The 72,089-nt window shown below is 37.5% G+C and overlaps 1 protein-coding gene across 3 annotated transcripts; it reads right to left on the bottom strand.

Annotated features, from left to right (window-relative positions):
* Positions 1 to 12,797: 12,797 nt before the first annotated feature.
* Positions 12,798 to 68,896, bottom strand: Cyp2c7 (cytochrome P450, family 2, subfamily c, polypeptide 7). Of its 3 annotated transcripts, none has more exons than XM_039105249.2 (9): positions 61,793 to 61,931; positions 59,374 to 59,536; positions 59,059 to 59,208; positions 50,277 to 50,437; positions 48,282 to 48,458; positions 34,932 to 35,073; positions 17,423 to 17,610; positions 14,238 to 14,379; positions 12,798 to 13,220 (listed from the first exon to the last, which is right to left on the bottom strand). In XM_039105249.2, exons 1-9 carry the CDS (start codon positions 61,844 to 61,846, stop codon positions 13,039 to 13,041), a joined length of 1,359 nt encoding a protein of 452 aa, XP_038961177.2. In that variant the 5' UTR covers positions 61,847 to 61,931; the 3' UTR covers positions 12,798 to 13,038.
* Between the last annotated feature and the right edge of the window lie 3,193 nt (positions 68,897 to 72,089).

Genomic DNA, 72,089 nt, shown 5'->3' with positions numbered 1-72,089 from the left:
CCCCAATAAAAAGACATAGACTAACAGAATGGATACGTAAAGAGGACCCAGCATTTTACTGCATGCAGGAAACACACCTCAGAAAAAAAGACAGACACTACCTCAGAGAAAATGGGTGGAAAACTACTTTTCAAGCATGTGGTCCAAAGAAACAAGCTGGAGTTGCCATTCTAATATGAAATAAAATTAACTTTCAACCAAAAGTCATTAAAAACATAAGGAAGGACACTTTATATTCATCAAAGGAAATATCCACCAAGATGAATTCACAATCCTAAATATCTATGCTCCAAATGCAAGGGCACCTACAATCATAAAAGAAACTTTGTTAAAGCTCAAAGCATACATTGCACATCACATGATAATACTATGAGTTTTCAACACCCCACTCATCACTGAACAGATCATGAAAACAGAGACATAGAGAAACTAACAGAATTTGTGAAACAAATGGATTTAACAGATATTTATAAAACATTCCATCCTAAAACAAAAGGATACACATACTTCTCAGCACCTCATGGAACCTTCTCTAAAATTGACCATATAATCGGTCACAAAACAGGCCTCCACAGATACAGTAAGATAGAAATAATCCAATGCATCCTATCAGATCACCAAGCATGAAGACTGGTCTTCAATAACAACAATAATGAGAGAAAGCCCACACATACATGGAAAATGAACAATGCTCTACTGAATAACAACTTAGTCAAAGAAGAAAAAAAAAGAAATTAAAGACTTCTTAGAATTTAATGAAAATGAAGACACAACATTCCCAAACTTATGGGATACACTATAAGAAGTACTAAGAGGAAAACTCATAGCCCTTAGTTCCTGTAAAAAGAAACAGGAGAGAGCATATGTCACCAGCTTGACAGCATACCTTAAAGCTCTAGAACAAAAAGAACTAAATAAACCCAGGAGGAGTAGAAGGAAGGAAATCAAATTCAGAGTTGAAATCAACCAAGTTGAAAAGAAAAGGACTATACAAAGAATAAACAAAGCCAGGAACTGGCTCTTTCAGAAAATCTACAAGATAGATATATCCTTAGCCAGACTAGCGAGGTGGCACAGAGAGTGTACCCCAATTAACAAAATCAGAAATGCAAAGGGAGACATAACAACAGAATCTGAAGAAATTAAAAAAAATCAGATCCTAATACAAAAGCCTATATTCAAGAACACTGGAAAATCTGGAGGAAATGGACAATTTTCTAGACAGATACCAGGTACCTAAGTTATATCAAGAACAAATAAATCATCTAAACAACCCCATAACTCCTAAAGAAATAGAAGCAGTTATTAAAACTCTCCCAACCAAAAAGTGCCCATGTCCAGATTGGTCCAGTGCAGAATTCTTTCAGGCCTTCCTAGAACCTCATATCAATACTGTCCAAACTATTCCACAAAATAGAAACAGACAGAGCACTACCAAATTCCTTCTATGAAGCCACAATTACTCTTATGCAGAAACCACACTCAGACTCAACAAAGAAAGGGAACTTCATACCAATTTTCCTTATGAATATTGACACAAAAAATGAAATTCTTGCAAACCAAATCCAAGAACACATCAAAACAATCATCCATCATGATCAAGTAGGCTTCATCCCATGGATGCAGGGATTGTTTAATATACGAAAGTCCATCAATGTAATCCACTATATAAATAAACTTAAAGATAAGAACCACATGATCATTTTAATAGTTGCTGAAGAAAGCATTTGACAAAATTCAACACCCCTTCATGATAAAAGTCCTGGAAAGATCAGTAATTCAAGGCCCATATTTAAACATAGTAGAAGCAATATACAGCAAACCAGTAGCTAATATTAAACTAAATGGAGAGAAACTTGAAGTAATCCCACTAAAATCAGGGACTAGACAAAGCTGCCCACTCTCTCCCTACTTATTCAATATAGTTCTTAAATTTCTAGCCAGAGCAATCAGACAACAAGGAGATCAAAGGGATACAGATTGGAAATGAAGAAGTCAAAATATCACTATTTGCAGATGATTTGATAGTGTACTTGAGTTACCCCAAACCTTCCACCAGAGAACTACTTAACCTGATAAACAACTTCACTAAAGTGTCGGGGTATAAAAGTAACTCAAACAAATCAGTAGCATTCCTCTACTCAAAGGATAAACAGGCTGAGAAAGAAATTAATGAAATGACATCCTTCACAATAGCCCCAGATAATATAAAATATCTTGGTGTGACTTTAACCAAGCAAGTGAAAGATCTGTATGACAAGAACTTCAAGTCTCTGTATAAAGAATTTGAGGAAGATCTCAGAATATTGAAAGACCTTCCATGCTCATGGATTGGCAGGATTAATATAGTAACGACGGTCATTTTGCCAAAAGCAACCTACAGATTCAGAGCGTTTCTTTAGGTACTTCTCAGCCACTCTATATTCCTCAGAGGAGAATTTTTGTATCTCTGTACTCCATTTTTAATAGTATTAATTGATTCTCTGAAGTTGAACTTAATGAGTTCTCTGTATATATTGGATATTAGTCCTTTATTTGAGGTAGGATTGGTAAAGATCTTTTCCAAGTGTGTTGGTCGTTGTTTTGTCGTAATGAGAGTGTCATTTGCCTTACATATGCTTTGCAGTTTTATGAGGTCCCATTTGTCAATTCTTGATCTTATAGCATAAGCCATTAGTGTTCTGTTTAGGAAATTTTCCACAGTGCATCTGTGTTTGAGACACTTTCCCAATTTTTATTCTATTACTTTGAGTATATTGGGTTTTATGAGGAGGTCCTAATCCTCTTGAACTTGAGATTTGGATAGGGGAAAAAGAATGGATCAACTTGCATTCTTCTACATGCTGACTTCCAGTTGAACAAGCACCATGTGTTAAAAATGCTATCTTTTTCCCACTGTATGTTTTTACCTCCTTTGTCAACGTTCAAGTGACCTTACCTGTGGGGGTTCATTTCTGGGTCTTCAGTTCCATTCCATTTTCAACCTTCCTGTCTATGTTCCAATACAATACAGTTTTTATCACAATTACCTGTAATATAGCTTGAGATGAGGGATGGTGATTCTGCAGGAAAATTTAAAATAATCAAGCAGAATAGCGTAAGATAAATGGCAGATAAAATGAAGCAAAATTCAACATTCTTACAAATCATAAATAGTTCTGTATTAATATGAAAATTTTCACCACCATTACCCAGTGTGTGCATCACTTGTATTTCATGTGTATTTAAAAAGATATGGACATATTTGTACCAATAAGCCCTATAGAGGTTTTTAAACAGATAATTGTGTTGTACCATTAGAATGAGTAGGTGAATGAATGTTCTGAGAATAATTTTGATGAATTTGCCTTAGTTGGATTAAAGATAGGTGTTTATTAAATAAACTGTCAAGATTAACTATTGGCATTGTGTAATTTAGGAAAAACTGTTTTTCCACAATGTGACAATCTAATTTATAAAACATTTAATGACATTGAGGTTAGTTGTTAGGAGTCAGTTCTGTTCCCTTTGTCTTTGTTTATATCCTTTACTAGTGGTGCAGTGTCCCAGTTCCCCATTAATGAAACATTCAAACCCTGTTTTAAAAGCCCAGACTGTATGTCCCTGGAATTTGCTACATATTTTCAAGACTGTTGATCATTCTACATCCTTAAACTTCCATATGAATTTAAAGATATGTTGTCAATTACTGTAAGGAGGCCAGTGAGGACTCACAGAGATTGGCCTTTTTTATGTATGTTGACTTTTACCCATTACTGTTGTTGTTGTTGTTTTTACTCCATTTTTACCATCTATTCTTTATGCCCCTCCCCGTCTGCCCACTGACTGATCTTCAATCTATACCTTGTCCCTTGTCTCGAACAAGATATCCCCAACCACAAACCCCAACACAATAGACTTCCCCACTCCCTGTGTTCTCAAGTCTCTCAAGGATTATGTGCATCTTCCCTCACTGAGGCCACTTTATATGTGTCAGGGGCCCCAGATTAGCTCGTGTATGCTACCTGATTGGTGGCTCATTGTCTTGAGAGATCTCAGGAGTTCAGGTTAGATAAGACTGGTGATTTTTCTATGGGGTCACCCTTCTCCAGAGCTTCTTCCAGCTTTTCCCTAATACAACCAAAGGGGCCCCTGGCTTCTGTACACTGATTGGGTTTAAGTATCTGTATCTGACTTTTTCAGCTCTTTGTTTGGCCTCTCAGAGGGCAGCCATGGTAGACTCCTTTTTGTAAGCACAGCGTGTCATCAGTAATAATGTCAGGGCTTGGAGCCTTCCCTTGAGCTAGATCCCAATTTGAGCCAGTCATTCTGCTTCCCTTCCCTCAGGCTCTTATCCATTTTTGTTCCTGCAGTTCTTTCAGACAGTAACAAATCTGGGTCAGAATTTTGGCTGTGGGATGGCGACATTATCACTTCACATGTTATCCTGTCGCTCTACTGGAGGTAGACTCTGAATTCTCCCTATCTGAACTGTAGAACATTTCATCTAAGGTCCCTCTCTTTGAATCTTGAGAATCTCTCATCTACCTGGTCTCTGGAACATCATAAAGGATATGCCACATCCTACCTCCTGATGTTGCCTGTTTTCACTCTTTCTGCTGGCTCTGAGGGCTTCAGTCTTGCTTCCCACACCAATACCTCATCATGTTCACCTTTAACACATTCTGTGCCCTCTCCAAACTAGGTTCCTCCCTCCTTCTGCCCCCAACCCCCAATTGCTGTCTTTTCTCTCACCAGTGGAACTGAGGTATTCTCACTTGGGCCCTTCAGCTTGTTAACCTTCTTTAGTTCTGATGATTGTCCTGGGTAGTCTGTAAATTTTTGGCTAATAATCACTTGTTAATGAGGATATAGAATGAATGTACTTTTGGGTCTCAGTTACCTCACTCAGGATGACATTTTCTATTTCCATCCATTTGCCTAAAAACCTCAGGATGCCCTCATTCTTAATAGATGAGTAATATTATATTGCGTACCCGAACCATGTTTTCTGTATCCATTCTCCCTTTGTGGGACCTCTGGATTGTTTCAACATTCTCCCGATCAAAAATAAAGCTGATAAAAACATAGTGGAACAAGTGCCTTTGTGATATGGTAGGGCATCTTTAGGTGGTATAGCAAGTTCTTCAGGTAAATCTATATCCGATTTTCTGTGGAACCTCCAGATTTATTTCCAGAATATTTGTAATAATTTGCAGTTCCACGTCCAATGGAGAAGAGGCCCTCTTTAAACATATCCTTGCCAGCATGTGCTGTCACTTGAAATTGTGACCATAACCGTTCTGCTTGGTATAAGGTGTCATTTTGATTTATATATCACTGATCACTAGTGACTTGAACATTTCTTTCAGTTCTTCTCAACCGTTTACAGTTCCTCTGTTGAGAATTCTCTATTTAGTTCTATACCACATTTTTGGATTGGGTTGTTTGCGTTTTTGGTGTTAAATTTCATGAGTTCTTTATACATTTTGGATTTAAGCCATCTATTGGATGTGGAGTTAATGAAATGTTTTTCACAATTTGTAAGTTGATTATTTGCAATATGGACCATATCCTTTTGCTTAAAGAAAATTTCCAGTTCCATGGGGTGCATTTTTTACTTTTATTACTTTTTATTAGATATATTTCTTTACTTATATTTCAAACATTATTCCTTTTCCCAGTTTCCTGTCCATAAGCCCACATTCTTTTACTTCCCCTTCCACCATAAGGGTATTCCCCCTATACAAGCCCCTTATTGCCCCCCCCATGTTCCTCTATACTAGGGGTCCAAACTTGGCAGATTCAATGGCTTCCTTCCCCTTCCTCTTGTGCCCCGAAAAGGCTATTCTCTGCTACATATGCAGTTGGAGTCCTGCATCAGTCCATATATAGACTTTCGGGAGTGGATTTGTCCCTGGATGCTCCAGTTGGTTGGTATTGTTGTTTTAATGGGGTTGCAAGCTCCTTCATGTCTTTCAATACTTCTACTAATTCCCCCAAGGTGGTCCTATTCTCAGTACAGTGGTTTGCTGCTAGCATTGACCTCTGTATTGGAGATGCTCTGGATGTGTCTCTCAGGAGAGAGATCTATATCCAGTCTCTTTCAGCATGCATTTTCTAGCTTCATCAATCTTTTCTAGTTTTGGTGGCTGTATATATATGGGCCACATGTGGGTCAGGCCCCAAATGGCCATTCCTTGAGTCGCTGCTCTAAACTTTGCTTCCATATACCCTCCTATGCATTTTTTTCCTCTTTTAAGAAGGAGTGGGAGCATCTGCATTTTGTTCATTCTTCTTGAGCTTCCTGTGGATTTTATCATGGGTAATTTGAGTTTTTGGGAAATATGCACTTATCCATAAGTGCATACCAAGTGTGTTTTTATGTGATTGAGTAACCTCACTCAGGAAGATATTTTCTAGTTCATTCCATCTGCCTATGAATTTCATGTACTCATTTTTTGAAAGCTGATTATACTCCATTGTGTAGATGTAAAACATTTTTTAAATCCATTCCTTTGTTGAAGGGCATCTGCGTTCTTCCAGCTTCTGGGTATTATATTTATATGTCTACAACTAACTCTTTCCCCAATTTGTCTATATTACTAAATATGGTAATCTAAGAATGATGCATGTGTGTACATTTACATGTATATGGTATGTAAGTTCATTATCTACTTGTAGATGTGTATTTATAAATAAACTATAGATATAATGGATACGTTCTCATTTGATACCAATATTTTAATAAAATATTGTATATGATTGAGTACATAAAAACAGTTATTGTTTAAAATACAAATATATTTCTCCATAGTTGTTGGTGATGAACCTTCACACAAATAGTTAAAAAAAGAACATAAAATGACACAAACAAGATCTTCACATATATAATTTTAAAATCAGTACTGCATTCAGCACTTTATAACTTATTTCTGATATGTTTTAATATTGTCTATAAATGTCAAATTAATTGTATTCTGTTTTATTATTACCAATATTGAATTACATATCATATTATTTGATACCATGAATAAAAACAATTGGCATATAATAATGAATCATATTATTTATGTGATAGAATAATAGTATAAATCTGTATTAAAATAATTCTATGTATCTAAGTTTACTCCTCAGTGTGAAATGTAAGTTCAAAATGCTATTGGGTCACTTTCTTCATGGCCTAGGTATTTATGCATTAATGGGAAATACAGGCTGTATTTCTCATTTTACAATATTTTTCATTGCTAAGATCCAGTTAGAGTCCAAGAAGAGATTGACCAGGTGATTGGGAGAAACCCCAGCCCCTGTATGCAGGACAGGAGTCACATGCCGTACACAAATGCCATGGTGCATGAGGTACAGAGATAGAGTAACATTGTCCCAAACAATATAGTGTATGAAGTGACCTGTGATACTAAATTCAGAAACTACTTCATACCCAAAGTAAGCTTCGTTCTCTCTGCTACACTTCTGTGCTCTTGATCTTCCCAGTTTCAGTTTGATTCAAGTACTGTCCATAACACTGTGCTTCCTATTACTTATGCAGGTTCACAATTGGGAAAGCAGTTCTAAGAAAGCAAGGACATGGGCATTTCCACATTTGTTTTGTCTTTCTTTTCCTAAGATTTTTGTATGAAAATTAATTGTTTATAATTTCAGGTATATTTTCCAATTTGTGTTGAACACAAAAAAGATGTTTGGGAGTTTTTAATACTGAAAAAAACTACAAATAATTCAAAGTAGTTTATATGCATAATTCTTCAAGTTATGAAAAAGGCTATATCATACTTTGACTTATGTTTGGTGTATTTCAGTCATAATAAGTCACAATAATTTCCTTTTAATGCTATAACTCGTAAATAGTTTTGAGTTTTCTTGAATTATGAATATTCTTTTCTTATTACTTTTAAAGCTACTGTTTCAAAATGATTTAATCATTACATGATCTTATCTTACCTAATCTCATATATTTTGCTAGTTACAGATGTTTCTTCTAAAACTATATGCAAAATTAAAGGTGACTTCTGGTGAACATTTTATCTGTAAATTTATTTTCATATGTTTGTACTTCATTATCATTTAACTTATTATTGACCCAAATGATGAATTTCATTAATCAGTAATTTGAACTGCTGCTAATTTGTAAATTCATGAAAATAAGATGTTTATAGAAATATATCAGAACACTTGGAATATGTGTGTACCCAAATAATGGAAAGATCTTCAGAAACTCAAAATGTCGATTATACTATCAATTCATAATTCATCCAGACAATTGACAGGATTAGCATGAATATTACGAGGTAAAGACGAGAGAATAGGTATGTCTAATACATAGGCATGTTCATGTCATTTTTGATCAATATAACTGTAACATTTCTCTGTCAAATTAAAAGAATTTATATGATTTGGAAAGTGTTTTTTTTATTAAGTTGTAGCCAAATGAACTTTCTGACATATTTTCTTGTTTCTAAATATTGGGTTTATGTATAATGTGGCAACATTTAAGTTAAATCATTACAGATAAATAAATGCTAAAGAGACTGAAGAATGAGAGATGTCTTATGACACAGATCCCCTCAGCATGAGTTCAGTATAGTCAAGCTTTATATCAATTACCACATTTGATATATTCATAACCCTCCATCTAACCTGTAATGGATAATATGCTTGTACACTTTGGGTCTTATGAACTGAATCATATTCTTTTCATTCTTGGAATTACTTGGTAAAGAAATATCATGATTTTTATAACTGACTCTACACTCTTACTAACCATGAAAATAATAACTTCTTTAACAGATGGGGCAACTAATATCACTTCAGACAATAGGTAAAGACAAGAGTAATAATTTGCTTACAGATGGCTTTGTGAAAAACACTTTACACTTTACTTCACAAGCATTTCCTGCTGCTTTTGAAATATGCAACTATAGTAGAAAAACAGTGATAGGCAATGTGCACATAAATGAGAACAGCAATATTCCAAAAATTTTGAAACTAACATTTAATTTTCAAATAATTCGATATGTCAAAAATAACTTTTTGTTTTTTAAATTTTAAATATGTTATTTAAATTAGTATGTTGCTACAAAATCCAATCTTGTAAAAGTTCTGAAGATCACGAGGACCCATTAGAAATTTAAAATGAATATGAATTCACTTTGATTATTAATTGAAGAGAGCCTAGAACCACTACCTCAAATCTCATGTGTTTTCAGAACTGTGTTTCTTTAGTTGCTACACGTAGATCATGACCACCAACCATAGCCACAAGTTTTACTATCTTCCATTTAAGCATTTTATTACAGCCTACTAGAAGACCAGTTCCTCAATTGACAGTGACCCCCAGTTTGACAAAAGATTATGCTGGCCACCAGTTATCTAGCCTCCAAACTCAGTGGAAACCTCTTACTTAACCTGATCATACAGGCCAGAAGGCCAGAGTAGAAACATAAAGCAAGGAACAAAACAGACATGTAGCAAAGAAAAACCTGAAAATCAGCACCTAGATGTATAATCTCACCAAACCCAGGTGCTTAGATGTCAAGATAAGAACAAAATCAATAGCCAAAGCATTATTTCACTATTACAGCACAGCTAGGCTACTGCAGAAAGCTTGGAATACTCTAACACAGTTAAAAGCAAAAGTAAAAGACATCAGTATCAACATTATGAACAAGACAGAAGACCCTAATGAAGTGAGTGGATTCCTTAAAGAAATTGAGGAAAAGACAAACAAAAAATTGGAGGGAATAAATAAATTCCTCAAACAAGAAGAAAAATAAAAACAAACAAATGAACAGACAATTGATGAAAAATGGAAAAAGAAGCAATGAATAAAACACAAAAAGAAAATTCTGAAAATGGAAAATCTAGGTATGTAAACAGAAGTTACAGATACCAACCTCAGCCAATTGCAAAATAATAGAAGAAATGTATACATCAGTCAAAGAAAAGGTTATATGTAAAAAAGCTTTCTGAAACAAAACATCCAAGAAATCTGCAGTACTATGAAAAGACCAACTCTAGTTGACTAAAAAAGAATAATAGCAATAGGAGAATAAAGGCTGAAATTAATAAAATGAAAACAAGATAGCAATACAAAGAAGTAATAAAACAAAGTAGGTTCTTTGAGAAAATCATCAACATAGAAAAACCCTGATCCAAACTACCTAAAAAGGAGAAAATGAATGTCCAAATTAACAAAATCAGAAATGAAATGGGAGACATAACATCAGACAGCAAGGAAATTCAATGAATCATCAACTCATACTTTAAAGACATGTTCTCCATAAAATAAAAAACTATAAATAAATGGATACTTTTCTTTATTAATTATATGTATATACATATATATATATAATTTAAAAATATATATCATTTACTGATATATATATATAAAATATACTGAAGTAAAAACAAGATCTGATAAACAATTAAATAGCACATAAACAAGTATATAACACATAAATACAGGCAGTCGTTAGAAGAGTTTTAGAGTGAAATGTTCTGTAGATATCTGTTAAATCTATTTGGTTCAAAACCTCTATTAATTTCACTGTGTCTCTGCTTAGTCTGTTTCAATGACATGACCTTTAGTGAGAGTGACTGTTGAACTCTTCTACTATTGTTGTGTGAGGATCAATGTGCGTTTTGAGCTTTAGTAAAGTTTCTTTTATGAATGTTGTTGGCCTTGTATTTGGGGAATAGTGTTCTGAATTGGGACTTCCTCGTGGTGAATTTTTTCTTTCATGAATATGAAGTGTCCTTTCTTATTCCTCTTGATAGCTTTTGGTTGAAAGTCTATTTTATTGAATACTAGAATGGCAAGTACTGCTTGTTTCTTGGGACCAGTTTCTTGGAAGATATTTTTTCCAGCCTTTTACTCTGAGGTAATGTTTGTCTTTGTTATTTAGGTGCTTTGTGTATGCAGAAAAACTCTGGACTCTGTTTACATATCCAGTCTGCCAGCCCGTGTCTCTTTATAGGTGACATGAGTCCATTAACATCGAGAGATGATAAGGCAGATGGTGGTTAGCTTCTGTCATTTTTTTATTTATTTTTTGTAGATGGCATTATGTGCATGTGTTTCTCTCATTTTGACTTTGTTGTGAGTACCCTCTTTATGTTGGAGTTTTCCTTCTAGAGTACTCTGTATGGCTTGATTTGCAGATAGGTACTGTTTGAATTTGGTTTTGTCCAGGAATATTTTTGTTTCTTAACCTATATTGTTTGAGAGTTATGCTGGGTATAGTAACCTGGCTGGTATTTGTGTTCTTTTAGAGTTTGCATGACCTTTAACCAGGTTCTTCTGAATTTTAGTGTCTCTGTTGAGAAGTTCCATCTAATTCTTGTTTTTTTTCTTAGTGAATCAATGAATTTATTAGAACGTCTTAAAAGCCCATAGCTAAGGTCTTACTCATAGACATTTGGAACAATTTCATAAAGCTGAGTTAATTAGACATAACCTCTAGCAACTTTTCCTGCTTATATACCTTTGAAGGTGAATGTGTTTGGATTTTGTAAATTTTATGAGCATTCTGAGTCTTTATTGTGTAGATGTACTTTACCACATTTTCTGTATCCACTCCTCTGTTGAAGGTCATCTGGATTCTTTCCAGCTTTTGGCTATTAGAAATAAGACTGCTATGAACAGAGTGGAGCATGTGTCTTTATTGTATGCTGGAGTATCTTTTGGGTATATGCCCAGGAGAGGTATAGCTGGGTCCTCAGGTAGTGGAGTGTCTCAATTTCTGAGGAAGATACTGAGTGATTTCCAGAGTTGTACCAGTTTACAATCCCACCAAAAATGGAGGAGTTTTCCCCTTTCTGCTGTCACCTGAGGTTTTTATCCTAGCCATTCTGACTCATGTGAGGTGAAATGTCAGGGTTGTTTTGATTTGCATTTCCCAGATGGCTAAGCATGTTGAGCATTTCTTTAGGTACTTTTCATTCGATATTCATCAGCTGAAGATTCTTCGTTTAGATCTATACCCCAGTTTCTGATAGTGTTATTTGGCTCTCTGGAGTCAAATAACCTTTTGGAATTCTTTGGATATTTTTGATTTTAGCCCTATATCAAATGCAGTATTGGTAAAGGTATTTTCCAATCTGTTGGTTGCTGTTTTGTCTTAATGACAGTGCCCTTAGACATACAGAAGCTTTGCAGTTTTATGAGGTCCCATTTGTCAATTCTGGATCTTTGAATCTTAAGCCATTTGTGTTTTGTTGAGGAAATTTTCCACAGTACCCACATGATTGAGACTCCTCCCCACTTTTTCTTCTATTAGTTTGAGAGTATCTGGTTTGATGTGGAGGTCCTTGATCTACTTTGACTTAAGATTTGTACCGGGTGTTAAGAATAGATCTATTTGCATGCTTCTACATGCTGATCTCCAGTTGAAACAGCACCATTTGTTGAAAAAGCTATCTTTTTTCCATTGGATGGTTTTAGCTCCTTTGTCAAAGATCATGTGACCATAGGTATGTGGGTTCATTTCTGGGTCTTCAATTCTAGTCCGCTGATCTATCTGACTGTCCCTGTGTCAATATATACACACGTGTGTGTGTGTGTGTGTGTGTGTGTGTGTGTGCTAGAGATTGTATACAGCTGAAAGCAGTTTAGAAAACAATATATATTCCCTAACAGTTTCTCTTGCATTCTCTATGCTTCTTTTGATGTAGACCTGAAGGATGTGTTAAGTTGCCAATTTATTACATAAATTTTAAGCAAGTCTTAGAGCAGGTACACAAATAAAGTATAAATATTATTGAAAATATGCAAAATAAAAAATAACTAGGAATTATGATAATTATTATTTTATAGTGAAGCTTTATTTTAACTCAGGAATGGATACACAATGACACAAGGGATCATAAATTGTTATATGAAAGAGATAATACAAGTGGATTTGTGCTATAACTCCAGAAACTGCATGTGCTTTCTGGATCTTAAGACAAGAGTCAGGATGGATGATAGAGGGAAGGGACTGGATAAAAACCTGAAGGGGATTGCAGAAGGCAACACAGTAGAAGCCAAAATGCCTGATCTATTCAGGAAGGAATGAAGCAGAGCTGGTAAGTGGGTGGCAGAGAGGCAAAACCATTCAGAACTGGCATCGTATCAATGTCCTTTGGGTGAACCAGAGATTTCAGGTTAAAGTTCTGTAAAATGGTTGTCAAGAATAGAAACAACTGCATGCGGGCCAGGCCCTCTCCAACACAAGCTCGTTTTCCTAGAAAAAAGTCAAAGTAGATTACTAAATATCCCTAAATGTGCAATACACGATTCTTGTATCTGACCCATAAGATTATGAATGAATGGTGAGTCATTGTATTGGTAGTTAGCTGGGTGGCTAGGGGAAAGGACTAGATAAACAGTCAAAGATAGAACAAATTTGTTTTTCAACTAATATAATATAGAGAATTGCAAATACTTTTTAGCAAAGTGTAACAGTTCACATTTATAATCAAACTGTCTGGGATATTTAAGAAGTATTCTATGTTTACTATCAAAAATCAAACCCAAGGAAAGAAACTGCATATCAGAAGTCAGACCCTACAAAATAAGTTTAGACTCAAAATCCATAACTCTCAGCTTGAATGGAGGAAAACAAGGTTCCCAGTGATTTCCCAAGGTTTCACTGTGGAAAATCATGGCATAAATACAAAGTCTCCATCATCTCATAATAATCTTGAAGTTTCTGTTATTCGACTCACATAGAAAGGTTCTGATCTAATGCTTCCTCATTGATATGCAGTTTCTCCTTATAATTCTCCATTACCCATATTCTGAAACAACTAAGAAGTCAATTATTAAGATGGTGATATGTTTTGCAGTTGTAAAATTTAAGGTTTGAGCAAGAAATTTGCTATCTTCTCAAAAACCCAGAGATCTTGGAGACTTTTTCATTATCCTCTCCAGCAGACGTTTAAAAAGTAGTAGTCATTCATGCGAATACTGAGTGTACTTGAGGCTCCCTTGTGGGTTTCTATATTTTTGATACTTGATATTGGCTAACTGAGCATGGAGGTGAGTGACACAAGAAATATGAATTTAAATTATGATTCCCTCAATTCTGTAGTGAGATAGTAAATTGTAAATGAAGTTTGCCTTCTAGGATGACACTGAGACATGGATAAGTATGCTTTCAATTGTGTATAAATTGCAAGTCTCTCAGGAATTGGGAGCCACTGTGTAAGTCTCCACAGATCTTCATGTCACTGAAACCATAAAAATGAGTTTCTATTACCTGCTGAGAAAGGCAAAAAGTAGTCACTTTTCTTAAAGTTTCCATTCTCATCTAGAAAGTGGCCAGGGTCAAACATCTCTGGGTTGGGGAACTCCTTGCTGTCATGCAGCACTGATGTCAGTGATGTTAACACTTTTGTTCCCTAGAACAATACACAGAAGCATCAAGTTACAAAGAAATCATAGGGCTAAAGTTACCAGGAAAATAACATAATTCACATCTTTTTCTATATAGAAGGAGTTGAATACAAAGAATGGCAGTGACATTTTAATGCACAAAGTATTGGAGGAGGGGGTGGAAATTTATCTGAGGCCAGTCATACTGATGTGGCCAAAGTGCCTTCCAGTAACATTTCACATGAGTTCTTGAATGAAAATTTCTGAGTTTCTTCTCCCTTTCCTGTAGATTGGACTCTTGCTTCTCGTAGCACTCACTGTTCTAGCTCATCACATCTGACTCCATACACATCACATGAATCAGAGTCCAAAAGGAATAATATGTTGAGAGTTCCAAATTCATTAAGCACATTAGGAAGTGTATAGAAAGACAAATACTACATTTCCCCTTCATGTACTCTATTTATTCATCCATCTGTCTATATATTTATATCATATAAATGTAAATGCGGGGATATGTGCCAGAGTAGAGGTGTGCTATCATATATATATATATATATATATATATATATATATATATATATATATATATATAATTTATAGATCTTTAGTAATGTGCAGATGCAAATTCTCAGATATACATATATATGTGTGTGTTTGTGTGTGTGTGTGTGTGTGTGTGTGTGTGTGTGTGTGATTGTAAAGCAGGATGAGGGATATGTGGGAAAAGTAAGGGAAGAAATAGAAGGAGTTGGAGAAGAAGAAAATAAAATAAAACAAAATAAGACACAGTGTAAGTCTTAATAGCCATAACCTGATGGAAGCTAAATCATAAAACTTCTGAAGATTCACAGAAATTTTGGGAACTTGTACTGAAAAATTCTCTTTAACTAAAGCACAAAGTAACCTCATATCATTGCAAATGTTCTAAGAATGTTCTGTTCACAGGTCTCACAAGCCTGTCACATGTGTTTGAATTCAGCTTAAATAAATATATTTAATATTTAAAATCCCGAAAGAATACATTGTTAAGTTGTGTGAAAATTAAGTCCAAGTCTCAGTAAGCATGGAACATATTATATTCATAGTCATTTGTTTACACACTGCCTGTGATTACTTCTCTGCTACTCATGACAGAGCTTCTGAAGAAGAAGCATAATCCTAATGGTCAAGAAAGCCTGAAATCTACTATGCTTATTATGGCAAAGATGAATGGTTCTTCTTTATTCTATTAGTTCTACTAAGAGCAGTGGCTTGAGTTTTATCAAACAAATCAATTACCTCATTTTTCAGCTGTGAAGCGATGCTTATTTCTAAACCAGGTAAATTTGAAAAAGAAAATAATGGAATATTCTACTCCACTGGAGTACAGAGACCAATCATGTCATGAGCCAACAGCAGTATAAAGGGTGGGAAATTTAACTGATGCAGCACTAGCCTCAAGCTAGGCATTAAATTCAAGAAATCTATCATGACACAAGTCATTCCTATCTTGTTTTTCATTCTATTTACCATTTAGATGGGTCTAAGGTCATACAACATAAACAAGTTTTGAAAATTAGCAATAGATCTCAACTATAATAAGTGAAAACAATATCTCAAAAATATCATTTGGCTAAAGAGAGCAAACTGGTATCCTAACACTTATACCAAGCCTGGCATTACACAGCAAGGCCCATTACCACCTGGCAAAGTTAGTTCCATCAGCACCACATGATGTGAGTAGTGGGAACTCTACCTGTATCATTTTGGCTCAACTCCCTAAAAATATGAAATTGCCCAAGAGATAGCATTGAACTCTTTCTGAATGGAGTTATCATTATAAAACTTTGGCATTTTTCATCTGTAATACCATATCCTCAATCAGAATTTTTTCAGTGTCTTGAAATTTACATTAAGTAACTACAAAAAATTAAATATATAAAAACAGAACCACATCAGGGAACATTTTTCAACTTAGTTTTAAGCAGCCATCTCAGTTTTAGTATCAAAATTCTAACAAGTTTAAGGAAGCAAAAATAAGAACAGAGATTTCTTATGATAGAAGCCATAGGCAACGTAAAGCAGAAAATATCCAATGTACATCCATGTTTCTACAATATACAGTCAATAGTTTAAAAGAAAAGTAAACAAGGCATAGAATCATTAAAATGTTGCTGCGAAAAATTTTGGAAATAATGTAGAGACTTTGGATAGAAATATCATTCCAAAGTATAGATAAGTATTCTTGGTCATACTCATACATAATTTGTTCCAAAATAAAGTGTCCTTTATATCTTTAAACAGAACAGACTTAAAAAATGTTCATCTGATCAACATGACTGTGTATTTCTAAAACATCAAATTTGATATGGAGATGTTAAAATTATGATTTTTCAGCCTAATGAGAAATGATACAAGTCATGCCTAAGGGAACCAGGTCTGCACATCAATTTGTCACAACGAAGAGAAACTAATAACACAGGATACAAAAAGTACATACAAAAGAATTAGCTCACATAACACTTTAAATTCCACATACATTTACATGCATATAAATATAAGTAAACATTTACATTGGGATAAATTTAAATTCAACAGAGTGAATAAATAATTAAGCAGATAGAAAGAATGTCAGAGGCACTTAGAGAAATGATAACAGAAGTATATTTACCATTCATGAAAACTCTAAGTAGATATGAATGGGCTGCTCTATGACAAAGAAACAAGGCATAGAGAAAATTAACATCCCCAATACATAAATGAATGGCATTGATAAATTAAAGTATTCAGCATTTCATTTTGTTTTCAAACTTGGAGATTTATTTCTCACAGTCATAAAAATTTCAGAAAAGACTTTTGGAAAATTGACAAAATAGTGAAACATTCACAGAGAAATACCTAATCTTTGCAAAACAGTATGTGGAAGGCTAAGCAAATGTGGCGGTGTCAATACAAAATATATCTGTGGCTGCAGTAGAGCTGCCCTTTGGATCATGAAGGCAGGCACAGATATATCAGAGGACTGGTACCACACTATGAAACTAGAAGCATCAAGAACTTGGAGGCTCAACAAAGAAAGGAGCTTACCTTCGGGATGAGGTAGTTCCTGAATTTAATGTCACAGGTCACTGCATGGGGCAGGTTGGTCGGGACAAAGTTAATGAATCTCTGTACCTCATGAATCATGGCATCTGTGTAGGGCATGTGTTTTCTATCCTGCATGCAGGGGCTGCGATGTCTGCCAATCACACGGTCAATCTCTTCCTGGACTTTAGCTGGTTGGTCATAGTAAAAAGCAGGAAAATGTGGGGAAAGTGACAGGTTTGTCATAATTTCAGGACATACAGAGTTCAATATAAGTATGCCAAAAGAAATATTTAGACAAAACAGCATATACTCATTATTTTGGAGTCATGAGAACAAAGAAAGTATAAGTAATTAAAATATCAAATAAAGCAGTATAATTAGTCAACATATTTTAGTCCTTGGTTAAAGTTATTAGTGTTAGGTTTTAAACCCAAAATTCATTCCAGACCTGTGCTATTTCCCTTTTGCCCCTGTGCTAGTATCAGAGGCTCTGCTCTGGATCCAAACAAACTCAACCCACACACAACCTGCAACTTCAATCACCAGGTATTCTGACACATCCACAATCACAGATGAGACTCCCAAACCCCAGCCCAATACCTGGTGGAACCAGATCCATGGACCCTGCATTGCAGATATCCTGCCCAGTGAGAGACCTGCATTCCTTGAGGTTTACACCTGTACCTGGAGTATAGCCTCTGTTCTGGATCCCAATCCACGTGGACCACACCCCAGTAAGCTCAAACCCCAGGGATTCTGACTCATTCAGTCTCACAGAATCACAAGCTCAGAGGCTCACTGGAAGAACAGTCCAGGGACAGATAGGCCAGTTAACACCAGAGATAAGTAGATGGCAAGAGGCAAGCTTAAGAACATAAGCAACAGAAACCAATATTGCTCACAGCATGAAAACCCATTTCTCCCATTACAGAAAGCCCTGGATACCACAATACATCTATTAAGCAAGATTCAGATCTAAATTCTCATCGCATAGAGATGATAGAGGCCTTGAAGGACATAAATAACTCCATTAAAAGAAATACAGATAAACAAGTAGAAACCCATGAAGAGAGAACACAAAAAAACCCTTAAAGAAATAGAGGAAAAGCCAATCAAACAAGTGACAGAATTGAACACAACCATCCAGGATCTGAAAATGTAAATAGAAACATTAAAGACAACACAAAGGGAGACAGCCCTGGAGATGGAAAACATAGGAAAGGGTGGGAGTTACAGATGCAAGCATCACCAGCAGGATACAAGAGATAGAGGAGATAATTTCAGGTACAGAAGATACCATAGAAGATATCAACACACAGTCAAGGAAAATACAAAGGGTAAAAAGCTCCTAACCTTAAACATTCAAAAAATGCAGATGCTTCAGTCATTCCTAAAATGGGGAACAAAAATATTCACAGGAGTAAATATGGAGACAAAGTTTGGAGCAAAGACTGAAGGAAAGACCATTTAGAAAGTGCCCAACAGGAATCCAGCCCATATACATACAGCTACAAAACCCAGACAATATTGCTGATTTCAAGAAGTGCATGCTGGTGGTAGCCTGATATAGCTGTCTTCTGAGAGGCTCTGCCATAACCTAACAAATGCAGAGGAGGATGCTTACAGACAACTATTGAACTGAGAAAGGGGTCCCAGTTGGGGGAGTTGGAGAAAGGATTGAAGGAGCTGAAGAGGTTTGCAGCCCCATAAGAACAACAATGCCAACCAACCAGAGTTCCCAGGGATTAAACAACCATCCAAAGAGTACACATGGACAGATGCATGATTCCAGCTGCATAATTAGCAGAGGATGGCCTTGTTGGGCACCACTGGGAGGAAAAGCCCTTGGTCCTGCCAAGGCTCGACCCTCCAGTGTAGGGGAATATCAGAATGGGGAGATGGGAAGGGGTTGGTTGATGGGTGGGAGAACATCTTCATAGAAGGGAGAAAAGGATGGAATAGGGGGTTTCTGGCCAGGAAACTGGGGAAGGGGATAACATTTGAAATGCAAATAAAAATTATCCATTAAAAAAAACTCAGGGCGGATGCTGGTAGAGAAATAGGAACATTCCTCCATTCATACCAATACTATCCAAACTACTCCCTAAAATAGAAAAACAGAGCACTACAAAATTCCTTCTATGAAGCCACAATTATGTTTATACCTAAACCACAAAATCACCCAACAAAGAAAAAGAACTACAGACCAATTTCTGTTATGAATGTTGAGACAAGAATACTCAAGAAAATTCTTCAAACCGAATCCAAGAACACATCAAAATGATCATCCATCAGGATCAAGTAGGCTTCATCCTAGGGATGCAGGGATGATATGATGTACAGAAATGCACCAACTTAATCCACTCTATAAGGAAACTCAAAGATAAAAACCACATGATCTTTTCATTAGATGCTATGAAACATTTGACAAAATTCAACACCCCTTCATGATGCAAGTCCTGTAAAGACCAGATTTTCAAGGCCCATACCTAAATATAGTAAAACCAGTATAAAGCAAACCAGTACATAACATCAGACAAAATGGAGAGAAACATGAAACAATCCCATTAAAACCAGGAACGAGACAAGACTGCACACTCTCCCTACTTATTCAACATTCGAAGTCCTAGCCAGAGCAATCAGACAATGAAAGGAGGTCAAAGGGATACATATTGGAAAGGAAGAAGTAAAAATATAACTATTTGCAGATGATATGATAGTAAACTTAAGAGAACTCAAAAGTTCCAACAGAGAACTACTAAGCCTGAAAAACGACTTCAGCAAAGTGGTTGGGTATAAATTTAACTCAAAAAAATCAGTAGCCTTCTTCTACTCAAAGGATAAACAGGCTGAGAAAGAAATTAAGGAAATGACAAAGTTCACAAGAGTTGCAAATAATATAAAATACCTCGGTGTGGCTTTAAGCAAGTAAGGGAAAGATTTGTATGACAAGAACTTCAAGTCTGTGAAGAAAGAAATTGAATATCTCAGAAGATGGAAAGATCTCCCATGCTCATGGATTTGCAGAATTAATAGAGTAAAAATAGCCATTTTACCAAAAGAGTCAATGCAATCCCCATCAAAATTCAAACCCAATTCTTCACAGAGATAGAAATAGCAATTTGCAAATTCATTTGGAATAACAAAAACCCAGGATAGTGAAAACTATGCTCAACAATAAAAGAACTTCTGGGAGAATCACCACCTCTGACTGCAAGCAGTATTACAGAGCAATAGTGATAAAACCTGTATGGTATTAGTATAGAAACAGGCAGGTAGATCTGCGGAATAGAATTGAAGAAAAGATTTTTTTCAGCAAATGGTGCTGGCTGAACTGGAGGTCAGCATGTAGAAGAATGCAAATCAATCCATTCTTATGGCCCTTACAAAACTTAAGTTCAAGTGGATCAAGGACCTCCATGTCAAACAAGATACACTGAAATTTATAGAAGAAAAAGTGAGGAAGAGTTTTGAATACATGGGCACTGGGGAAAATTTCCTGGAAAAAAAACCACCATGCTCTACGGTGAAGAATTGACAATGCGACCTCATAATACTGCAAAGCTTCTGTAAGGAAAAACACACTGTCATAAGGACAAAACAGCAAACAACAAATTGGGAAATTACCTTTACCAATCCTATATTCAGTAGAGGGCTAATATCTAAAATATACAAAGAATTCAAGAAGATAGAATCCTGACAGCCAAATAACCCCAGGAAAAATGGGGCACAGAGCTAAACAAAACATTCTCTCCTGAGGAATAGCAAGTGCCTGAGAAGTACCTAAAGAAATGCAAAACATCCTTAATCATCAGGGAAATGCAAATCAAAACAACCTAAGATTCCACCTCATACCAGTCAGAATGGCTATGATAAAAACTCAGGTGACAGCAGATTCTGGCGAGGATGTGGAGAAAGAGGAACACTCCTCCATTGTTGGTGGGATTACAAAACTTAAGTTCGAGTGGATCAAGGAACTCCATGTCAAACAAGATACACTGAAATTTATAGAAGAAAAAGTGAGGAAGAACACTTTGGATATCAGACTGGAAGGCCCTCAGAAAATTAGACATTGCATTACCTGAGGACCCACCTATACTTCTCTTGGGCATATACCCAAATGATGATCCAGCATACAACAAAGATGTATGCTCCACTATGTTCATGGCAGCCTTATTTATAATAGCCAGAAGCTGGAAAGAACCCAGATGCCTTTCACTGGAGGACTGGTTTCAAAAAATATGGTACATCTACACAATGGCCTACTACTCAGCTGTAAAAAAAATGACTTCATGAAATTCATAGGAAAATAGAACGAACTAGAAAATATCATCATGAATGAAGTTACTCAATCACAGAAAAAACAAATGGTATGCAGTTATTGATAAGTGGATATTCGCCAAGAAGCTCGAATTACTAAAGATGCAGTCCAGGGACCACATGAAGCTCAAGAAGAGGGATGACCAAAATGAAGATAGTTCGTTCACTCCTTCTTAAAAAGGGGAACAAAAATATTCATAGTAGGGGGTACAGAATCAAAGTTTAGAGCAGAGACTGAAGGAATGGACATTCAGAGCCTGCCCCACATGTGGCCCATATATATACAGCCACCAAAACTAGATGAGATTGATGAAGCTAAGAAGTGCATGTTGACGGGAACCAGATATAGATTTCTCCTGAGACACACATCAAGGGCATGTCAAATGCTAGCAGCAAACTACTGAACTGAAAACAGAACCCCCGTTGGAGAAATTAGAGAAAGGATTGAAAAAACTGAAGTGGCTTGCAGCCCCATAAGAATTTAATGAATATGAAGGTACAACATACCCAAACTTATGGGACACAATGAAAGCTGTGCTAAGAGGAAAACTCATAGGTCTGAGTGCCTGCAGAAAGAAACAGGAAAGAACATATGTCATCAGCTTGACAGCACACCTAAAGCTCTAGAACAAAAAGAAACAAATACACCCAGGAGGAATAGAAGGCAGGAAATAATCAAACACAGAGCCAAAATCAACCAAGTGGAAACAAAAAGGACCATAGAAAGAATCAACAGAACCAAAAGTTGGTTCTTTGAGAAAATCAACGAGATAGATAAACCCTTAGCCAGACTAACGAGAGGACACAGAGAGTGTGTCCAAATTAACAAAATCAGAAAAGAAAAGGGATACATAACTACAGATTCAGAGGAAATTCAAAAAATCATCAGATCTTACTATAAAAGCCTATATTCAACAAAACTTGAAAATCTGGGGGAAATGGACAATTTCCTAGACAGATTCCAGGTACTGAAGTTAAATCAGGAACAGATAAACCAGTTAAACAACTCCATAACTCCTAAGGAAATAGAAGCAGTCATTAAAGGTCTCCCAATCAAAAAGAGTCCAGGTCCAGACGGGTTTCATGCAGAATTCTATCAGACCTTCATAGAAGACCTCATACCAATATATCCAAACTATTCCACAAAATTGAAACACATGGAGCACTACCGAATTCCTTCTATGAAGCCACAATTACTCTTATACCTAAACCACACAAAGACTCAACAAAGAAAGAGAACTTCAGACAAATTTCCCTTATGATATCGACATAAAAATACTCAATAAAATTCTGGAAACTGAATCCAAGAGAACATCAAAACAATCATCCACCATGATCAAGTAGGCTTCATCCCAGGCATGCAGGGATGGTTTAATATACGGAAAACCATCAACGTGATCCATTATATAAAGAAACTGAAAGAACAGAACCACATGATCATTTCATTAGATGCTGAGAAAGCATTTGACAAAATTCAACACCCCTTCATGATAAAAGTCCTGGAAAGAATAGGAATTCAAGGCCCATACCTAAACATAGTAAAAGCCATATACAGCAAACCAGTTGCTAACATTAAACTAAATGGAGAGAAACTTGAAGCAATCCCACTAAAATCAGGGACTAGACAAGGCTGCCCACTCTCTCCCTACTTATTCAATATAGTTCTTGAAGTTCTAGCCAGAGCAATCAGACAACAAAAGGAGATCAAAGGGATACAGATCGGAAAAGAAGAGGTCAAAATATCACTATTTGCAGATGACATGATAGTATATTTAAGTGATCCCAAAAGTTCCACCAGAGAACTACTAAAGCTGATAAACAACTTCAGCAAAGTGGCTGGGTATAAAATTAACTCAAATAAATCAGTTGCCTTCCTCTATACAAAAGAGAAACAAGCCGAGAAAGAAATTAGGGAAACGACACCCTTCATAATAGACCCAAATAATATAAAGTACCTCGGTGTGACTTTAACCAAGCAAGTAAAAGATCTGTACAATAAGAACTTCAAGACACTGAGGAAAGAAATTGAAGAAGACCTCAGAAGATGGAAAGATCTCCCATGCTCATGGATTGGCAGGATTAATATAGTAAAAATGGCCATTTTACCAAAAGCAATCTACAGATTCAATGCAATCCCCATCAAAATACCAATCCAATTCTTCAAAGAGTTAGACAGAACAATTTGCAAATTCATCTGGAATAACAAAAAACCCAGGATAGCTAAAGCTATCCTCAACAATAAAAGGACTTCAGGGGGAATCACTATCCCTGAACTCAAGCAGTATTACAGAGCAATAGTGATAAAAACTGCATGGTATTGGTACAGAGACAGACAGATAGACCAATGGAATAGAATTGAAGACCCAGAAATGAACCCACACACCTATGGTCACTTGATTTTTGACAAAGGAGCCAAAACCATCCAATGGAAAAAAGATAGCATTTTCAGAAAATGGTGCTGGTTCAACTGGAGGGCAACATGTAGAAGAATGCAGATCGATCCATGCTTATCACCCTGTACAAAGCTTAAGTCCAAGTGGATCAAGGACCTCCACATCAAACCAGACACACTCAAACTAATAGAAGAAAAACTAGGGAAGCATCTGGAACACATGGGCACTGGAAAAAATTTCCTGAACAAAACACCAATGGCTTATGCTCTAAGATCAAGAATCAACAAATGGGATCTCATAAAACTGCAAAGCTTCTGTAAGGCAAAGGACACTGTGGTTAGGACAAAACAGCAACCAACAGATTGGGAAAAGATCTTTACCAATCCTACAACAGATAGAGGCCTTATATCCAAAATATACAAAGAACTCAAGAAGTTAGACCGCAGGGAATCAAATAACCCTATTAAAAAATGGGGTTCAGAGCTAAACAAATAATTCACAGCTGAGGAATGCCGAATGGCTGAGAAACACCTAAAGAAATGTTCAACATCTTTAGTCATAAGGGAAATGCAAATCAAAACAACCCTGAGATTTCACCTCACACCAGTGCGATTGCCTAAGATCAAAAACTCAGGTGACAGCAGATGCTGGCGAGGATGTGGAGAAAGAGGAACACTCCTCCATTGTTGGTGGGATTGCAGACTGGTAAAACCATTCTGGAAATCAGTCTGGAGGTTCCTCAGAAAATTGGACATTGAACTGCCTGAGGATCCAGCTATACCTCTCTTGGGCATATACCCAAAAGATGCCTCAACATATAAAAGAGACACGTGCTCCACTATGTTCATCGCAGCCTTATTTATAATAGCCAGAAAATGGAAAGAACCCAGATGCCCTTCAACAGAGGAATGGATACAGAAAATGTGGTACATCTACACAATGGAATATTACTCAGCTATCAAAAACAACGAGTTTATGAAATTCGTAGGCAAATGGTTGGAACTGGAAAATATCATCCTGAGTGAGCTAACCCAATCACAGAAAGACATACATGGTATGCACTCATTGATAAATGGCTATTAGCCCAAATGCTTGAATTACCCTAGATCCCTAGAACAAACGAAACTCAAGACGGATGATCAAAATGTGAATGCTTCACTCCTTCTTTAAATGAGGAAAAAGAATACCCTTGGCAGGGAAGGGAGAGGCAAAGATTAAAACAGAGACTGAAGGAACACCCATTCAGAGCCTGCCCCACATGTGGCCCATACATATACAGCCACCCAACTAGACAAGATGGATGAAGCAAAGAAGTGCAGACCGACAGGAGCCGGATGTAGATCGCTCCTGAGAGACACAGCCAGAATACAGCAAATATAGAGGCGAATGCCAGCAGCAAACCACTGAACTGAGAATAGGTCCCCTATTGAAGGAATCAGAGAAAGAACTGGAAGAGCTTGAAGGGGCTCGAGACCCCAAAAGTACAACAATGCCAAGCAACCAGAGCTTCCAGGGACTAAGCCACTACCTAAAGACTATACATGGACTGACCCTGGACTCTGACCCCATAGGTAGCAATGAATATCCTAGTAAGAGCACCAGTGGAAGGTGAAACCCTGGGTCCTGCTAAGAGTGAATCCCCAGTGAACTAGTCTATGGGGGGAGGGCGGCAATGGGGGGAGGGTTGGGAGGGGAACACCCATAAGGAAGGGGAGGGGGGAGGGGGATGTTTGCCCGGAAACCGGGAAAGGGAATAACACTCGAAATGTATATAAGAAATACTCAAGTTAATAAAAAAAATAAATAAATAAAATGTATTATAAATAAAAAAAAATTCTGGAAACTGAATCCAAGAGAACATTAAAACAATCATCCACCATGATCAAGTAGGCTTCATCCTAGGCATGCAGGGATGGTTTAATATAGGGAAAACCATCAACGTGATCCATTATATAAACAAACTGAAAGAACAAAACCACATGATCATTTCATTAGATGCTGAGAAAGCATTTGACAAAATTCAACACCCCTTCATGATTAAAGTCCTGGAAAGAATAGGAATTAAAGGCCCATACCTAAACAGTAAAAGCCATATTCAGCAAACCAGTTGCTAACGTTAAACTAAATGGAGAGAAACTTGAAGCAATCCCACTAAAATCAGGGACTAGACAAGGCTGCCCATTCTCTCCCTACTTAATCAATATAGTTCTTGAAGTTCTAGCCAGAGCAATCAGACAACAAAAGTAGATCAAGGGGATACAGATCGGAAAAGAAGAAGTCAAAATATCACTATTTGCAGATGTTGATAGTATATTTAAGTGATCCCAAAAGTTCTACCAGAGAACTACTACAGCTGATAAACAACTTCAGCAAAGTGGCTGGGTATAAAATTAACCCAAATAAATCAGTAGCTTTCTTCTACACAAAAGAGAAACAAGCCGAGAAAGAAATTAGGGAAATGACACCCTTCATAATATACCCAAATAATATAAAGTACCTTGGTGTGACATTAACCAAGCAAGTAAAAGATCTGTACAATAAGAACTTCAAGACTCTGTAGAAAGAAATTGAGGAAGACTCAGAAGATGCAAAGATCTCCCATGCTCATGGATTGGCAGGATTAATTTAGTAAAAATGGCCATTTTACCAAAAGCAATCTACAGATTCAATGCAATCCCCATCAAAATACCAATCCATTTCTTCCAAGAGTTAGACAGAAAAATTTGCAAATTCATCTGGAATAACAAAAAAACCCAGGATAGCTAAAACTATCCTCAACAATAAAAGACTTCAGGGGGAATCACTATCGCTGAACTCAAGCAGTATTACAGAGAAATAGTGATAAAAAACTGCATGGTATTGGTACGGAGACAGACAGATAGACCAATGGAACAGAATTGAAGACCCAGAAATGAACCCACACACCTATGGTCACTTGATTTTTGACAAAGGAGCCAAAACCATCAAATGGAAAAACGATAGCATTTTCAGCAAATGGTGCTGGTTCAACTGGAGGTCAACATGTAGAAGAATGCAGATCGATCCATGCTTTTCACCCTGTACAAAGCCTGAGTCCAAGTGGATGAAGGACATCCACATCAAACCAGATACACTCAAACTAATAGAAGAAAAACTAGGGCAGCATCTCAAACACATGGGCACTGGAAAAAAAATTCCTGAACAAAACACCAATGGCTTATGCTCTAAGATAAAGAATCGACAAATGGGATCTCATGAAACTGTAAAGCTTCTGTAAGGCAAAGGACACTGTGGTTAGAACAAAACAGCAACCTACAGATTGCGTAAAAATCTTTAGCAATCCTACAAGAGATAGAGGTCTTATATCCAAAATATACAAAGAACTCAAGAAGTTAGAACGCAGGGAGAAAAATACCCTTATTAAAAAATGGGGTTCAGAGCTAAACAAGAATTCACAGCTGAGGAATGCTGAATGGCTGAGAAAAACGTAAAGAAATGTTCAACATCTTTAGTCATAAGGAAAATGCAAATCAAAACAACACTGAGATTTCCCCTCACACCAGTGAGAATGGCTAAGCACAAAAACTCAGGTGACAGCAAATCCTGGCGAGGATGTGCAGAAAGAGGAATCCCCCATTGTTGGTAGGATTGCAGACCGGTACAACCATTCTGGAAACCAGTCTGGAGGTTCCTCAGAAAATTGGACATTGAACTACCTGAGGACCCAGCTATGCCTCTCCTGGGCATATACCCAAAAGATGCCCCAACATATAACAAAGAAACATGCTCCACTATGTTCATAGCAGCCTTATTTATAATAGTCAGAAGCTGGAAAGAACCCAGATGCCCTTCAGCAGAGGAATGGATACAGAAAATGTGGTACATCTACACAATGGAATATTACTCAGCTATCAAAAACAACGAGTTTATGAAATTCGTAGGCAAATGGTTGGAACTGGAAAATATCATCCTGAGTGAGGTAACCCAATCACAGAAAAACACACATGGTATGTATTCATTGATAAGTGGCTATTAGCCCAAATGCTTGAATTACCCTAGATGCCTAGAACACATAAAACTCAAGACGGATGATCAAAATGTGAATGCTTCACTCCTTCTTTAAAAGAGGAACAAGAATACCCTTGGCAGGGAATAGAGAGGCAAAGATTAAAACAGACACAGAAGGAACACCCATTCAGAGCCTGCCCCAAATGTGGCCCATACATATAGAGCCACCCAATTAGACAAGATGGATGAAGCAAAGAAGTGCAGGCAGACAGCAGCTGGATGTAGATCTCTCCTGAGAGACCCAGCCAGAATACAGCAAATACAGAGGCGAATGCTAGCAGCAAACCACTGAACTGAAAACAGGACCCGCATTGAAGGAAACAGAGAAAGAACTGGAAGAGCTTGAAGGGGCTCGAGACCCCATATGAACAACAATGCCAAGTAACTAGAGCTTCCAGGGACTAAGCCACTACCTAAAGACTATACATGTACTGACACTGGACTCTGACCTCCTAGGTAGCAATGAATATCCTACTAAGATCACCAGTGGAAGGGGAAGCCTTGGGTCCTGCTAAAACTGAACCCCCCAGTGAACGTGATTGTTGGGGGGAGGGCTGCAATGTGGGGAGGATGGGGAGGAGAACACCCATAAAGAAGGGGAAGGGGAGGGGTTGGGGGATGTTGGCCTAGAAACCGGGAAAGGGAATAACACTCGAAATGTAAATAAGAAATACTCAAGTTAATAAAAAAAAAAAAAGAACAACAATGCAAACCAACCCGAGTTTCCAGGGACTAAACCACTCCCAAAGACTACATGGACTGACCTATGGCTCCAGCTGCATATGTAGCAGAGCTTGGCCTTTTTGGCCACCAGTGGAAAGAGAATCCCTTGATCTTGCCAAGGTTGGACCCCCAGTGTAAGGGGATATCTAGAGGGAGGAAAAGGGGGGGGGGCTGGATATGGAAGGGAGCACACTGATAGAAGAAGGGGAGGGTAGGGGATAGGTGGCTTATGGACTGGAAACCAGGAAAGGGAATAACATTTGAAATGTACATAAAGGAATATCAAAAAATGTTTAAAAAAAAGAGAAAGAAATGTGTGGGTTGAATAGACAAAGAAGACATTAAAGTAGTGGCTTTTTGGGGAGCGTTCTGGGTAGAAGGGTTTTCAGTGGGGTGAGTGGTGATGTGACAAAGGATAATGGAGGAGAGAACAATGGGAATTCATTATATGTATGTGTGAGATGGTCAAAGAATAAATACATCAAAAATGGAAAGAAAATAAAAAAATAAAAGTATCACTATATAATCCAAACCAGGAAATTCAAATAAGCTACTATTTTTCCTTTTTTTAAAATTTTTTATTATATATTTCTTTACTTTTCTTTTTTTGAATTTTTTATTATATATTTCTTTACTTACATTTCAAATGTTAGTCCCTTTCCGGGTTTACTGTCCATAAGCCCCCATTCCCTCCTCTACCTCTCCCCCATATGGGTATTCCCCTGCACAAGGGCTTTCCCTTCCACTGGGCCCCAACAAGGCTATCCTCTGCTACATATACAGTTGGAGCCCTGGGTCAGTCCATGTGTAGTCTTTTGGTAGTGGTTTAGTTCACGTAACCTCTAGCTGGTTGGCATTGTTGTTTTTATGGGGTTGCAAACTCCTTCAACTGTTTTAATACTTCCTCTAATCCCCCCACCAAGGGGGTCCTATTCTCAGTTCGGTGGTCTGCAGCTAGCATTGACCTCTGTATTGGACGTGCTCTGGATATGTCTCTCAGGAGAGAACTATATACAGTCCCTTTCAGCATGCATTTTTTAGCTTCATCAATCTTATCTAGTTTCGGTGGCTGTATATATAAGGGCCACATGTGTGTCAGACTCTGATTGGCCATTCCTTGAGTCACTGCTCTAAACTATAATTCCATATCCTCTCCTATGAATATTTTTCCCCTTTTAAGAAGGAGTGTGAATATCTGCACTTTGATCATCCTTCTTCTTGAACTTTCTGTGGTCTGTAGATTGCATCATGGGTAATTCGGGCCTTTTGGCTAATATCCACTTATCAATGAGTGCATACCAAGTGTGTTTTCCTGTGTATTGAGTATTTTCAAAAGCTTTCTCAGCATCTGTGGATATCATGTCAGCTTTCCTTTAAGTTTCTTTACTAGTGGATTATGTTGATGGATTTCCATCTACTAAATCATCATTGCATCCCTGGGATGACTTCTACATGATCATGGTGAATGATCAGTTTGATGTATTCTTGGATTCAGTTTGTGAAAATTTTATTGAGTATTTTTGTATCGATATATGAGGGAAATTGGTCTGAAGTTCTCTTTCTTTGTATGGTTTTGATTATTTCTTGCCTTGTACTCTTCTTGGATGTATTTGCTTCTTTTTATTCTAGAGCTTTTAGGTATGTTGTCCAGCTGCTGATGTATGCTCTCTCCTGTTTCTTTTTGCAGGCACTCAGAGCTATGTGTTTTCCTCTTAGAACAGCTTTCACTGTTTCCCATAAGTTTGGGTATGTTGTGTCTTCATTTTCATTACATTCTAAAAAAAAACTTTAATTTCTTTATTTCTTCCTTGACCATGTTGTCATTGAGAAGAGCAATATTCAGCTTCCACGTGTATGTGGGCTTTCTCATGTTTTTGTTGTTATTAAAGACCAGCCTCAGTCCATGGTGACCTGATAGAATGCATGGGATTATGTCAATATCCTTGTATCTATTAAGGCCTGTTTTGTGACCAAATATATAGTCAATTTCAGAGAAGGTATGATGAAGTATTGAGAAGAAGGTATATTCTTTTGTTTTAGGATGAAATGTTCTATAGATCCATTTGGTTCCAAGTTTCTGTTATTTTCACTGTGTCTACATTTATTTTCTGTTTCCATGATCTGTCCATTGATGAAAGTGGTATGTTGAAGTCTCCTACTATTATCGTGTGCAGTGTAATAAATGTTTTGAGCTTTAGAAATTTCTGTTGCTAAGATTCCTGTGCTTGCCTCTCGCTATCTGGTTATCTCTTATGTTAGTTGGTCTTGCCGTCCTTGACTGGAGCTTCTCTGTCCTGTGGATCTGTGAGCCTTTGAGCCTGTGATCTTTGGAGTGAGAGAGTTCCTGAAAGACCAGCTGTCTGTGGGCATGTTTTGGGTCAGAGAGCTATGGGGCAACCCCTGCTCTGGGCTTAGATGGAGACTGGAAGGGTCCTGTCCTAGGCTGTGCTACATCTTCTGTGCCCATGTGCTCCCAGTATATGTTTCCTTAGATAGTCAGTGGGGAGAAAGTGTGATATCTCCTGTGGGCTGTGGGTTTAGTAGGGAGAGTGCTCCTTGCAGACCAGCTCTCTGTGTACAGTTTTATTGTCCATAATGCTGTGGGGAAAAACCCAGCTCTGGCACAGATGGAGACTAGAAGGGTCCATTCCCAGACTGCACTGTGGCTCCTCAGCACTGTGCATTCTGTTGGATCTCTCCTTGGATAGACAATGCGGAAGGTAGTAGAGTCTCACCTGTCGGCTAAGGATTTAGAAGGGATAGTGCTACTGATGGACCAGTTGTCTGAGGGCAAGTTTGTGTGTGAGGGCTGTGAAACTGTCCTGGCTCTTAGCTGCCTGATTGTATTCTAATTAGAGGCAGAAAGGAAGTAGATCTGCAGGTTGTGGAAGGTGAGGAAAAATAGGGTTGAGAAGAAGGAGGAGAAACCATAATTATGATATAGTAGGTGAGAAAAAATAATTTTCAATTAACAGAAAAAAAAGCAGATTAAATTATAATTCTTTGTTAAACCAATATTCATTGTTAGATTAATTTTAATCACAAAATATTATTCATGATAATAAAGACTTTTCATTGTCATGAAAATAAATTGTGATTACCTTTCATTAGCACATTTTGATAATTGGATACATTTTTATTTGTAAATTTGCATTCCTTGATAAAGAATTATACTTAATATTGAGATAGATTTTTTTTAAGATGCTGGTAATTATACTCGATAATGGGAGCTTTAGGCTACAGAATGTTTCCTTTCATCTCCTTTTTCATTCACACCTGCAGCACCAATAATATAAATACTGACTTTGGGACTTAGCAAACCTGGGACCCAGGAACCTCATTGAAACCCTCATTCTCTTTGATTAGTTATTCAGACTCCTGGACTCCATGAATTCCTGTGACTTTGCTTTAGATCATAGAATAAAAAACAATCTCACAGATTCAAGTAGACCTGAAAAATGGGGGAAGCAAACAGAGGTCTCATTTGGATTTTAATTTATAAACTTACCAGAAATCCATTTCTCTTGAAAATTCTGATGTAGTCTCTAAGAGAATAGTTTACATTTGACTCAGGGATCTCCCTGAAGGGTTTCACCCTTCTATTCATGAGTCCACATAAAGAGAAGACTCATGAAACTATGAACCTGTGTCTTTGGTGGATGTTTTTAATCCATTCTGATGAATACTTGGAAAGTCTTTTCTACTAGGATAGTAAAATATGGAACAGTATTAACACTCTGTGTCTAGAGGATTGAGCCTAAAGCTTACATTCATGGAACAAATCAGGGAAGAGGCACAGATAGAAGGAGAATTCAGGAATCAAATGTTGCCCGTCTCCCCTTTCATACCTATTCATTGCTCATTCCCTGTTAACAACTGATGTCTCAGGAAAAAGACCTCTTAGACAACCCTATACCCTTATTTAAGAATTCAGTGAATCTGGAAGGTAAGTCCTCTGATGATTCGAGTAGGAAGGCATTTTTAGCAAGATGAGCATGGTCTGTATAACCTTGTTTTCTATTTAAACTTTTATGACTGTTGAACAGTACTAGTCTTTTCTGGTTTGTAGATATACATCCTTAACATGTTTTGATTAATGCATGTGTGTCCTTATAACATTTAAATTTCAATATAATCTTGTTCTTTTTTTCTTAAACATCATATTTTGTTTTAGTAAATTTGAGAAGCCTTATTGTTATCTTCTCATACATTAAAAATATTAAATTTGTACTTTTTAAAGTAGGAAATGTTAGGCAAAGAAGTGAAGGTGTGTTTCATTTATGGTGAAGCACTCGATCTGATTTAAAGTACACTGTAAAAGAAAACATCATTGGTAGAGGTGAAAAACACCATTGTTCAACAGAAGGTTAAGTAAGTGGACTAACAGTGTGGTGTGATTATCTAAATATTCTGCATGAATAGAAACACGTCACTAGATAATCTAAATATTTTGATTTCTTGTCAGTGGGTACATTATCTCAATCATAATAAGTTCTTGACTTTCAGGTTATGCTTCAGTGAAGTAAGTTCTCTTTTTTTCTATGCTAAAATTAAATTCATCAAAATAAGGACATGAGACCATAAGATTTTAGCTGACTTACAGAGTTTTTAAAGAAAATTTAAAGAATTTTAAGAATGAAAGAATATGTATCTTCTAGTTACAAAAGGACATGAATGTTATGTACTTACTAATAAGTGGATATTAGCCAAAAAAGTACCAACTACCCATGATACAGTCCCCAGAAGTCATAAAGGTCAACAAACTAAAAGTCCCAAGTAACAACACCTCTGTACTACTTGATAGGTTGAAGAAAGCAACCATAAGGGGGAAGGGTAGGAGGGTACTGGGAGACAAAGGGAATGGGATGGCTGGAGAAGGTAACATGATCTGGTATTGGGTGGGGAATTGAAGCCCTTAGGGCCAGCAGAAAGAATGGAAACAGGCAACCTCGGGATGTTGGAGGTTGGGTGTACCCTATAGAATGTATCAGAGACCTGGGAGGTGAGAAACTCTCAGGACTCAAATTGGGAGAACTAGATGAAATGCCCTACAGTGGGGAGAGGGAACTTGTAGAGCCCACCTCCAGCAGAAAGGCAGGGCATCAAGTGAGGGATGAGGTTGCTATCTCACAGTCAAAAACCCAAACCATTAGTCTTCCTGTCTGAAAGAACTGTAAGGATGGAAATGGAGAAAAACCTGAGGAAAAGAAGGGCCAATGACAGTCCCAAAGTGGGACCCATCTCAAGTGGAGGCCCCAAGACCTGATACCATTACTAAAGTATAGAACTCTGACAAAAAATTGGACCATTGTGGCTGCCCTCCGAAAGGCCAAGCAGCTGAATGAGTCAAATGTACATATTTGCACCCAACTGAGAAATAGACACTGCTGACCCCTTTGCTTGAATTAGAGAAATCTGGAGGTATCTGAGGGGGAGGGAAATCCTGTAGGAGGAACAACAGTCTCAATTTAACCTAGAACCTCAAGATCTCTCAGACACTGGATCACCAACTAGGCAGATACAGCAGCTGATATGAGCCCCTCAACATACATACAGAAGAATACTCTGGCTTCAGTCAGGGAAGATGTACTTAACTCTAAAGAGACTGGAGGCTCCAAAGAGTTTAGAGGTCTGATGGGGTGAGGTGTCAGGGGCAGACATTCTCCTAGAGATTAGGGATGAGGGGTATGGGGATGAAGTCTGTGATATGGAATAGTTAGAGAGTGTACTGGGAGGGGAATAAAATCCAAAGTGTAAAAATAATAAAATAAAATAAAAAAGAAAGATATGTTTCCGTCAGGCAATATATTCTACCCAGGGAACCCAGATACCGACCAGCAGTTGATTGCTTTTCCTACAGCCAGAATCCATTCATCTCAGTCATGCTATTCATCATAGTCAGTAGCGCAAAAAGTGAAGAACTGAGACTGCTCTAACTAAAACAACATGCTGAATCCTGGTATCATCTTTCCAGTATCTTACGGAACCACTTTTGTTCACCACCTGTGCCCTTACCTGTGACATACCTGTGACATGTGGGTACTTCATCAGAAGCAGGAGAGCATATCTCAATGTTGTGCTCATTGTCTCTGTCCCTGCACCAATGAGATCCATGATACTGCATGTCAGATTTTCATGTGAATATTCTGATTGTTCGATGTTGTTTGCCTATAAATAATTTGATGCGGAAATCTAGTAAATTACTTACCAACACAACTTATTACAGTGAATCTACAGTTGTACATTTGAATGTTTGTACAATTTGTACAGTTGAATAGTTGATATTGAAGTTTTAAAATTCAAGAGAAAGTACATAGTTCAATGGCTATTCCAACTGTATAGAAATTCACCGAGTTGAATAGATTTTGGGTATAATTTTTCACATGATATATTTATTCATTTACAAGGTTACTTTATACTAAACCTTATATAGTTTTTAAAGTTTTATGGTGATGGTAACAAAGACCCTAGAATATAGAGTAGAGGAGAAATAAACATATCCTTTCGATTATGATATATATATATATATATATATATATATATATATATATGTATAAATAGATAGAGAGTTACAGGAAAACACAAATAAACAGGTAAACAAATTGAAAATGGAAATAGAAACAATAAAGAAAGCACAAAGGGAGGCAACTCTGTATTTATAATACCTAAGGAAGATACAAGGAGTCATAGATACAAGCATCACCAACAGAATACAAGAGATAGAAGAGAGAATTTCAGGGGCAGAAAGTACCATAGAAAATATCGACACAACTGTCAAAGATAATGTAAAACACAAAAAGGTCCTAGGCCAAAACATACAGGAAATCCAGGACACAATGCAAAGAGCAAACCTAAGGATAGTAGGTATAGAAGAAAGTGAAGACTCCCAACTCAAAGGGCCAGTAAATATATTCAACAAAATAATAGAGGAAAATTTTCCTAACCTAAAGAAAGATATGCCCATAAATATACAAGAAGCCTACACAACTCCAAATAGATTAGACCAGAAGAGAATTTCTTCTAATCACATAATAGTTAAAACACCAAATGCACAAAACAAAGAGAGAATATTAAAAGCAGTAAAAATTGTCAAAGTGACATATAAAGGCGGAACTACAAAAATTATACCAGACTTTTCACCAGAGACTATGAAATCCAGAAGATTCTGGACAGATATAACACAGACCCTAAGAGAACACAAATGCCAGCCCAAGTTACTGTATCCAGCAAAACTCTCAAGTAACATAAATGCAGAAATTAAGATATTCCATGACAAAACCAAATTTGTGCAATATCTTTCTACAAATCCAGGTCTACAAAGGATAATGTATGGAAAACTCCAACACAAGGAGAGAAATTACACTGTACAGAAAGCAAGTATATAATTTACTTGCAATGAAACCAAAAGAAAAATAAACAAACATAATTCCACCTCTAACAATGAAAATAACAGGAAGTGACAATCCCTATTCCTTAATATCTCTCAACATCAACGGACTCAATTCCCTAATAAAAAGACATAGACTAACAGACTGGACAAGTAAGTAGGACCCAGGATGTTGCTGCATGCAAGAAACACATCTCAGAGACAAAGACAGACACTACCTCAGAGTAAATGGCTAGAAAACACCTTTTCAATCAAATGGCCCAAAGAAACAAGCAGGAGTTTCATTCTAATATCAAATAAAATTGACTTTCAGCCAAAAGTCATTCAAGAAGATAAGAAGGAAACTTCATATTCATCAAAGAAAAAATCCACCAAGATGAACTCTCAATCCTAAATATCTATGTTCCAAATGGAAGGGCACCTACATTCATAAAAGAAACCTTACCTAAGCTCAAAGCACACATAGCACCTCACATGATAATAGTAAGTGATTTCAACACCCAACTGTCATCAATGGATAATATAAAATAGAGGAATCTCGAATGACTGAGAAGCACCTAAAGAAATGTTCAAAGTCCTTAATGGTCAGAGAAATGCAAATCAAAACAACCCTGAGATTCCACCTCACACCAGTCAGAATGGCTAAGATCAAAACCTCAGGTGACAACACATGTTGGCAAGGATGTGGAAAAAGAGGAACACTCTTCCATTGCTAGTGGAATTGCAAACTGGTACAACTCTGGAAATCAATTTGGTGTTTCCTCAAAAAATTGGAAATAGACCTAAAGACTCAGAAATACCCCACTTTGGAATATACCCCAAATATGCACCACTATGACATAGGGACACATGTTCCACTCTGTTTTAGTGGCCTTATTTGTGATAGCCAGAAACTGGCAACAATCCAGATGTCTCATGACAGAACAATGAATACAGAAAATGTGGTTCATTTACACAATGAAGTACTACTCAGCTATTAAGAATGAGGAAATCCTTAGTAAACGCAAGGCCCTGGGTTCGGTCCCCAGCTCTGAAAAAAAGAAAAAAAAAAAGAATGAGGAAATCCTGAGTTTTTGCAGGCAAACCCTCAAGAGACTGGAGGCCCCAGGATGTTTAAAGGTCTGGTGGGGTGGGTGAAGTAGGGACATCCTTGTGGAAACATAGCAAGGGGGAGTGAAGGGTGGGTGGGTAGGAGATATGGGATGTGGAATTCTATGGGGTAGATTGGGAGAGGAATAAAATATGGATTATTAAAATAAATGGATAGAGGTAGATAGATAGATAGATAGATAGATAGATAGATAGATAGATAGATAAATCAAAAGAGGCAATGATGTCTAATGGTGTGGACTCATACCATGTGAAACAAACTCTAAATAATTGGGCTACTCAAAATAGAATACCCCAAGACTGATGGGATTGGTAACAGCTGTACTAGATGCTGGCCCTGAATTGCAGTGGTTGTCATGGTTAAGAGATGAAGCCAAAAATGTGGCACAACTCAATAGAACTAAGGAAATTAATAATGTAGTGAGGGATCAGTATATTACTGAAGGTTATTATGCTAATATACAAGAACAGGTATAATTTGAAGATGCAATCACAGAACTATGTTATTTAGAAGTTTTAAGAACTTGGAACAAATTTGAGAATCCAGATAAAAAACATTTCTAACTTTTTTACAAAATTTATATAAGGCTTAGGATAAGATTTCACTGTTTTTTGTTTTCTTTTTACAAAGATTGATCCCAGTGGCAAACATAATCATATCTAATCAGAATCAAGGTGTTGGTAGAGAACCTAAAATTCAATAATTGGAATTAAGAATGTGGAAAAGTTATTACACCACTAAAACCATAGAAAATGCCCAAGGATGAACAGAAAAAAAAAAGAATACAAATGCTATTGGTTCGAAAGTGTACTATCCTAGACACCCCAAGATCTCTCAGACACTAGCCCACCAACCAGGCAGCATACACCAGTTGATATGAGGCCCCCAACACATGTAAAGTGGAGGACTGCCAGGACCATATTCAGTCAGGAAAGGTGCACCTAACGCTCAAGGATTGGAGGCCCCAGGGAGGAGCAGGATGTTGGGGTGGGGGAATGAAGACATCCTTGTGGAGTGGAGGGGAGGACATTTGGTATGTGAAACAATCTGAGGATGGACTGGGAGGGGGATAAATTCTGGAGTTTAAAAAAAATAAAGAAAATATGCAATTAACATATATGATGACATTGCTCAGCTGTTATTATTTTTCTATGTTAATGATAAAGCTGTTCCAGTTGAAAGATCAGAAGAGTTTGGAATTACAGGAAAACATGAATTCTTGCAGTTATTAATCACCAGAGTCCAATAATAAAGTCACAAGTGAATGATATTGAAATAGAAGATGTATTGCATACAGAAGCCAATGTAACTATTATTTCACACAAACCTTTGGTTTCATAATGGCCACTTCAAAAAAATATCTAGGTATTGGAAAGTCACCTCACATAAAACAAACTTGTGATACCTTACACGTGTGGGACTAGAAGGTTAAATAGGAAAGTTAAAACCTTATATGACTGACAAAGTCCTGGACTTATAGTGATGACTTTCAGTACAGCGCTGGGGAACTCATATTAATATTCTCTCGATACCAAATACAGTCCCTAAAATTAAGGGTGAAATGGAACATACTCCTTGGGAAACTACAGAAAAATAACATCCAAAACAACCATATACTTTGCAGTTTATCCAAACAGAACACAACAAGGACTGAGTTTTCAATTATATAAGAAAGTATTTTAGAAAAGATTTTCTTGGTACACAAAGTAAAAATATTCTATGTTTTGTGTAATCACTAAAAATTGTCAAAGAGCTTATAGAAACTATTTGGGGGAAATTAACAACAATATCTTAAAAGCAAGCATCTTTAGCTTATAAAAAGCACTAATTGAATTCTGTGTTTTGGAAAAGGAACATCAATTCTTTAACCACCTATAATCTATTCTGATGTAAAAATTTGGGAATGCCTAGTTATAAGTCAGAAACTGATAGAAGGCCCATATAATTCCCTTCAAAAATCAGAGTGTTATGTAATTATCATTGAATTATTAGATTTTCCTGAAACTCTGAATATAATTACTAATTCTAAATATGTCGAGTTATTTTAAATATAGAAACAGATGAATTTTAATAGATAATTCAGAATTATCCTTGTTATTTAAGCAAATGCAATAAGCAATCATAAATGGAAACTATACATCATATTAACCATCTTCTATCTCATATATACAAGCTTGCAAAATACTTTGACAAAAGAAATGAAAACGCTGATCAATTGTTAGTAGGAAATATATTGGTAACCCCAAAATATCACATTTAATCTCAAGTTAACAGTAAATGTTTAAAGAAAAACTTTTCTATCTCCTGGAAACAAACTGAGGTAATTACAATAAAATGTTCTACTGGCCCTTTGTATAACCCAACTCCACTTCCTGCTGGAATCAACTTTAAGAGTACCAAAACAAATGAAAACTGGCAGGTGGACATGTTTCATCTCGCAGAACTAGAAAATTAAAGTTTATACGCCATACAAAAAAGGACAGCAGCTGAAATACATGGGGTTATAGAAAAAACTGGAATTAAATCATCCTGTGGACTATAAGAATGTGTTAACATCAGAGAATGTTTTGTCTTAAGGACATGGACTTGTTTATATTTTTTCAAAAAGAAACTATGAATACTAAAAAACTAATAAATCTCAGAGTTAAGCATGGGAGATATTCTGGAAACCTTGACCACTGATCCCAAAAGAGGAAAGAACAGAGCCTATCAAGTCACTGCTTTCTTCTGCAAGTAGGAAAAGCCTGAATGAGAAACATTTACCATATATTTCTGAAAGACCTATCAGCAGGGTTTTGATCTCCTGCAGTACAGAGCCATCCACAATGCTGAGCAACAATAGGACTGTGAACTGGACTTTAAAAAGACTCTTCTGAATACTACATCTTGAATTACCAAGTTGAGACAACCCAAAAGTTCACAAAGGTGTGGGCACAGACTAAAACACTGCAGCAAGGAACTCCAGAATAGAAGATTATAGAATATCAGATAGTCTCTACATATAAAAGGTTCAGGAAGCAGAATCCATGTTACAGAAAAGAAAAGCATCACTGCTAGGTTTTTATCTCAGTTGTGGATAGGATACTGAAAGGTCAACAGAAAGACCACATCAAACACCTAAGAACCCTGGAAAGGACATTTGGAAAAATGGAAAAGCAGCTTCAAAACTGCATAATCAGTAGCTAAAACAAATGACAGGAAATAGAAGGTGCTTTATTTTGCAAAGTTATCCCTTTAATGGATGACATATGGCTAGTCAACTAACTCTTTTCGAATTATTATTCTCTAGAACTGCTTCATACTATGACCTTTAGTGTCAGTTGCCTCTTGGAATTCTGGGAATGGGAGAGGTTACAAAAGCATAACAGAGGCTGAAAGTTGACTAGTAATATTGGACACTAGAAAACTGAACATGTCCCACAGATCCCTGAACCCAAATCCTGTGGGGGCGAAAGTGGGCCCTCAGAGTGTAGACACTCCTGAGAACTCAGAGGAGACAACCACTTTCTGCCCACATTCCTGACCCAAGAGGAAATCACCTAGTGCCATCAGTGACCTCCGGGCAAAGGGACCTAGAAGCAGTCAGGGGCAGGACCCTTCAGGTTTCTGCCTGTTCCCAAGATTGCCTAAACACCGAAGAGTAGAGGTAAGACCATCTTTTTGCTCCAAGCAACCTGCCTGGTAAACTCAGGACACACAAAGGCAGAGGTACTCTGGAACAGTGCACTTCTAGTTTCTGACTGTTCCCAGAACTGAACTGAACCGATGCCACAACTGAAACCCCAGAAGCACAGATAATACTGAGACCTCAGAACAGACCTCCACTTCTGCACACTTCTGTTCACATACCTGGACTCAGAGGAAACTGCATGGTACTTCTAGATACAAGAATATAGGCACAGTCAGCAGCAGGAACAGAGGTTTCTGCCTGTGCCAGGAACTGAACTTAACAGTTCACACAGTTCACTGCACCCAAATTCCCTAGGTAAGAGAGCAGGGTCCTCAGAAGTGTGGACACTCCTGAGAAATCAGAGGAAACAACTACTTTCTGCCCACATTTCTGACCCAAGAGGAAATTGCCTAGTGCCATCTGTGCCCACTGGGCACAGGAACCTGGGAGCAGTCAGAGGCAGGACCTTTTTGGATTCTGCCTGCATGGAGAGTAGAAAGCCAGTCATGAGGAGCACTTATACAATGGAGAGCAGAGCTCTATGTTCCCAGATCAGGATGAAAGAAAACAGGTCTACAGGAGTGCTGACACACAGGCCAACAGGGAGGTCAAGCCACTGTCAGAGACAGCAAGTCAAGCTAACACCAGGGACAAAATGATGGTGAGAGGCAAGCAAAGGAGATTAAGCAACAGAATCTAAGACTACCAGGCATCTTCAGAACACAGTACTCCAAACAAAGCAAGTTGTGGATATCCAACCATACCAGAAAAGCAAGACTTAGATTTAAAACTAAATTTTATGATGATAATAAAGAACTTTAAGAAGGACATAAAGAATGCCCTTAAAGAAATGCAGGGCAAGACGAATAATAAGTAGAAGGAATTAAAGAGGAAACACAAAAATACCTTAAAGAATTTCAGGAAAGCACAACCAAACGGGTGAAGGAATTGAACAAACCATCCAGGGTTAAAAAAATGGAAATAAGAACAATAAAAAAGCACAAAGGGAGACATCACTGGAGATAGAAAATCTAGGGAAGAGATCAGGAGTCATAGGTGCAAGCATCACCAATAGAATACAAGAGAGAAAGGAGAGAATCTCAGGGGCAGAAAATACTATAGAAAACATTGGCAAGAAAATCAAAGATAATGTAAAATGCAAAATGTTCCTATCCCAAAACATCCAGGAAATCCAGGACACAATGAAAGCATCAAACCTAAGAATAATAGGTATAGAAGAGAGTGAAGACTCCCAAATTAAAGGGACAGTAAATATCTTCATCAAAATTATAGAAGAAAACATCCCTAACCTAAAGAATGAGATGCCAATAAAAATACCAGAAGCCTACAGAACTCCAAATAGATTGAAACAAAAGAGAAATTTCTCCCATCACATAATATTTAAACACAAAATGCACAAAGCAAAGAAATAATATTAAAAGGAGTAGGGGAAAAAGGTCAAGTAACATATAGAGGCAAACCTATAAGAATTATTTCAGACTTCTCGCCAGAGGCTATGAAAGCAAGAAAATCCTAGGCAGATGTCATACAGACCATAAGAAAACAAAGATGCCATGCTAGGCTAATATATCCAGCAAAACTCTCAATTAATGTAGGTGGAAAAACAAAAGCATTCCATGACAAAAATAGATTTACACAATATCTTTCTATAAATCCAGCCCTACAAAAAGATAATAGACATAAAACCCCAATACAAGGAGGAAAACTGCACCCTAGAAAATATAAGAAATTAATCTTGCAATGAAACTGAAATAAGAGAGACACACAAAAATAATTTTTCCTCTAACAACAAAATAACAGGAAGCAACAATCACTATTCCTTAATATCTTGTAACATCAATGGACTCAATTCCCCAACAAAAAGATATAGACTAACAGACAAGACACAGCATTTTGCTACATAAAAGAAATACATCTCAGAGTCAAAGACAGACAATACCTCAGAGTAAGAGGTAAAATTCCAATAAAAATTGTTTGAAGAAATAGGCTGGAATAGCCATTCTAATATCAAATAAAATCAACTTTCAAACAAGAGATATCAAAAAAGTTAAGGAAGGACACTTCAGATTCCTCAATGGAAAAATCCACCAAGATGAACTCTCAATCCTATATATTTATGCTCCAAATTCAAGATTACCTACATCCATAAAAGAAATCACACATTATGCTTCACACAATAATACTAGAAGATTTCAACACACCACTCTCATCAATGGAGGAATCATGGAAACAGAATTAAACAGTGACACAGAGAAACTAACAGAAGTTATTAACCAAATGGAATTAACAGATATTTATAGAACATTTCATCCTAAAAAAAAAAAACGGATATACCACTTTCTCAGCATATCATGGTACCTTCTCCAAAATTGACCATATAATTGGCCACAAAACAGTCTTTAACAAATACAAGAAGGTAGAAATAATCCCATGCATCCTATGAGATCACCATGGACTAAGGCTGGTCTTCAATAACAACAAGACAAGAGAAAGCCCACATGTACGTGGCAGTTGAACAACTCTCTAGTCAATGATAACATGGTCAAGGAAGAGATAAAGAAAGAAATTAAAGACTTCTTAGAATTTAATAAAAATGAAGGCACAACATACCCAAACTTATGAGACACAATGAAAGCACACCAAAAATTCTACGACAAAAAGAAGCAAATACACCCAGGAAGACAGGAAATACTCAAATTCAGGGCTGAAATCAAACAGAAAACAAGGACTATACAAAGAATCAAGAAAACCAGGAGCTGATTCTTTGAGAAAATCAACAAGATAGATAAACCCTTAGCCAGACTAACCAGAAGGCAAAGATAGCATATCGAAATTAACAAAATCAGAAATGTAAAGGGAGACAAAAACAACAGAATTGGAGGAAATCCAAAAAACCATCAGATCCTACTACAAAAGCCTATATTCAACAAAACTGGAAAATTTGACTGAAATGGACAATTTTCTAGACAGATACCAGCTACCAAAGTTAAATTAGGAACAGATAAACTACCTAAATAACCCCCATAACTCCTAAAGAAATAAAAGCAATTATCAAAAGTCTCCCAACCAAAAAGGGACCAGAACCAGATGGGTTCAGTGCACACATCTATTAGACCTCGTAGAAGACCTAATACCAATACTGTCAAAACTATTACAGAAAATAGAAACAGACTGAACACTATCAAATTCTTTCTATGAAGGCACAGTTATATTTATGCCTAAATCACACAAAGACCCAACAAAGAAAGAGAACTTCAGACAATTTTCCTTATGAATATTGACACAAAAATACTCAATAAAATTCTTGCAAAACGAATCCAAGAAAACATCAAAACTATCATTCATCACAATCTAGTAGGCTTCATCTAAGGGATGCAGGGATAGTTCAATATATGGAAATGCATCAACGTAATCCCCCACATGAACAAACTCAAAGATAAAAATCACATGATCATCTCATTAGATGCTGAGAAAGCATTTGTCAAAATTCAACACCCCTTCATGATAAAAGACCTGGGAAGTTCAGGAATTCAAGGAACATCAACGAAATGAGGTCAAAGGGATGAAAAATAGGAAAGAAAGAAGTCAAAATATCACTATTTGCAGATGATATGGTAGTATACTTAAGCTACCTCAAAAGTTCCACCAGAGAACTACTAATCCTGAAAAACAAAGTGGGTAGGTATAACATTAAATCAAACAAATCAGGACCCTTCTTCTACTCAAAGAATAAACAGGCTGAGAAAGAAATTAGGGAATTGACACCCTTCACAATAGTCCCAAATACCATAATACCTCAGAGGGACTCCAACCGAGGAAATGAAAGATCTGTATGAGAAGACCTTCAAGTCTCTGAAGAAAGAAATTGAAGAAGATCTCAGAAGATGGAAGGACCTCCCATGCTCATGGATTTGCAGAATTAGTATAGTAAAAATGGCCCTTTTGACAAAAGCAATCTACAGATTCAATGCAATTCTCATCAAAATTCCAAACCAATTCACAAACACATGTTCCATTATGTTCATAGCAGCCTTATTTATAATAGCCAGAAGCTGGAAAGAACCCAGATGCTGTTAAACAGAAGAATAGATACAGAAAACGTGGTACATCTACACAATGGAGTACTGTTCAGCTATCAAAAACAATGACTTCAAGTAATTCACCCGCCAATGGATTAAACTTGAAAATATCATCCTGAGTGAGGTAACGCAACCAAAAAAAATGCACATTATGTAAGTGGATATTAGCCCAAAAGCTCAAATTATCCAAGATACAATCCACAGGCCATATGAAGCTCAAGAAGAACGGTTACCAAAGTAGGGATATTTCACTCCTTAAAAGGAGGAACAAAAATATTCATAGGAGGGGATATGGAATCAAAGTTTGGTGGCCCATATATATACAGCCACCAAAACTAGAAAAGATTGATGAAGCTAAGAAGTGCATGCTGACAGGAACTGGATATAGATGTCTCCAGAGAGATACAGTAAGTGCATGGCAAATACAGAGGCAAATTCTAGCAGTAAACCTTTGAACTGAGAATAGGTCCCCCATTGGAAGAATTAGAGAAAGGATTGAAAGAGGTGAAGGGACTTGCAACCCCAGAAGAACAACACTGCTAACCAACTAGAATTTCCAGGGACTAAACCACTACCCAAAGAACATATTCGGATTGACCCATGGCTCCAGCTGCATATTTAGCAGAGAATGCCCTTGTTGGGCACCAGTGGAAGGAGAAGCCCTTGATCCTGCCAAGCCCTTGACCCCTGGTGTAGGGAAATATCATGGGGTGGTGGGGGCTTGCATGAAGGGAGGGAGTGGATGGGGAGGGGAGCACTCTCATAGAAGAAGGGCAGGGGAATACTATTGGGGGCTTATATCTCTGAAACCAGGAAAAGGAATAACATTTGAAATGTAAATTAAAAACCCAGTAAAATAAAAATAAAAAATAGAAGATTGCAGACTAAACAGGAGAATAGACCAAGAGACAAAAGAGTAGGATCAGAGAGTAGAAGAGAAGACTGCTGCTGAGAGTTGTCCCAGGGGAATCTGAACTGTGCCACAGAAGTTACTGCCAAGAGACACTTAGAAGAACCTAAACGCAAAATAACAAAATAAGAAATAAAATAAAATCTACAAGACATCACAGGACATCAGGGGTTTTCATAAGTGGTTACATAGTGATAAGATGCTCTCCAAACAGCAGAAACTGGCACTTGCAGTGTTTTGTAGGCACATAAAATACCACCATAAAATAAAAGAAACAGGGTTATTGCCCTGAGGTACCAATTAAACATCCTGATCTGACTTTCTGAATTATAATCTTACAAGAATACAAATTTAAAGGACACAGATGAGACAAAATAGTTATTCAAGAGAAATCAAATTACAGCAAAATCAAAGACATTAAACACTTGGATAGTAAGTACTGCTATACAATTACAGGAGTGAAGAAATCATGGTGGTGGACTAGCAAAAGAAAGTTAAGATCAGTGGAGCAGAATCGATGTGCACAAACAACCCCAAAAATCTATTGTCAACACATTTATACAGAGTCTGAAGAAAATTCAGTTGAGAAATGTCTTTTGCGCAAACTGTATGGTGCGAACACAGTCCATGCTACCAGGATAAGCAACAGATACCACTCTTCAATCACTTCTGGTGAATATTAACTTGAGGTTATACTCAAAGTCTTGCTCTTTGATACACTAACTCTTCCCACAACATGCCTTTTCATATACCATTCAGTCGTTCAGAAATTAGCTTCTATACCTATCATTATAAAATAAACAATATAGCTAGATAAAGTTTAATCCGCTAGACATGCAGGAAATCTAGCCACACAATATGTGCATTTATGTTGCCAATATGCATACTTCCATGACAGTTGGTTGCTTTTTACTTGATTAGAATTTTTTTCATTTTATTGTTATTCTACCTATCTACATTGCAAATGTTATCCCCCTTCTCTGTTTCCCCTCCATAAGCCCCATATCCACTCCTCCCACCTCCCTTCTTCCATAAGGGTCCTCCTCCACCTGCCCACCTACTCCTGCCTCAGCACCCTAGCATTCCATCACCAAGAATCATCAGGCCTCTAGAGGGCCAAGAGGTTACCCTCCCAGTGATGCCAGATAAATCAATCAATCTTCTGCTACATATCTGGAGTCATAGGTACCCCCTGTATACTCTTTGGTTGGTGTTTTAGTCCTTGGGAACTCTTAGTGGGGTTGTTTGGTTGATATTCTTGTTGTTCTTATAAGGTTGCAAACCCCTTCAGCTCCTATAGTCCTTGCCCTAACTTCTCCATTTGGGTCCCTATGTGTAGTCTAATATTTGACTGTATACATCTGCATCTGTATTTGTCTGGTTCTTGTAGAGCCTCTCAGGGGACAGCTATAACAGGCTTCTCTCAGGAAACACTTCTTGGCATCAGCAATAGTGTCTGGGTTTGGTGTCAGCCGATGGGATGGATCCCTAGGTAGGGCAGTCTCTGGATGGCCTTTCCTTCAGTTTCTGCTCCACCCTTTGTCCCTTCATTTCCTTTTGACAGGAGGAATTCTGGATTAATATTTTTGAGGTGGGTGGGTGGTCCCATCCCTCAACCTGGGGCCATACTTATCCACTGGATATGGTCTCTATAGGTTCTATCTCCCCTTTGTTGGGTATTTTGCCTAATGTCCTACCTGTAGGGTCCTGGAAACCTCTTGTGTCCCTGGCATCTGGGACTTTCAAGTGGCTACTCCCCAGTTCCCCCTCCCCCATTTCTACACATTTACCTTCAAATTTTGATTCTTTGTACTTCTTCCCAATCTCCTCCCTTATCTGAACTGCCCTCACTTTCCCCTCACCCTCCTCTCTCCCTCCCAGATACCTGTCTCCCTCTACTTCCCAGAGATTATTCTCTTCCCCTACTGAGTAGGACTGTAGCATCCACACTTTTTTTACATTTTTCCAATCTTATCTGCCCTTTGGCTTGTTTTCTCCACAACTGCAGTGGAGTTAATGTGCTCTGATTAACAAATTCCCTTAATATCACAAGTATATGTATGCTACATTCTAACATATAACATATACAGAAATCTTTTTCAAAGTATACTGACGTCAAACATCTCTGACAAACGTTTCAATGTTCAACAAACCAGAAAATGTTTGAAAAATAAAATAATCTTATATTAACATTTTACCTGTTTTTGTTTAATCAGGTAATAATCAACAAAATCACGAGGGTTTGTAACATCCAATGATTCCTGGTGTTCTTCTATTTTCTTCAACAAATAGCTTTTCATATAATTAATATTTTTTGCTATTTTGTGATGAGTTCCAGGAAAATAGTCAATGAGTGAAGGAAAACTATTGCAGACCTATAAAACCAGACCAATAATTTATTTTGTTAATATGTGTTGCTTTAATTTTATTTATGTGTGCGTGTATGTGTGTGAATATGTGTATGTATTTGTGTGCCTGTGTGTCATTGTTTGTGCTTGTGTATCTGTGTGTGTCTATACATACACATGCAAGTGTATGATATATGGATGGGTGCCTTTGAAGGCCAGATGTATTAGAGCCTCTGAAACTAGTGGTTGTGAACCACCTGGCATGGGTACTGAAGATTGGACTCAGATCCTTTGGAAGGTAACACACAACCTTAAGCACTGATGCATCTATTCAGTCCCTGACTATAGGCATAATATATTGTGTACTGTGTAAAATGTATCCTTCTATCACTCAAATGCTGATTACCCTATCCTACTCTCTTGTTTCAATCTGAGACAGCGTTATACTGCTTATGTTAAGCAACTCTTGTATGAGGTTTGTGTAAACAAGGTTCATCATTTATTCTCTGACTTGTCCATAAAAGCTGGAAATAACTAGGCAATAGAAAGTATAGGGCAGGACTTTTACCAGCCAGGGGATAAGGAAGAGAAAGGAAGAGAGGATTCAGCATGAGGAAGGGATCTAGACAGACATAAAAAGCAATATACATTTGAATTCCAGATAGTCAAACCAATCCAAAAATTCAAATGGTTGGGGATTTTGCTGGTAGACAGACAGATTTGATTAGAGAATTACAATATAATTTTAATGCTAGATATTATGTTTTAACTTGGAAACTGTCTTGATCTATCTGTGTCATTGTTGGGCAACTAGCTAAGATAAAGAAAAGCACCCTCTGTGCTAATTTACTACACACATACAAAATGATATTCATTATACATTTGCCAAAGAATCCTTTTCAATGGATAGATTTGAAGAAATGCACATATCTAAAATATATACAATGTCCAGCATGGGTTTATGAATGCAGACATGAATAAAAATGGTGTCTAACATAAAGAAATGTATTTCATTTCAGGCATGGAATAATGTAATGCCCTCTGAGTATAGAAAGAATTGGGTGAAAAATTCCTGACCAATTGATCAAAGATCATAAGTTTCCACATTATTGAGTTTGAAATATGATATGTTAATTATTGCCATTTATAGTAGTCAGATGATAGCAGAAGGGAAGTGTTAAGTGACTTGATTTACAGAACAAAAGGTATATTTAACTTCCTAAAACCAGTCTCAGCAAAGAGTGAATATTCAGAAGTGGTTGGGGTTCCTAAGAGCCTTGAATGCAAATGTACATCATACCACTTACAAGATTCTCTATGACCACAAAGTTATTATGCAGAATTCAGGAGATGCTAATTCGAGCTATGACAACCATGTAAGGACATTTGTGGTCTACACAGCATTGAACTATTCATATTCTATTTCTACCTGTCACCTAATCACTAGGATTGTGGCTCAAAAATCAAAGCATTGAAAATAAACATGCTTTCAAGGCAGATTTCATTGCCACTGATATTCTTTCTCCTTACGAGAATATTGATTCTAAACTAAGGTATTTCTGCCCAGAAATATGATGAGTATTGCTTAGTAGTTTAAAGACAACAAGAATGTTGCATTGAATAATGTCCTGTGATTTTTTGGGCACACTTTAAGTGTATTAAATGTTGTGCTTTATACCAACAGTTCTCTGTACATTCATGGGAAGATCAATGAATATTCTTTACATAATACATTGGTCAGAACCAAGGTGTCTTATCACATCACTTTTTGGGAAATATTGAATTAGATCTGTGCCAGTAAAGTATCATTTGTGTTCTCACAAGTTAAAAAAATATTGACATCACCTGCATCCATGGGGAGCTCATAATCTTGAGATTCTCATTCACTTTTTCCATGAACGTAAGCATTTCCTTATCTTTATAATCAAAATGATTCTGGAAAGTAATGGAGCAGATGACATTGCATGGAGCACAGTTCAGGATCAAGGAGGGGTCACAGGGTGAGCCTGAAGATTTAGAAAAAATTAGAAAAATACCATTAAAATAGACAAATAAGACACGTTGTTTCTGTTAAAAGGTAAATATTCTTTAGGAGTTTTAAATCATATCTTGCCTACAATTTTCCTAATAGCTAAGCATTTATTATATATAAAATTCACATATCTCTTTGATCTTAAACCTGAGGTGATTTTTCTAGGGAGAAGCAAAATTTATAGGTTTGTAAATATTTTCCAATATCATCAAATTTCTGTGCTGATATAGTGCTTACAATTTTGCATCATATTGAAGTATATGATCTTACAGGTTTAAAACTCTTAAGGAAAATCTATTATACCAATTCAGCAGTTTAAAGTCTCTTCTGTACTGAAAGGAAACAAAAACGTTATAATAAAATTTTCATGTATTCAGAGATTCAGAGCAGAATTTTATCTTACTTCACTGCCTATAGGCTATTTGATACTCAGAAGGAAATAGAAAAGTGTATACCTGGAAGTTGTGTATCCACAATCAATAAATCAAAAAAGCAACTATTGATCCAAAAAAGGAGGAGAGGACCACACTACAGGTGGTTTCCGTATGAGAGGAAAAACCATGATGAGAACTGCTCCTTGCTATACAAGAAGATGGTGCAACTCCAAGAACAGCCAGTTCTCTGTGGATTTGTTGATATGACTAAATTAAATATAAAATTTTACCGTACATATTCTAGGAGGGGAAAAACATGAAAGAATTGATAGAGACTTCTATATTCATTTTGTCACCTGAAAGCGATATATTTTGCTGAGTGCCATGTCTTGCATTCACAATTTTGTACCATAGGCCAAAGTTTCAGGGTGCTTAGGGCAAAGATTAAGAAATTTCACAAAGGAACTCAACAACACAAGGTGCTAGAAGATAAGACAGTCCATAGGTAGACATTTTTAGCTAATGGTACCCAAGTTATGGAAAAGAGAAGTGTCAGTACTAGGTCTTTATCTCAGCTGTAGACAGGATTCTGAGAGATAAACAGAAAGGATCGCATATAGATACCCGAGAACCCTCAGAAAGACATTGGAAAGAATGGAGAATTGGTTTCAAAACTGCATAGTTAGGGGGATCACCAGACACACTTTCCTTACTTCTGTGACCACCAAGCATGTTAGTGGTGCACTCCTATATTTGTAGGTAAGCATTTATATAAAGAAACTAAAAATAAACACAAATATTTAAGTAACAATTCTGGAGAAGGAAGGAATAGGAAAAACTGAAATAGAATTTCCAGAAAGGTGATGGTATGTGAGCATGTTCAAAGCACATGGTACACTACAATAAGGATCTTTATGAAACCCTCACTATATATACTATTAGTATTGATCTTTTTTTACAAGAGAACTAAATAACAAGCATGTTCAATCACACTCTACACAAAATGTCTGGGGGAAAACGAGATTTATACTTTTGTAAACATTTTCAAAAATCATCATCATCAAATTTCTGTGTAAATATAATGCTTAAAATTATGCATCACATTGATGTCAATAATATTACAGGTTCAAAATTCATAAGAAAATTCTTTTTTTTAGTTCTGTGAATACATCACAGAAGCGTTGTGTTGTGTTGTGTGTGTGTGTCTGTGTGTGTGTTGTGTTGTGTGTGTGTGTGTGTGTGTGTGTGTGTTTATACTTAGGGAGATCTGGAAAGCATGTCATATGTCATGGAGCTACCTTATATAGTTGCTGGGAACCCATTGCTGCTCCTCTGGAGAAACATACTCTCCTAGGTGATAAGCCATCTCTCAGGGAAGTTTCTTCTGATGTCCTTTCTATAGAGAATTTTTTTGATCAAATGATCAGTAGTCTTTATTTTCCAGGTGATCCTTAATTTAAGTCTGAAGACTTCACATAGGGATCATTAAATTACCACTTTTCTGAATAAATTAATGAACATTTAAATAAAATAAAATCCTTACAATTGCTGTTAGTATACTGGACTTTTAAAACATAATTATATTCTATATTGTCAAGTAATGTTTTAATTTACCAAAAAGGAGTGGAAGATAAACATTTGGGAATTTTCAAGAGTGTATACATGCTACCCACAGGTTAAATTTGATTTTTCGTTCTTTCCTTTCTCTTTATTTGGAAGACTAACTTAAAAATCATTAGAAATCAAATGGCTAATCAAATTTTTCCTTCAGAAACTTGTTGAGTAGTACCATCCACTGTAGTAGGAAAAGAAAAATCTTTTTTCAGACAAACACTCACAAAGAGTTAACTTGTGTAGAAATGGCAGGCAGCAGAGTTAGTTGAAATAGTTGAGATTTAATTTAAAAAATGATTTAGTTTGAAAATATTTCCACAGCTTCTCTATGCATTTTTAAAGATCTGGGATGTCATATGTATTTTATTAGAACATACGTCAGAATTCTGAGTATATAAAAGAAGAAATAATTAAATTGATTATATTTCTTGATTTTTATTAATTAAAATGTCCCTGAATCTCTGGAATGAATACGACTAGATCATAAAGGATGGAGAGGTGAGATGGCTCCAAAGTTCCACCAATAGTCAAGAATTACTGGCACTTCTTAGTTCTTAAGACAGAATTATTTGACTTTCTTTAAAAGTATGGCTGTCTATAATATGTCAATTGTACTCTAGAAGAATGCCACACATACATGACATTTCTTAACCACTGTCAGAGAAGCTTCTGTTTATAGTAGATGATGACCAACACAGAGACAACAAGAGAACACAGAGCAAAGAATAAGAGACTTCAAAATGTTCAGTCCTAAATATAACTTATGTATTATCCTCCTTCCTTGAAAGATTCAGGGACCATTGAGAAATAGGGAACAGAAAGGTGGTGGATAACCACAAGGAAAAAATGTCTTCTGGGCACAGCAGGACAGCTGCACATATGAAGTCACAGCAAATATAATAGGATGAGCAAGACCTGTGCAAGCCAAAGTCATAACATATCCTAAAACGGTAGCTGGGCATGATGTGCTGTACATAGTGAAGGGATTATTTGCAATTATTAGCTTCTGGAAGAGGAAGTGTCAAATTCCTCTAAAAGTATAGCTGCCACACCTTATAAAAGATATCTCTTCTTAGAGCATATGTGGGACCATCACAGAAAGGCACAATTGGATACAATGCAGATATCAACAGATTGTAGGGATATCAACTTCAACCAACACATCTAAGTCTCAACTTCTCCATTTGTAGATCAGGGAACATGCAGAAGAGGAGGCAGAAACATTGTAAGAACAAGAATAGCATGAAATCTATTGTGAAAACTTGTCCTGGACATGGCTGCAAAAATAATTAGAAAAATGACTGAATCATTAGGAGTGTTAATGTGGGAAGATAAAAAGCTCAAACGCTACCCTTAGACAGAGAGCTATATATGACTGATGGGGTGAGGAAAATTAACCTCTGTAATGATAAGCCCACTTATTGGTTTCATAAGTTGTTAATTGCTAGTGACTGGCTTTGTCATCCACATGGTGGGTAAACTGAACCATTGGAGGTCAGTGCTTAAAGTCACTGAGAAGGGTTGATCCAGATACCTACAGGGGCTGCTGCTAAAGGCAGATTAGAGAAGTTGCTCAGCAGACATATTTGCTGAAGGAAGGGAACTTAATTGACTGGGTCTGGCACTCTATATTGCCAGTCCTCCGCCCCCCAGAAAAACAGCCAAACAACAACAACAACAAAAAAAAAAAACCCTATGAACTCTTTTAACTCCTTGGGGTCAGAGAGAAAGAGGATGAAAGAGAAAGTTCATACACACACACACACACACACACACACACACACACACACACACACTCACAGACAGAATGGACAAATCAAAAAGCAGAGTCCAACTTCATACACACAAATATGCTTGCATATATACATACAAACATACACACATGCATACAGATGATCAGACAGACAAATAAATATTCACCTATTGAATGGTTAGAAAAAAGCTTCAGCATGCAAAGTCCAAGTATTACATACATACATATATACATACATACATAGACACACACATACATACATACATACATACATACATACATACATACATACATACATACACACAACTGGTGGATGGAAGGAACAATGTTCCAAGTCCCATTTGCACAAACTCTACACACACACTTACAGCTGATGGCTGTGAGAGGCAATGTCCCAGCCAAACCATTAACATACACATAGTTGATGCATGAGAGAAACAATGTTCTAGCCACACCCTATCTTAGTTTATTCTTTCTTCTACAGCTCATATATCCCAGCAAAATCTTTCAAGCAGTATATAATTATAATGTGATTACATGTTAGTTTTCTTCTGGTGAATGATTATGAAGAAACAGTATGTTTTCTCCTAACTTTAGGAAATATAATATTACATAGCGCATGTAAAGATCAAATTAATCTTAAAAAATCATATGCATTCATAAACAAGCAACATCTATAGTTTAACAAAATGTAAGCAAGCAAGAGAGTTTCTCACGGTTTTTTCTCTTACTGGAAGGCAGCAATTTGCTGTTATAAAGAAAGAAGTATTACAATACTATTTATCTTTAAAAGTAATCCTGTAAAATCATAATCACAAATCTAAACTTTTATATAAAAATCAGTCATATCTATCTTTTTTATTAGACATATTTCTTCATTTACATTTCAAATGTTATTCCCTTTCCCGGTTTCCTGTCCATAATCACCCTCCCATTCTCTCTCCACCATAAGGATGTTTCCCCAATCAACCACCCCTTATAACCCCCCCAACATTCCCCTGAACCAGGAGTCCACCCTTGGCAGGACCAAGGGCTTCCCCTTCCACTGGTGCCACAACAAAGCTATTCTTTGCTACTTATTCAGTCAGAGCCCTGGATCAGTATATGGATGGTCGTTTAATCCCTGGAATTGCTGGTTGGTTGGCATTGCTGTACTTATGGGTTTGAAGACCCTTCAGCTCTTTCAACCCTTAGTCTAATTCCCCCAAAGGGGGCACCATTCTCAGTTCAGTGGTTTGTTGCTAGCCTTCACCTCTGTAATTGAAATACTCTGGTTGTGTATCTCAGGAGAGATGTATATGCAATCACTTTCAACATGCTCTTCATAACATCATCAATCTTATCTAGCTTTGGTGGCTGTATACATATGGGTCACATATGGGGCAGGCACTGAATGGCCATTTTTCAGTCACTGCTGTGAACTTTGCCTTCATATCCCCTCCTATGGACATTTTTGCTACCCCTCTTAAGAAGGAGTGATAGCATCTGCATTTTGGTCATCCTTCTTCTTGAGCTTCCTGTGGTCTGTGGATTGCATCGTGGGTAATTCGAGATTTTTGGCTAATATCCACTTATCACTGAGTGCATACCATACGTGTTTTTCTGTGATTGGGGTACCTCACTCAGGATGATATTTTCTAGTTCATTCCATCTGCCTATGAACTTCATGAAGTCATTGATTTTGATTACTGAGTAATAGTCCATTGTGTAGATGTACCACAATTTCTTAATACATTCCTTTGAAGGGCATCTGGGTTCTTTCCAGCTTCTGTTAGAAATAAGGCTGCTGTAAACATAGTGGAGCATGTGTCTTTGTTGTATGTTAGAGCATCTTTTGGGTACATGCCCAGCAGAAGTATAGCTGGCTCCTCAGGAAGTGCCATGTCCAATTTTCTGAGAAACCTCCAGACTAATTTCAAGAGTGGTTGAACCAGATTGCAGTCCCACCAAAAATGGAGGAGTATTCCTCTTTCTCCACATTCTTGCCAGCATCTGCTATCACCTGAGTTTTTCATCTTAGACTGACTGGTGTGAGGTGGAATCTCAGGGTTGTTTGGATTTGGAATTCTGCCTCTGTGTGTCTCGAGTCTACCAGGCAGGTCACTTGGAGCAGAAAAATAGGTCTTATCTCTGCTCTCAGGTGTGTAGGTGCTCCTGGTTACTGTCTTTCAGCTCTCGATGAAGGCAAGAATCAGAAGGGTCCTGTCCCTGACTGCTCCTAGTTCCCTGATTCCAGCAGGCACAGCTGGCACTATGTGATTCCCTCTTGGTGGGGTATGTGGGCAGAGAGTAGTCTCCTCTGATTTCTCAGAAGTGTCTGCACTTCTGTAGGTCCAACTCTCTCCCCTGAGGGATTGGGTTCAGGGAATTGTTTGTCCAGTTCAGTTCAGTTCTGGGCAAAGACCAGAATGGCAGGTATATGCAGCTGATTGTTCCTATATTCCTGTGTCCAGAGGCACTATGAAGTTTCCTATTGAACAAGCAATATTGGCAAAAGTGGGTAGAAGTGGCAGTCTGCTTTGAGGTCTCAGGATGGTCTGCACTTTGGGTGTTCAGCTCTCTTACTCACAGTCATATCTGTCTTAAATCCTCAAAATGTACATCTACTCATCAACAATAGTTAATAAATCATATCGGAAAGCTGAATGCAAAAAATGATATATGAAATCAGTTATCACCAGTCCATCCTCAATGAGATGTAATGACATCAGAGAATAATGACACTGTTCTTGTTCCCTGACCATAAAAGGTCCCTAGCTTAACTAAAAGTGTACCTTTCTGAACTTCACACTGTTCCCTAAGATTTTTTTACATCGGAGACAGTAGTAAAAATTATCTCAACCAAGCTTAACTGACTTATTTTTCCCAAAGTTTTCTAAGGGTGGTAGTCATTGTTCACAATCTAAATCTCTAAGTTCTTCTCTAAGGTGGTGTTCCAGTAGTAATGCCAAAAATAAATCAGGCACTAATATTGTGAATGCCACCAAGACTTCCCAGTGAGGGAATGGAAGCCTGCTTAAAGTTTTCATATAACTCTTAAACTAAGAGTGCAACAAACAGAGCAGAACTCCATAACAGCATAATGTCCACGGGACACATAGGTCTCAGGGCTGTGACACAAAAAGGCCCTCCCATAGTGCTATGGTAACCCATGGACTGAATTACATAAATTCTAAAGCCATTTGTCATTTCTCCTGCATGACCCTTGGCAGAGCTGTTTGGTTGTAAAATCATATATAATGTATCCAACAATCCTGATAGCATACCTGAAAACTCTAGAAAAAAATAAGCAAATACACCCAGGAGAAGTTGAATGTAGAAAATATCAAACAGTGCTGAAATCAACCATGTTGAAACAAAAATAATTATACAAAGAATCAACAAAACCACAAGTTAGTTCTCTGAGAAAATCAACAAGATAGATAAATACTTAGCCAGGCTAACCAGAGGGAACAGACAGTGTATACAAATTAAAAAAATCAGAAATGGAAAGGGAGACATAACAGAAACTGAGGAAATTCAAAAAATTACCAGGTCCTACTACCAAAGACTATACTCAACAAAACTGGAAAATCTGGATGAAATGGACAATTCTATAGACAGATACCAGGTACCAAAGTTTAATCAGGGTCAGATAAACAATCCAAATAGTTCTGTAACCCCTAAGAAATCGAAGTAGTCATTAAATGTCTCCCAACACTTTGGTTGGTGGTTTAGTCCCTGAAGCTCTGAGAGGTCTAGTTAGTGTTAGTTGATATTGTTGTTCTTCCTATCAGGTTGCAAACCACTTCAACTTCTTCAGTGTTTACTCTAACTCCTCCATTGGAGTCCCTGTGCTCAGTCCAGTGGTTAGCTGCAAGCATCATCATCTGTATTAGTAAGGATATAGCAGAGCCTCTCAGGAGACCTCTATCAGACTCCTGTCAGCAAGCACTTCTTGGTATCAGCAGTAGTGACTGGGTTTGGTGGATGAAGAATTGACTTGGAATTTTGCTGGAGATTGAATGGAATCTGTAGATTGCTTTCAGAAAAATGGCCATTTTCATTATATTAACCCTGCCAATCCATGGGCATGAGATATGTTTTCATTTTCTGAGATCTTCAACTTTTTTCTTTAGAGACTTGAAGCTCTTGTTATACAGATGTTTCACTTCCTTGATTAGAGTCACACCAAGGTATTTTATATTATTTGTGAATATTGTAAAGGGTGTCTTTTCCTTAATTTCTTTCTCAGCCTGTTTATCCTTTGAGTAGAGGAAGATTACTGATTTGTTTGAGTTAATTTTATACGTAACTCCTTTGCTGAAATTGTTTATCAGTTTAGCATTCCTCTCATGGAAGTTTTGGGGTCACTTAATTTGTATTATCATATCATCTGCACATAATGATACTTTGACATCTTCTTTTCCAATTTGTATCCCTTTAACCTCTTTTAATTGTCTAATTGTTTTTGCTAGGACTCCAACTACTATATTGAAAATGTAGAGTGAGTGGGCAACCTTGGATAGTCCCTAATTTTAGTGGGATTTCTTCAAGTTTCCCTCCATTTAGTTTGATGTTGGAATGAATCTGTAGTTAATACAGTGTAATTTATCTGTAGTTCAAGAAAATGTAAGCAAATATCATCTGCCACCTTTATCAGTAGCATTTATTCTTTGATGAAATGATACAAAATGGGGAAACCACATCTATTCTAATAAGACTACATAGTTCCACAACTCAGCATAAAATTACATGAAGCATATATTGTTATTTCTGATTAAAAACAATGAAATTGTTTTAGATAGAACATTATCAACATAACTTAGCCATGCATACCCTAACTAAGATGTAAATGTATAAATTTGTATTTACCTTTTGTTTTCCTCAGTTCTTCCACTAGGCACTGTGCTTCCTCTTGAACACGGTCCTCAATGTTCCTTTTTCCAATTCCCAAATTCCGAAAGGTCATGATTGTGAATCGTCTCATCTCTTTCCATCTGTTTCCATTGCTAAAAACAATGCCTAAAGAAATGAGAAGATACTAGAAATAGATGCTAGGAACAGATGAAAATGGAAGCCATAGAGACGTCCTACTGTGCTTAAGAAGGAAGTCCACCCCTTTCTTTCAAACTTATATCTTAATATAAACATGATACAACACACACATGAATATGTACACTTACTTACCAAAACCTTTAGTAACATTTTCAATCATTGGATAGCTTCCTCTACCAGAAAACTTCTCCCCGTTATCAATCAGAGCTTCCTTTATTGCTTCATATCCATGCAATATGACAGTGGGCTGTGAGCCCAAATACAGAGTGAACACAGGGCCATAGGTTTTTGAAAACTGGAAATAGGAAAGAAAATGCAAATACTAGCAAACATATGTTATCTTAATCTACACAGTGTAAACCTCATTCACACTAACATTGTCTTTGCATTTTAATGATGCAGACATAAATCAGCAAAATTAGGCCCAATTAATGTTTGAAGTGTAAATTTTTAAGACAACACCAATGATTCTATTGATCAGTCCAGATTTGGCTTACTGCTATCACAAACACAGAGAATGAACACTGCAGAAGCAGGTGTGAACACCACAGGTATACAGTATTTCCTGAAAAACTGGTCCCTTATATGGCAGTATTCTTAACACCAGATTTAGGCATGCATGAACCAAAAATGGATATGAATATCACTAAATATGCAGAATGATATTTTTGCATTTCTTGTGTTACTCCATGTCCATTGGTATTTAGATAAATTAGGTATTAGTTCTCTAGAGTCCAGTGTCAAGTAGATAACCTCAATAAAGATATATGTCTAAAAGTATACCTGACTTATTGAATAAAATGTTACTCACTATTGACTCCCAAACAAAACTAATCGGAAAAGCTGTTTTTAAAAAAGAAAACAAATATTCATAAATTTTCTAGTTTGAGTGGATTTTTATTTTTTATTTAAAAAATGTTTTGAGCTGGAGCGCCATTTACAACTTATAGCTCAGTTGTATTCCTGGAGGCCTGAAAGCACCAGGGATAAGCATTTGGACCCCTCCCTCACAAAGTGTGCCTTCCATGTCTCATATGCCCATCACCAACGATCTATGCCCTGTCCCCTGAGCTCTTCCAACTCTTCTGGAGACCTACATGGACCAAGGATAATTTGGTAAGAACCAGCCCCAGACTGCTTGCCTCCAGGGGCCACCAAGCAAAAGCAACCTGAACGTTACCCCCTGTGTTCCATTTTGTCCCTGTATCTCCATTCTCTGAGACTGCATGCAGTGGGGGAAACCAGGTAAAAATGCTCACCTCCAAGTTCCCTGCAAACCAATACCCTCTAAATCATACCAAAGGGTCCTAAGCTGCACATGGTCTCTTGTGTTCCATTGTGCAGCTCAAAACTCTGCCTGCATTCCTGGAGGCCTGCCAGTAACTGGGACAGTCACTTTGGTAAAAGCAGCTTAAGAACAAAATCAAGAAAAACTTGGGCAAAATGGCACCACCAGAGCCTAGATATTCTACTCTAGCAAGCCGCATATATGCTAACATAGTTAAAACATGAAAAAATGACCTTAAATCCAATAAAGATGATAGAGGACTTTAAGAGGAAATGAATAAAACTGTTTAAGATCTCAAAATGGAAATAAAGCAATAAATAAGTAAATAAGTAAGCAAACAAATAAATACCAAACACCAACAAACACAAACAAAAAATACACAAATATAAAAATCCTGGAGATAAAACAATTAGGTAAAAGAACAGAAGCTACAAATTAAAAGATATCAAAGAAATAATCAAAAGCATAAAAAGGTATGATAGAATAAATAAATTCATCTGTAAAGAATATGATAAATATAAATAGTTTCTGACACAAAACATTAATAAAATCTGGGACAGTATGAAAGACCAAACCAAAGAATGATAGGAGTAAAAGAAGATTGCCAGCTACATGCCCAGAAAGTATTTTCAATCAAATCATAGAAGAAAATTTTCCCCAAGCTAAAGAAAAAACTGCCTATGAACATATGCAAAGCTTACAAAATTCCAACTAGATTGAGCCAGAAAAGAAAATATTTCCACCGTATATTAATGAAAACATAAAACCTAAAGAACAAACAAAGAATATTTAAAGATCCAAGGAAGAAATACCAAGTAACATGCAAAGGGAGATCTAACAGAATTATACTGAATTCTTAATAGAGACTCTAAAAATGAAATGATCCCAGACAAATGTCTTGTAGAATCTGTGAAACCATCAAAACCAACCTAAACTACTATACACTGCAAAATTCAAATTCACCATAGATGGAGAAAGTAGGATATTCCATGACAAAACCAAATTTAAAAGAATATCTTTCAACAATCTAGCCATATAGAAGATACTGGAAGGAAAACTTTAACTCAAGGATATTGACTATACCCATGAAAACACAAGAAATAAGTAATTCCTTACAAATAAAATCAAAAGAAGGTGTATGCGCGCGCACGCGCACACACACACACACACACACACACACACACACACACACTCCATTATCATGAGAATAACAGCAATTCATAATCATTGGTTATTAATATCAATCAAAATACAGTTTCTTACTGTGGCTGTAACTTTTCTGATCCTGGCCCACAGCTCCATGCTCCCAAATCCCATGGGAGAGAGAGCTGAACACCAAGAGGTGCGGGCAATCCTGAGACTGCAGGGCAGAACAGACTGCCACTTCTGCCTAGCCTTGTCCTCATCCCTGGCCCAAAAGGAAACTACATAGTGCCTCTGGACACAGGAATATAGGAGCAGTCATCTGCAGGAGCAAGGTGGAGATCTGTGCCCAGATCTGAACTGAACAGGTCAAACAGCTCCCAGCATCCAAAGCCCGTGGGGGTGGAGAATTAGACCCTCAGAAGTGTGGACACTCCTGAGATACGAGAGGAGACTACTCTCTACCCACCTTCTGGTCTAAAGAGGAAAATACCTAGTGCCATCTCTGCCCTGGGAACAGGGAACTAGGAGCAATAGAGGCAGGACCCTTCCAGTTGCTGCCCTCACCAAGAGCTGAAAGCCAGCTGTCAGGAGCAACTATGTGCCTGAGAGCAGAGGTAAGGCCAACTGTTTTGCTCCAAGTGACCTGCCTGGTGGACTCAGGACACACAAAGATAGAAGTACTCTAGGAACGGGCACTTCTGGTTTCTGACTGTGGCCAGAACATATCTGATCCCAGCCCACAGCTCCCTGCTCCCAAACCCATGGGAGAGAGAACTGAACACTCAGAAGTGCAGGCAATCCTGAGACTGCAGGGCAGTACAGACTGCAACTTCTGCCCACATTTGCCTACATCACAGGCACAAGCGGAAACTGCGTAGTGACTCTGAGCATAGAAATATAGGAGAACGGCAAAAGATTTATACGATCTGAAGAGAAATCAGACAACAAAAGGAGGTCAAGGGGATACAGATCAGAAAAGAAGAAGTCAAAATATCACTATTTGCAGATGATATAATAGTATATTTAAGTGATCCCAAAAGTTCCACCAGAGAACTACTAAAGCTGATAAACAACTTCAGCAAAGTGGCTGGGTATAAAATTAACACAAATAAATCAGTGGCCTTCCTCTACACAAAAGAGAAACAAGCCAAGAAAGAAATTAGGGAAACAACACCCTTCATAATAGACCCAAATAATATAAAGTACCTCGGTGTCACTTTAACCAAGCAAATAAAAGATCTGTACAATAAGAACTTCAAGACTCTGAAGAAAGAAATTGAAGAGGCCTCAGAAGATGGAAAGATGTCCCATGCTCATGGATTGGCAGGACTAATATAGTAAAAATGGCCATTTTACCAAAAGCGATCTACAGATTCAATGCAATCCCCATCAAAATACCAATCCAATTCTTCAAAGAGTTAGACAGAACAATTTGCAAATTCATCTGGAATAGCAAACCCCCAGGATAGCTTAAACTGTCCTCAACAATAAAAGGACTTCAGGGGGAATCACTATCCCTGAACTCAAGCAGTATTACAGAGCGATAGTGATAAAAACTGCATGGTATTGGTACAGAGACAGAAAGATAGACCAATGGAACAGAATTGAAGACCCAGAAATGAACCCACACACCTATGGGAACTTGATTTTTGACAAAGGAGCCAAAACCATCAAATGGAAAAAAGATAGCATTTTCAGCAAATGGTGCTTGTTCAACTAGAGGTCAACATGTAGAAGAATGCAGATTGATCCATGCTTATCACCCTGTACAAAGCTTAAGTCCAAGTGGATCAAGGACCTCCACATCAAACCAGATACACTCAAACTAATAGAAGAAAAACTAGGGCAGCATCTCGAACACATGGGCACTGGAAAAAACTTCCTGAACAAAACACCAATGGCTTATGCTCTAAGATCAAGAATCTACAAATGGGATCTCATAAAACTGCAAAGCTTCTGTAAGGCAAAGGACACTGTGGTTAGGACAAAACGGCAACCAACAGATTGGGAAAAGATCTTTACCAATCCTACAACAGATAGAGGGCTTATATCCAAAATATACAAAGAACTCAAGAAGTTAGACCGCAGGGAGACAAATAACCCTATTAAAAAAATGGGGTTCAGAGCTAAACAAAGAATTCACAGCTGAGGAATGCCGAATGGCTGAGAAACACCTAAAGAAATGTTCAACATCTTTAGTCATAAGGGAAATGCAAATCAAAACAACCCTGAGATTTCACCTCACACCAGTGAGAATGGCTAAGATCAAAAACTCAGGTGACAGCAGATGCTGGCGAGGATGTGGAGAAAGAGGAACACTCCTCCATTGTTGGTGGGATTGCAGACTGGTAAAACCATTCTGGAGATCAGTCTGGAGGTTCCTCAGAAAATTGGACATTGAACTGCCTGATGATCCAGCTATACCTCTCTTGGGCATATACCCAAAAGATGCCTCAACATATAAAAGAGACACGTGCTCCACTATGTTCATCGCAGCCTTATTTATAATAGCCAGAAGCTGGAAAGAACCCAGATGCCCTTCAACAGAGGAATGGATACAGAAAATGTGGTACATCTACACAATGGAATATTACTCAGCTATCAAAAACAACGAGTTTATGAAATTCGTAGGCAAATGGTTGGAACTGGAAAATATCATCCTGAGTGAGGTAACCCAATCACAGAAAGACATACATGGTATGCACTCATTGATAAGTGGCTATTAGCCCAAATGCTTGAATTACCCTTGATGCCTAGAACAAATGACACTCAGGACAGATGATCAAAATGTGAATGCTTCACTCCTTCTTTAAAAGGGGAACAAGAATACCCTTGGCAAGGAATAGAGAGGCAAAGATTAAAACAGACACAGAAGGAACACCCATTCAGAGCCTGCCCCACATGTGGCCAATACATATACAGCCATCCAATTAGACAAGATGGATGAAGCAAAGAAGTGCAGGCTGATAGGAGCCGGATGTATATCGCTCCTGAGAGACACAGCCAGAATACAGCAATCACAGAGGCGAATGCCAGCAGCAAACCACTGAACTGAGAATAGGACCCCCTTTGAAGGAATCAGAGAAAGAACTGGAAGAGCTTGAAGGGGCTCGAGACCCCTTATGAACAACAATGCCAAGCAACCAGATATTCCAGGGACTAAGCCACTACCTAAAGACTATACATGGACTGTCCCTGTACTCTTACCTCATAGGTAGCAATGAATATCCTAGTAAGAGCACCAGTGGAAGGGGAAGCCCTGGGTCCTGCTAAGACTGAACCCCCAGTGAACTAGATTGTTGAGGGGAGGGCGGCAATGGGGGGAGGATGGGGAGGGGAACACCGATAAGAAAGGGGAGGGGGAAGGGGGGAGGGGGATGTTTGCCCTGGAAACCGGGAAAGGGAATAACACTCGAAATGTATATAAGAAATACTCAAGTTAATAAAAAAAGATTTAAAATAAAAATTAAGTTTCAAAAAGTTAAAATATATATATATATATATATATATATATATATATATATATATATATATATAGCAGCAGTCAGCTGCAGGAGCCCCAAGATCCAGATCTGTGCCCAGATCTGAACTAACCAGTCAAACCGTTCCCTATACCCAAATCACTTACAGTGGGGGGAGATATACTCTGAGAAACAGGAGGAGAGTACTCTCTCCACATCTGACCAGATACATTCAAAGTAATAGAAAAAGTAGGGAAGAGTCTTGAACACATGGGCACTGGGGAAACTTTTCTGAACAGAGCACCAATGGCTTATAATCTAATATCAAGTATTGACAAATGGAACCTCAAAAAACTGCAAAGCTTCCGTAAGGCAAAGAACACTGTCATTAGAACAAACGGTAACCAACAGATTTGGAAAATATCTTTAACACTTGTACATCCGATGGAGGGCTAATATCCAAAATATACAAAAACTCAAGATGTTAGAATCCAGAGAGCCAAATAACACCATTAAGAAATGGGGTACAGCGCTAAACAATGAATAAACAGTTAAGGAATATGAAATGGCTGCTAAGCTCCTAAAGAAATGTTAAACATCCTTAGTCATCAGGGAAATGCAAATCAAACAACCCTGAGATTCCACCTCAAATCAGTCAGAATGGCTAAAATCTAAAACTCAGGCACCAGCAGATGCTGATGAGGATGTGGAGAAAGAGGAACACTTTTCCATTGTTGGTGGGATTTCTAACTAGTACAACCTCTCTGGAAATCAGTCTGGAGGATCCTCAGAAAATTGGACATTGCACTACCTGAGGACCCAACTATACCTCTCCTGGGCATATATTCAAAAGAAAAGGTGCTCTGTCATACAACAAAGGCACATGCTCCACTATGTTCATAGCAGCCTTATTTATAATAGCCAGAAGCTGGAGAGAACCCAGATGCCCTTCAATCAAGGAATGGATACAGAAAATGTATTACATGTTCACAATAGAGTACTACTGAGCTATGGAAACAATGACTTCATGAAATTCATAGGCAAATGAAAGGAACTAGAAAATATCATTTTGAGTGAAGTATCCCAATCACAAAAAACACACATGGTATTCACTCATTGATAAGTGTATATTAGCCCAAATGCTCGAATTACCCAAGATGCAATGCATGAATCACATGAAATTCAGGAAAGATGAACAAAATGTGGATGCTTCATTCCTTCTTAAAAAGGAAAATAAAAAATATCCATAGGAGGGGATATGGAAGCAAAATTTAGAGCAGAGACTGAAGGAATGGCCATTCAGAGCCGGTACCACATGTGGCCCATATACATACATACATACATATATATATATATATATATATATATATATATATATATATGTATATATATATATACATATATCCAGCAAAACAGATAAGATGCATGAAGCAAAGAAGTGAATGATGACAGGAACCAGATATAGATCTCTCCCAAGAGACACAACGGAACGTGTCAAATACAGAAGTGAATGCTAGCAGCAAACCACTGAACTGAGAATGGGACCCCTGTTGGAGGAATTAGATAAAGAATTGAAAGAGCTGAAGGGGCTTGCGACCCCAAAAGAATAACAATGACAGCCAACCAGCACTTCCAGGAATTAAACCACCACCCAAAGTCAATACATGGACTGACCTTGGGCTCCAACTACACATGTAGCTGTGAATAGCCTTGTTGGGGTACCAATGGAAGGGCAAGCCCTTGGTCCTGCCAAGGTTGGACTCCCAGTTCAGGGGATTGTTTACAGAGGTTAGGGGGAGATGGATGGGAAGGGGAACACTCTTACAGAAAGGGAGGAGGGGTTATGGGGCTGACGGACAGTAAACCTGGAAAGGGGGTAACATTTATATTTTTTAAGTATTCTTTTATTTTCCATCTTTATTAATTTGGGTATTTTTTATTTACATTTTATTGTTATTCCATTTCCCGGTTCTGGGCCACCATCCCCCTAACTCCTCCCCGTCGCTTTCTATATGGGTGTTCCCCTCCACATTCTCCCCCCATTACTGCCCTCCTCCCAACAATCACGTTCACTGGGGGTTCAGTCTGGCAGGACCAAGGGCTTCCCTTTCCACTGGTGCTCTTACTAGGCTATTCATTGCTACCTATGAGGTTGGAGCCCAGGGTCAGTCCATGTATAGTCTTTGGGTAGTGGCTTAGTCTCTGGAAGCTCTGGTTGGTTGGCATTGTTGTCCATGTAAGGTTGAGAGCCCCTTCAAGCTCTTCCAGTCCTTTCTCTGATTCCTTCAATGGGGGTACCGTTCTCAGTTCAGTGGTTTGCTGCTGGCATTCGCCTATGTATTTGCTGTATTCTGGCTGTTGCTCTCAGGAGAGGTCTACATCCGGTTCCTGTCGGCCTGCACTTCTTTGCTTCATCCATCTTGTATAATTTGGTGGCTCTATATGTATGGGCCACATGTGGGGCGGGCTCTGAATGGGTGTTCCTTCTGCCCCTGTTTTAATCTTTGGTTGGCAGACTTCTAATGACTGCTTCTTTTGCCTTGGGCTCGTGGGTCAGTTTAGATGATTTATCTGAGAGAACATGGAAAGGGCCTCAAACTCATTGATCCCCTGGGGTGTGTATTGAAAGACAGACAGACAGACAGACAGAAAGAAAGAAAGGAAGAAAGGAAGAAAGGAAGAAAGAAAGAAAGGGAGGGAGGAAGGAAGGGAGGAAGGAAGGGAGGAAGGGAGGGAGGAAGGAAGGAAGGAAGGAAGGAAGGAAGGAAGGGAAAGAAAAGAAAAGAAATCCTTCTTGAACAAGCTAGGAACCTAGTAAAATAGAAACTCCAGTAATCTATGAGGGTGACTGTAGCCATAACTGTTTCAGTAGGGGATATAGACGCTAAAATAGCCACCTGCTAAGACCAGGCAAAACTTTAGTGGACAGGCAGGGACACCATCCCAGCCACAAAACCTTCAAGTCACAATTTTTCATGTCTACAAGTTGTGCATGGATAAAGCTGGAGCAAAATTTGAAGAAATTACCAAACAATGCCTGGCCCAACTTGAGAGACATTCCTTAAGAAAAAGCCTATCCATGACCCTATTAATGATATTCTGCTATACTTACAGACATGAGACTAGCATAACTGTCATCTGATAGGCTTCAACAATCAGCAGTTGGAAATAGATGGAAACTAACAACCAAATATTAGGAAGAGCTAAGAAGAAACTACAGTCAGGATTTGAGTTACTAAAATAATTAATAAATTAATGCCATGACCTAACTTTCTTCAACATGAAACCTTGTTCATTATTCAATTCCTGACAAGTGCCAGTTATAAAAGGCATAAGCTACACAATACTTGGTGAGAGGTATGACTTTATGATTATTTATAACATTACTGTCTTCAGTACTATATTTTCATTTAAAAGAAGTTCTAATTTATCTTCCTTATCAAGTTATTACAGGATCACCGACAATACTTACCTTGGTTAAGGATTGGCTGATGTTCTTCACATCTATCTGGAGGAAATTACCAATAATTGGGAGAGGAGTGGGGCCAGGAGGGAGCTTCCTTCTCCTAGAGCTCTGTCTCCAGAGTGAGAGGAGAATGAGAGAGGAGAGAGTAAGTACCAGGAAAGTGACCAGATCCATGGAGACCCTCCTTACTGATGCAGTTGTGATCAGGCAGCACAGAGATTTTATAACATGCTGAAACAACATGCACCTCTTTGAGCATCATTGATTAGTCCATTAGGGAATCTTTAATCCCACTTGCTCTCTATCAAGTGATCTTTGTCCCTTTGATAGAGATAAATATAAGATATCATTTACTTTGACCTTTATACAGTGCCCATTTGAATTTCTGGCTAATACTAAGGATTGGTGCCCAATTACTGATAATAAAAGTAAACAAATATTTTCTAATGTGTGGTAATTCTTCAGAATTAATATATTAATTTTAAGATTCAAGAAAACTCCTCCATATATGACTTAAGTCATATATTACTTATGATATTTATATACTCAATGAAATATGTTTATTTTTAACAAAATCATACTATATAACATAGGCAGGTCTCTAACTGACAGCTCTTCTGCTACATTGCCCCAATAACCAGAAATATATTTACATACCACAAAGATCATGCATACTTAAAATGTTTATTTTCTATACTAAACATTCCAACAGATTTTGTTCAATAACATATGCTTTATAGCTCCTTATTTTACTCTTGTCCAATACAAAACAAAGAACAGAAACATACATGTCAGTCACACATCTTTACTCAATTATAAAAGACCATTATTCTTTTTCTAAGGGTGGTGAAACAAAAAGAACTGTCAGTATCTCACAGATCATAGTTGGAAGAATTTAAAATCCACTGTGAATATCTAACGAGCATGCTTATTACCCTGACTTTATTATAGATTCTTGAAGAAAAGTTTCATGATTCTCCATTTTCCACTAATGCACATATGAAACTGGTTAAGCATGATTCTGTACAGAGAAAATAACAATAACTGATACCAGCTAAGTGTTCCCAAACAGCAGTACCAACTGGGTACCTAGTGTTCAAATGTCTGAGGCTAAGGAGGACATTTCTACATAAACAAAAGCTCAATTCTGAACTATTATGTCCATAATTACTTGACTATTCATTATGTAAATATATTGATGATAACCACTATCACAAAAAATAAACATGACTCTAGTTAATAATTATATTCTTTAACCTTAGAGTCAAAAAGGTTTATTTATTTTGTAATGTTCAGAACTTCAGTGGCCCAATGTCAGGGTTATTCTCATCATTTACAGCAGAGAAAGAAGAAGTTTGTTGTTATCATATTATATAACTCTAAAATCCCCCCCAAAAAATAGATTATATGTATGCATACAATCAGATATCTTTTTATGCCTGGAGAGATATTGATTCTGGTACAATTTCACTTACTTATAAGACATTTTGGGCCTTTGGATCAACTTTTCCTTTATCAAATATAAGAATTACAGAATACTTAGAGAGAGATGAGGCTCTGAGCTCAAGTAGACTACATTTTGCTTGATTTTTGAGGAAGGAGCTGTTAGTGATGCATGGCGTATCAGCAATCATTGCAACTCTATCTAAGATTAAAGATTTTGTGTAAACTTTTTCTTGACACTTTTCTTCATATCATTTCATTTATTGGCATGTATCTTCACCCATCAACACATATTTTGAAGCATTTCTATGTCATTTTGAAAAAAAATATTAGTGCATATTGATTACAAAATTGAATAGAATTCATAATACCATTTTATTAATATCAAGTCATTATGTAATGACTTGGAAATTATAAACACTTTTTTTACCAGTTGTTTCTTCCACATTAGGAATCCTAATAATATTTCTCTTCTAAAATGTCCTTCCATGTCATAGACTACACTCTTTGTTAATAAATATCTCAAAGGGGAGGCCCCAGGGAATCTATGGGAGTGACTCTAGCTGAGACTTCTAGCAGTGCGGGATGTGGCATCTGAAGTGACCATGGCCTGGAGCCAGGCAGGACTCAAAGTGGATAAATAAAGACACCAACTCACCCACAAAACTTTCTACCTAAAGTGTAGTCTGCCTACAAGATGTGCAGAGACAAAGAAGGAGCAAAGATGGAGGAAGAGCCAACCAAATCGAGATCCATCCCATGAGCAAAATCCAATCCTGGACACTATTAAGGATACTAGACATAATAGATTATGCTTGCAGACCAGAGCCTAGCATAACAGTCATCTGAGAGGCTCTACCCAGACGCCAATGGAAACAGATACAGATACACAAATCCAAACATTAAATAAAGCACAGAGAGTCTAGTGAAAGAGTTGGGGAAGGATTGAGAGACCACAAGAAGATAGGCACTCCAACAGAATCAACTAACTTGGACCCCTGGAGATTCCCAGAGATTGAACTACCAACCAAGAGCAAGTATGGACTGAACATACCCGTACACCTGTACATATGCAACATATGTGCATCTTGTCTTCATGTGGGTCCCCATGGCCTGGATTTCCTGAAAGTTTTGGGTTAGGAGATTTTTGCTTTTGAATTTTCTTTGACTATTATGTCAATGTTTTCTATGGTATCTTTTGTCCCTGAGATTCTCTCTTCAATCTCTTGTATCCTATTGGTGATGAATGCAGCTATGACTCATGATCTCTTTCCTATGTTTTCTATATCCAGTGTTATCCTGCTTTGTAAATTCTTTATTGTTTCTATTCCTATTTTTAGATCCTAGATGGCTTTGTTCAATTCCTTCACCCTTTTGGTTGGGTTTTCCTGTAATTCTTTAAGGTAGTTGTTTATGTCCTTCTTTAAAGTCCTCTAACAGCATCATGAGATGTGATTTTAAAGCCAAATCTTACTTTTCAGGTATGTTGGGATATCCAGTATTTACTGTGTTGGGAGACCTGGGTTCTGATTATGCCAAGTAGTCTTGGTTTCTTGTGCTTAGGTTCTTGCTCTTGCCTCTCACAATCTAGTTGTTTCCGATGTTACTTGGTCTTACAGTCTCTGAGTGGAGCGTGTCTCTAATGTGGGTCTGTGGGACTGTAAGCCTGTGACCCTGTGAGCCTATGAGCCCAGGAGCCTGTGATCTTTGAAATAAGAGTGCTCCTGGGAGACCTGCTCTCTGCTGGCAGATTTTGGTTCAGAGAGATGTGGAACAGCCCCAGCTCTGGGCATAGATGGAGACTAGAAGTGTCCTGTTCCAGGCTACCTGGTGGCTTCTGAATCCTTCCACTAATGGTGGGTCTCTTTATGGGAGTCAGCTGAGAGAAAGTAAGGTCCTACCTCTGGGCTGTTGGTTTAGGAGGGAGAGTGTTCCTGTCATACCAGCTCTCTGAAGGCAGGTTTTGTGTCTGAGGACTGTGCTTACTCTTGAACATGGTCCTCAATGTTCCCTTTCCCCATTCTTAAATTCTGAAGGGTCATGA

This window comes from Rattus norvegicus, chromosome 1 (assembly GCF_036323735.1).
Source record: "Rattus norvegicus strain BN/NHsdMcwi chromosome 1, GRCr8, whole genome shotgun sequence".
NCBI classification, from domain to species: Eukaryota; Metazoa; Chordata; class Mammalia; order Rodentia; family Muridae; genus Rattus; species Rattus norvegicus.
Note: the sequence above shows the minus strand (reverse complement) of the source record. Positions and strands in the feature narration are given on the sequence as shown.

What these genes read in the sequence shown, in the direction of transcription:
- Cyp2c7 (XM_039105249.2), bottom strand. Translation starts at nt 61,846, where the DNA reads ATGGGATTTGGGAGCATGGAGCTGTGGGCCAGGATCAGAAAAGTTACA. An exon ending in TGAGCTCCCCATGGATGCAG is followed by an intron (nt 48,459 to 50,276) that starts GTGATGTCAATA and finishes CTGGTTTTATAG; the next exon opens with GTCTGCAATAGTTTTCCTTC. An exon ending in GAAGTACCCACATGTCACAG is followed by an intron (nt 17,611 to 34,931) that starts GTATGTCACAGG and finishes ATGACCAACCAG; the next exon opens with CTAAAGTCCAGGAAGAGATT.